At 36.9% G+C, this 62,644-nt stretch overlaps 2 protein-coding genes, 2 long non-coding RNA genes and 1 other non-coding gene across 5 annotated transcripts in view; 1 reads left to right on the top strand and 4 right to left on the bottom strand.

The window, feature by feature from the left end:
* Window positions 1-2,592: 2,592 nt before the first annotated feature.
* Window positions 2,593-24,742, bottom strand: LOC140144319 (E3 ubiquitin-protein ligase RNF213-like). The gene is made up of 30 exons (XM_072166145.1): window positions 24,706-24,742; window positions 24,051-24,317; window positions 23,755-23,905; window positions 23,054-23,463; window positions 22,648-22,832; window positions 22,289-22,501; window positions 21,468-21,673; window positions 20,801-20,912; window positions 19,781-19,881; window positions 19,197-19,370; window positions 18,471-18,716; window positions 17,733-17,847; window positions 17,315-17,542; window positions 16,845-17,018; window positions 16,476-16,592; window positions 15,395-15,499; window positions 12,785-12,841; window positions 11,970-12,170; window positions 11,310-11,447; window positions 10,624-10,798; window positions 10,064-10,134; window positions 9,279-9,527; window positions 8,636-8,750; window positions 8,120-8,266; window positions 7,750-7,915; window positions 7,044-7,317; window positions 6,320-6,523; window positions 4,563-4,652; window positions 4,107-4,285; window positions 2,593-3,520 (listed from the first exon to the last, which is right to left on the bottom strand). The coding sequence occupies exons 2-30, from the start codon at window positions 24,301-24,303 to the stop codon at window positions 3,346-3,348; spliced, it is 5,031 nt and encodes a 1,676-aa protein (XP_072022246.1). The 5' UTR covers window positions 24,304-24,317; window positions 24,706-24,742; the 3' UTR covers window positions 2,593-3,345.
* Window positions 4,816-4,896, top strand: Trnaa-cgc (transfer RNA alanine (anticodon CGC)). Its single transcript has one exon. It is a non-coding gene; the product is annotated as a tRNA-Ala (tRNA).
* A 22,518-nt stretch (window positions 24,743-47,260) lies between the features above and the next one.
* Window positions 47,261-48,096, bottom strand: LOC140144321 (uncharacterized). Its single transcript, XR_011857866.1, has 3 exons — window positions 47,999-48,096; window positions 47,727-47,865; window positions 47,261-47,371 (listed from the first exon to the last, which is right to left on the bottom strand). It is a non-coding gene; the product is annotated as an uncharacterized lncRNA (long non-coding RNA).
* Window positions 48,097-52,059: 3,963 nt separating this feature from the next.
* Window positions 52,060-54,103, bottom strand: LOC140144320 (uncharacterized). Its single transcript, XR_011857865.1, has 3 exons — window positions 53,968-54,103; window positions 53,359-53,468; window positions 52,060-52,239 (listed from the first exon to the last, which is right to left on the bottom strand). It is a non-coding gene; the product is annotated as an uncharacterized lncRNA (long non-coding RNA).
* Window positions 54,104-54,254: 151 nt separating this feature from the next.
* LOC140144327 (E3 ubiquitin-protein ligase rnf213-alpha-like) overlaps window positions 54,255-62,644 on the bottom strand; it is an 18,405-nt gene continuing 10,015 nt past the window's right edge. The window contains exons 11-19 of the mRNA XM_072166151.1: window positions 59,841-59,945; window positions 59,172-59,307; window positions 58,507-58,875; window positions 57,837-58,273; window positions 57,514-57,690; window positions 56,219-56,387; window positions 55,883-56,091; window positions 55,541-55,669; window positions 54,255-54,404 (exon numbers count right to left, since the gene is read on the bottom strand). Of these exons, the coding sequence (XP_072022252.1) occupies window positions 54,255-54,404; window positions 55,541-55,669; window positions 55,883-56,091; window positions 56,219-56,387; window positions 57,514-57,690; window positions 57,837-58,273; window positions 58,507-58,875; window positions 59,172-59,307; window positions 59,841-59,945 (1,881 nt within the window). The remainder of the gene's footprint in view (window positions 54,405-55,540; window positions 55,670-55,882; window positions 56,092-56,218; window positions 56,388-57,513; window positions 57,691-57,836; window positions 58,274-58,506; window positions 58,876-59,171; window positions 59,308-59,840; window positions 59,946-62,644) is intronic.

Raw genomic sequence — 62,644 nt, 5'->3', positions numbered from 1 at the left:
AATCATTATTACAAGTGTCAGCATTACTCTATGACATTTATTTGAAAATAAAACATGAAAAAACACGAGTGTGATCCGATTGAAGACGCAATTTCTTCTTACATGTCCTGTTTCCTATACTAGTATAGGAAACAGGACATGTAACAAGAAATTAAATGAGAGGACTTGAAAGTTATCGACAGAAAAGCTGACAAGAACAGAAGGTGGCTGAAAGAAGCCATCTGGATCCGTCGAAAAGGAAAACACACTCTGGGGGCCTATTCGCTCAATATCACTGTTGACCAAGCTGCGTTGACCAACTCATCACGCCCTCTACGACAGTTTCTGTTGCTTGCAAAAATGAAGCAGTCAGGTGTGATGGGTTGTCAATCTGATGAAACCACTAGTCTAACGGTGAAACGCCTCTAAAATGTGAGTTTAACACCTTTGCAATTTAAAAATTGCTCAAAATTACAAACATTCCAAATGAACACGTTCGACGTTCAAAGAGTTAATGTGGTAATATTCAGGTTAAAAATATATTTTAACAATAACAAAAAAAAAAAAATACAGTGTTGTGATACGGAATGTTTGACAACCTAAAATTGTATTAACAATAATGTTTGAAACCCTGTTTGTTAAACCTTCAATGGTTTAACGTTATTTGTTAAACCTATCGGTTTAGGATATGGATTCTCTTCAAACTTACATACAATGTCAAATAATGTCCCCTTTATCCATCTATGTGAGAAAACGGGAACAATTTCAGCATAAATGTGAATAATTAGCATATTAGCAAGCCAATACACTGGTACGCGTGCATTGCATTCTGGTCAGGCATCCCGAAACAACGGCCGAGTGCATGTCCCGGTGGAAACAGGAAGTGTTCGCCTTGGCACTGAAAACCGGCTCGCACCTGTACACTTTTATACCCTCTATTCATACTGATTAATCTTAAAAAACATTACATATCACTGCGCTCATTATCATTCTTGACAAGATAGCTTAATTATTTCTTTATTTTTAGCAATATCATCCACATTTTCACATATTTATGATTTTTCTTTATTTTATGTTTTAACTAATTTTTTAATGGGGGGGGAGGTGCTCTCATAATTTTTTTATATTCCTCGTATCATGCTTGACAATATAGGTCATGTTTCCTTATTTATTTCGCCTCTTATGTATTTCTTTATTTTTGTTTTTTGTTTAATATCATTATAGCGCCATCTATGGTTTGACATTAGGGGGCCTATTTGATGTATTTTTGCGGACGAATTGGTACTGGGGTGAAGTCTTCCGAATCTATACCGATTTCATTCTATGACTACCCAAAACTCCCGTGTCGTGTAAAATGCGGCAAGGTGGTTCTTTCAAGATTTCTTCGGAAATACAACGATTTGAAGCGTCAAATTGCAGGATGGTAATGAGAAAAATACGATTCATTTTATGATATCAAAAACTCATCAACAATGAGAAAAATCGGGGTATGATGCTTTTGATCGGGTTACGGACCTTTAAAATATGGGTTTTAAATATTGTTGGTGAATTATTCGAAAACAAAACCCACACCGTCCGGAACTAAAGTCCAGTACAGCGCAAAGCCATTAAAGATACAACACATCCGATTGGTGCAGTATTTAATGATATTTGCAAACTATTCGTGGCTTCATGAGTTTCTGTAAAAATACATGCATAATATAAGATCATAAACATCTAAAAAAAGAGTAACTAACCCCTTAAATAATGGCCATTATTCAAAAAGGGCTATTGTATTACAAATCTGTAAAATGCGTTGGAAGCAGAATTTATTTCTGCGCATTTTGACACCTCATTTGATACGATAGCCCAGAAAACAATAAAACAACGGTCAATTTAATGTAGTAAGGTCCAGATTTTAAAGTTGCACTTACATACAAATTTTTACAATACAAAAACACTCAGATATCATTAGAGATTTCCTTCCATTACACTGAATACAAAATCAATACAATTTACTGCAACTTTCAAATCTTGGGTTACATTGATTTAAATGTACGCTGTGACGTCAATATTTAGTCAATTTCTGCAAATGAGGTGTCAAAAATAAATTCCAACGCATTTTACAGATTTGTAATACAATCACCCGTTTTTGAATAATGGTCATTATTTAAGGGGGGGTTAGTTACTTTTTTGAGATGTTTATTTATTTTTACACGTATCATAGTAGTATAAGCATAATACGATTTACCCCGGAGGATTTCCCAACCTATATTACATTGTTATAAAGACAAGGGTTAAAACATTTTATATTATATACAACAAATAAAACTTTTACATAAATGTAAATCGATACCACAACATTTCCTAAAAAAGTTATTAACCTTCCACATTTCACAATATCTGTTTTCTTTCAAATCCTCATACAGATATACTTCTAATCTAAAATAGTACAGTATATTAAATAACATCCTCTAGAGTTCAAGTGAACCAAGTGAAATACTGTACTACACATAGTTTTAGGATGACAATTGCCTTAATACAGTGTACTGAAATATTTTAGGAAAATGTGTTTCTTAAATATATGTACATCGTCTCACATTTTCGTCAACGATGTAATTTTTTTTTCAAATACAAAAATTATTCTAAACATTGTTGTAATAAACGAAGAAATTTCATATACGGTATACTACAATAAGACATCACATAAACAAATATCGACTGCAGACGACAAGTTTCAAAATAATAATTCAAAATTCAAAAATTTCATAAATGTAAATTGTCATGACCAAATTTGGAATCAGCATGAAAAATGCATTAAAATGAGTACAAACAAGCCTAGTATTGGTTCAGTGGTTCTTACGATAGCTCTTAATATTTCGACAAAATATCTCAAACTTGGACTTTTTATGTTGAAGCTTATGGCTAGCACGTAGAGCATTAACGTAATTCAACGCTATAAAGCAACGTACTAGAAAAGTAAACTATTATAATACACCGTTTGCATTTCACAACATTAAAATTTTCTTCTAATCCTAATACTAGTAGATATACTTGGAGCTAGGTTTAGCACAATATATTTTGTAAAACATACTTTTGTTTCCCATTTCACGATTATGTACAGTTTTCTTCAAATCGCAATACAAATACACTTTTTAGAAAATAATACAATATATATCTTGAAATGTAATCATTCACATTTCACAACATCTGAAGTTTGAAATTTAGATGCATTTACAACAATGACTGAAGACAGTGCATTAGGAAAGTTCGCTCTATCACCGAGTATGTTAAGCCATAGGTTAGCACACGTATCTATTTTGGAGGCGACTCCTACATCCTCATCTGGATTATATACCGGTACAAAAATGAATCCTTCATCTGCCACTACGCTGATTTTTGTTCTATCCCCGCTTGGTATTTCACAGCGAGTATCCAGGTTTCCACAGCTTTTCCTAATGTCAATCCAGCATTCCTTTTCTTCATACTTTCCATTGCCCGTAGTCCTCGATTATGATGTTGCTTCTGCTTCATGTACCTCATCAGCTCTTCAAATAGCAGGCTATGTAATTAGTGTGCATACAAGAAAAAAATCATAAAATAACAGCAGTTCATGCTTTGTTTAATTACAAACATATCTACCCTGTTACATGCATTTTACCAAATTTGTCACATTGACCTGACAGTTTTATACTATATTATGATCGACATACTTCTTCAGAGTAATTGATTTCCCATCATCCTCTCTGCTGGTAGTGACACATTTCCATCTCGTGGTGGCATGTTCGTCAAGAAAGGGCCACCACGAAATGGAACTGTGTCACCACTAGCAGAGGTTGATCGAGTATCAATCACTCTGAAGAAGTATGTTAACCATGACGTACGAAAATGTCAGGTCAATGTCCAAAATTTGGTTTTATAAAATGCAAATTCCAAAATTCAAATTCAATGCCGCCAAAAGAAGAACGCAGTATTTCCTACTTTGCTTACTTGTAAATACTATATGCCTTTCGGCACGTGATTTAAAACATATTGCATTGTTGCTTGGGATGACACTTTGTGGCAATTGCTAATATTTGAGCTTGTATATATTATGGTCATATTCAGGCTAAAACACGATAAGTAAGTCTATAGCAGAGCCAACCTACCTTTGTGGATCGAAACTTTCAACGTCGGGGTTTGATGTCTTCAAGTTGATCTCGATATACTCGAAAAGTTGAGATATTAATTCTTCAATATCTACGTACCGCAGAGATCGCAACAAATCGTGCCTCTCTTCTTGTGTAATGATGTCTTGAAACTGCTCTGGTATACCTTCAAACGGATCCTAAAAATAAAATATGTAAGGAGTGAACTTTTGGTTTCAATATAATTCCGATTTACTTTACACGTTATTTTTATTGAGGTACAAAGTTATATCTTATGTCTTATCATGCTTATTTTATGAAATATTGACATCACATTTATATTTACGCGAACGGACTGTACTAAGAAGAGCAAGTGCGACGATGAGAGAGGGGGGAGAGAGGGGAGAGAGAGAAAGAGAGAGGGAGGAGAGAGAGGGAGAGAGAGAGAGAGGGAGAGAAAAATGTAAAATATATCACTTGTTTTTCTGAAGCCAGTCTTCTTTTTGCTCTTTCCACGCCAAGTAGTTGCCATAAATCCAAAATGTGCTTCAAACTGCGATGTCTAGCCTGGTCATATATATAAAAAAAAATATATAACTAACAGTATACTGTTCGTTGAGAAGATAACATGTATTACTGATTTACCAGATTAACCTAGTGACAAAAATGATATCACGGATGTTCAAGGCATTTTTTGAGTCCGTGTCAGAACATATATATCCCCTGTCTAATCATGGAGTTCCCGTGGCCGAGTGGTTAAGGCACAGGTCTCGCAAACCTGAGGACCTGGGTTTGATTCCCAGGTGTGATTTTTTTTCTACTTGTCTCCTTAATGTTTGCGACGGCAAATCTGGTGATATTTTTATTTTCATGCAACTGTTCTTTCCCATGTTACACCGTAAAACAATTCAACAGCTTGATTGCTTAATACAGGGTGTCCCAGAAAAAATTACCGAGTGAATAAAATTGAACGTAAGTCGAGAAATAGACATTAGAATCAAACAATTTAAAATGTATCGCATATGCTATTTTATTGTGCATCACGTACGAAAATTTTATTTGATTCGGTTGACTGGTTGCGAAGAAATTAATGATTACATAATGCACGCATCAATGCAGTTCATTCCAAGTTTCATAAACAGGCGCTTTGTCATATTTGCTCACCGCTTCCTAAAGTTTGTGTATCTCAATAAATTTAGTCCACACTATCTATTTTATAATACGGCGGTGTTATATTAGTCATGCTTTCACTGAAGATGAATAACAGTTTGTCCGAGAAAACTTTGATTTCTGCAATTGGAAGCTTTCCAACTTGAATTCCCTGGTTGTGCAAATGTGCTATATTTTATCTTTCAAAAGAACATTTGAGCCAAGAATGACAATGATCAAGTGCTTACAGCTTTACGTGTGATTTGCGATACCATGCAACATTATTGTTGAAGTTTTAAAAGGTTTAAACTTTGCATTACAATTTCCTGGAAATTTTCCAAAAACATTAATGTGTGTGAGAAATTTTTTAAGCCGGCTGGAATTCTTTATGCAATAATTTTTATGTAACATTTATATCAACATTAACGAAAATAACGAAATATTTACAAGTACTGAACATCGTCTTACATGCAAGCTTTCATTTTCAATATCGTGCAGATTTTCAAATTTGAACACAACCTAATTAAATGTTTTGCAAGAAAAAGATTGTTTAAAAAGAACGAAAAGGATTTTACCGAATAAAATATGAAGCCCATTGACAGTGCGCATTGTGTTGAATGGTCTTTCTTTCAAACTTGGAATGAAGTGAATTTACGCATGCGTTATGTAATCGCTCATTTCTTCGCAATCAGTCAGCCGATTCCAATAATATTAGCGTATAAGATGCAGAATAAGATGGGCTACACGATGATTTTTAAATTTTTGGATTCTAATGTCTATTTCTCGACTTACGTCTAAATTGATTCGCCCGGTAATTTTTTTATGTGACACCCTGTATGTAATTTTAGTGTTATCTGAAGTTGCCTCTGGATGCCTTATTGGCCTCTCCTCACTGCCTGCAACATTTACATTCGTTCACTTGACCTTTGCTTTTATAAAGTTGATTTATACATGTAATAAAATTTGGGTGTATTAGATGGTGAGTTAGAAGACGACGACGACGACGACGACGACGACGACGACGACGACGACGACGATCCAAGTATGGCTATCAGTAGTTTCATACTTGGCGTCATAGTACATACCTTTGCAGTGATTTGAGATCTTTGTTCCTTAGGTAAATTGATGCCAGATTCCGCCAGATATTCGATTATGTTGGTGTCCGGTTCACCTCCAGTTGAAACAAGAAATCCAATAGCAATGTCTACCACGGCTAGGCAATCACAGAGATCAGTGATTGATTTGAGGTCTAGCAAGATGTCTTGCTTGAAAGGACGTGATAGGCGTTCCTTTAAAATAAAATAAAACATGATAATGTTTTGTGTTTGTTCATCACCATTATGCACAATTTGCACAATATTTTAAAAGTCACATCCACAATCAATTAACCAAAAGGAATACTAATTCATAGACCAATATGAAAAAACACATCAATAGAAGATCAGAGACGAATATCAGGAAAGTCGACTGCACCTTAACATCATGAACAGTGCGAAACCAGAGACGATATCTTACCCTTCCCAGAATCCTTTGCAACATAACCTCATTACATCAAATGACACTGCTTTTATACTTTGCACAGGTTCAATTTGTTGAGAATCTACTGGCTAAACATGATTTGATAGTCAAGAAATAAACATATTTTGCAAGCCCTGGACATGCTGGATGTGCTCTGTTCATTGCGGTACTTTTTGTCATTATCGAACCATGTTATAATCAATACAGACAATTGGAATGGAAGAAATGTACTGTGAGAAGTGTACGATATATTCTCTGGTGCGAAACCATAACATATAGTATCTTCTTTACCTGCTTCACTTTAGCCCTGATCTCCTGAAACACCCTCAAACTGCGGGATCCTTCCCGAAACATCAATTTTGGTAAAGTGCCTTCAATGCGTGGACGTCCTCTAACGAATGTCTCCTCGATGGCTCTCTCCAGGCTATCTAAATTAAATGTGGCTGATGTGACCTCTTTGTCAAATATGTGATGACAATGGGCTTGTATCAGTGGAAGAAGATCTTTATCAAGATCGTAAGCCACGAGATGTGTAAGGGTAACAGAACTTGGTAAGATATTCTCCCTGATGGAAAAGGGAAAATGATCAAAAAGAAAAGTTTAACACAATATTTTTTAACACAAAATATATTTAACGTGGTGTCACTTTTGAAGGTCCTTCCTATTGTATATTACACTTTATATTAACTCACACATTGAAATGGACAGACTTAATTTAAATACTTAACCACATACTACCCCATGAGAACTACTGCCGATTGGCCAAAAAGAAGTTTTATTTATCAATTGGACCAATCAGCAATATTGTTAGAATAATTTCACCACGCAAAAATATTGGGGTGAATTATTTGTAAAGCTCCATTGTGATTGGTGATTAAATTGAAGATATCATGTAATTGATCAATCACAGGCAATGTTAGATCGGCAGGTAGTGCTCAGAGTGTTAATAAAAGTGCTTTACTCCAAATTTAGAATACTCTTTTGCACAAAAACTCACTCATTTTCCTGGTTTCTAATTCTGCAGTATGTGTCAACAAACTCATTGTGTGTTCGAATCAGAAAGTCAACCAACTGGGTTGAAATACCCGAGGCCGTTGGAAGAAACGTTGCTAGGTTGCAATAGTCAATATTAAGAGGCTGCTGATACGCCTCTACCAATGTCACTGAAATAATAACAAAAATAACTTAAAATGAACTTATACACATAACAAAATCGTTATACTCGAATGACCATCAAAATGTTGCCGACCACTTTTGCTGACAAGAAGTGTCTTTTCAAAAGGTTGGAAGGTGAATCGCATGATATTTTTTCATTAACTTCTTCAACTGAAAACTTAAGTCAGTTTCATTTTATAGCTGGATCTTACCATGCCTTTTACTTTTAGGCCATACTTGATTCCACGCAGAAAGAAAGCATAACATCAGCTGATACACGTCTTTATCATCGTTCTGGTCTCCGTTTGCTACTTCACCTGCACTGTGGTCATGTACAGTGTCATCTCTAGCTATGTCACCTTTGAATAAACATTGGTATTATAAAGTTAGAGCGTGTTATTGGTTGTACAAATTATCCAATTTCCCTAATATTGTTTGATCCCAATTTTTGTTTGAAAAAAAAACGTGTTTACGCCATTTTGGTGTGGTTTTTTTTCAGGTAATAAAATCAAATTCACTTGTACTATCGAATTTCTTTACATCTTAGAACCGGAATTGTGTATATATACCAATTACAATATAGTCTGTCCTCCTAACTTAGTTTTGACGATACCCTTTATATCTTTATATATCACATACAATTGCTTTCAATATTTTTCTACGGAAATTTCAATCTGCTCTTGAATTCACTTCAAATATGAGTGATCATTTCAAGTTGAAAATCTTACCAGGTCCAAGATTTTGGGCTTCTTTGGCATCGATACATCGATGAAAACGCTCAATGAGACGCCTTTGTAGCAACAATATCTTGGGGAGATCTTTCATTACTCTCAGTACTGGTTCCTGGTATGTAAACAAATCAAATTGTAAAATAGTATAAAACTGGTTTTTTTTTTTACATATAATTAGGGGTGGAATTTTGTTACACAGTACAAGAATCAAATTTGATTCTTGCAGTAGCTGTTCAAAAGAATCATTTGTTTCTCACAAAATCTTTACTGTGTAAACACAAGTTTACGAAAATCAAGTTTGATTCACGAAGATTAGCTTAAGAGAGTCTTTGCAAGAATCGATTCACGAAGTAATCTCGCCGAAATTCTAGCCCTTTATTTTATTGCAAATTTAGCTTGCAACATGATATGCTCTACTGCTCTTCTTCAAGATTCATCCCTGTTCAGAATCTTGGCTTCTTTCCAGTGACATGGCATGGTGTGGTGCTCTTTGGCCTTGGATTCGAAGGCTCGGAAGACGCAAAATAAAATCAATCAAGAACTAAGCTAAATATAATATTGCATTGTATAACTAGCTTTCATGAAACTATCAATTAAACTTTTCCAAAAATGTGTCAATTATAAAATCAAATGGCCTCACCACTTTGAAGAATTCTCTCAGAAGTTGGTATCTGCTAGTTCCACTTCTCTGAATAAAAGTTGTTACACTGTCAATAGATATACGCATTTTGTACCGCCACACTTCAGAAAGACATGTAAATCTTTCACTGAAACGCCGGTGATCGACTAGGGACAACATCGGTTCTGGGGTCTGAAGATGCTCCATGACTATATTGGTTCTATCATTTTCGACAACTTCATTGACATGGTACATCTCCAGCTCTTGATTCTAGAATTATGATGGGTAAGGTTTAAAAATTTTATTTTCACATTCTAAAATTAGGTCAATTGAAAATAATGACATAAGTTAATTTGACCTGCTACCACAAAATAAGCGTAAATTCACAATTTGGTAGTTTCGAGACGCCCTGCCTGCTGCGTTGGTGTTCTTTGTTTCACACGCACCTGTTCAAGCCAATAGTATGCTTGTATGTCCTTTGTGATTGGGGGCACAATGGACCATTCCCGAAGGACATACTGCTGGTTTGTACAGATGCACGGCAAACAAAGAACATCAAGTCAGCAACCAAAATGTCTCAAAACTACCAACTTGCGACTTTATTCTCATTTCGTGGTAGCAGGTCACAAATAATGTAAGTGACATAAACGAACTCTGCTTTTTAATATTTCTTCGATTTCTCAGTTGCTTTCTATCGTCCTCTATTTTCCAGTTCTCCTGCTGTAGTTTCATATCTTCGTATCTTACTTCTTCTCCCATCCACCCTTCTTTTTCCAATAGCTTATTTCAATATACGAGTAATTCACCTGAACGATGGGATCTATGAATTCAGCGATGAATCTTGACTCCCAGTCTTCGTAGCTCAGAGTGCCAGTTTCTAGGGAAAAAAATAACAAACAAACAAAACTTGTACTCTAATGCTAAAAATAATACGGTTTACGTAACACATTCATTTTTCTCAAATGATTAAAACTTTAGGGTTACCATTCATTGTTACTGTAATGGAACTAAAATATGCACTTGTCTTGGACCTGTGCGCATGAAAAATTATCTTTCATTTTCCGCAAGGCAATCAAGGGGAGGACAGGCTAGTGAGGTGTTCTTCTCACCACTGCGGCCCGGGTTAATTTCCCCGCGTTGCCACATGTGAGTTTGGTTGCCAATCTATGCTGGTCTTCGCAGATTTTTCGCGGGAGCTCCAGTTTTCCTCCTGCTCCTAAATACAGACCTCTTCCCATTTCCCTGTCCGGTCATATTCAGTTGGCATCCCTTAATTTAGTAGCCTCTGGGCACTATTAGGCTTTCTCTGACTTCGGCCGATTGTTATAAATAAATATCGTGTTTTTCATACTTTATGTATACCTACCTAACACATCGTCTTGAGCATGTTGGTAGGCAGTAACTCTAGCAAGAACAACATGAATAAGGTAGATACCGTCTCTTGTCTTAGTGGTCATTTCTAGCTGCTTGATGTCTTTGTCAAGGATATTCCAAAGTTTCTCTCCCAAGTCGTGCGAAGCTTTTGTGACCTTCTTTGCCAACTTAAATATAATACATAAAAGTTGATTAAAAGTACGTATTCTTTCTCTTCTGCCTGTTCTTGCGGGTGTTCTCGGTGTTTTTGCTGTTAGTTGTGGTGGTGATGGTTTTGGTAATTTTTGTATTATTTTTCACTTTGGTTACCCATTTTCTTTCGAACAAATTGACGATAATAAAATCCCATATATAATAGAATCTTATTTCCCGCATTTCTACACCTCAATGGCATACATTGCTGGGCCTATCTCACCTGCGAAATGTTCCAGCCTTGGCTGGAATTTTTAAACTGCATTCCATCACCCGTAGCCAAAAGAATAATGAAAGTTTATGACGCAATACAATATATATAATATCGACTTTTATCCCCCAATTGGCCAGTCACAACACCAGTTTGGTGCTGATAGAACCTATTAATGGCCGAATGACCAATCTGACCATCATTTGGCTCGTTGGATACGTATAATAGTATTAATGTTGAAACATTATTCATGAATAGATACAATAAGAACTTACTTCCGGATTGAAAACTGCAACCCCAAGCAGAAACGCACGCACAATAATATTGAATATCAGCTGTTGTAGCTCTGTTGCTGAGCTGTCATCTCGTTGGAGATTAAAATTCTTCCTAATCTCAGTAACAAAGGTCGTCTCCTAAAGGACAGATTAAGGGGTGTTTCAAGGTAATCAATTTTAATTCAATTTCAATTTATTATTTCCATATTAAAAAACAATACATCACACGACAAACAATTAAAACTTATGGAGGAGTAGGCTGGAAAGCCAATAAGGCCTGATAAGTAACCTACCCCTGAAAACATATTACAATATTACAATAAATATAATAGAAGAACTAAAGTTACACTAACAATCACTAACAGAGAGAAGAAAATAAGACACAGCAAGGACTGGCTTAAAGATCGGGGATACTAGTGAGATTGTATGTAGGTATATAATAGGTCGTGCTTAAATTGAATGCGAAAATGATTTACAGAATTGATTCTTTTATTGTTTAGGGTAAAGAATTCCAAAGAACGGGGCCATTTGTTCTGATACCTCGGTCTGAAAAGGTTTTCATATTTTTGATTAATTGTAAATCATTGGAGTTTCTGGTTTTGTAATTGTAATTTCTGATCGTTTCTTGAAGTAATCCTTAAAAGCAACTAACGAACAAACCTTTGCAGTCAACTTTTCATCCTTGATGAGAATTTTCAATGGACAACACAGGCTGTTATCTTCGGCGCAAATCACTGTTACCAAGGTGTGAATTGCAAGTGCTACAATCCTCAAACGGTCTTGACTGTCATGTGGTTTCACAACCAACTCGTTGCATCTGTCGCTATACAGATTATTTTCTAGTAGGCGAATGACCATCTCCTGAAAAGTTTATCACAGTGTATTTAAACAGTTGATTTCATATTTGTACTTGCTTACTAATGATAATTATAATAATGACAATACCATGACGATGATGACTACGATGATGAGAAGCTGCTGCTTTCGTTTAAATACCATGTTGTCTGTAATAAACGCCCAGAGGAATTTTATGAAATGGAACGTTTATTCGAAGCAAATTTTCTTTTTTTAAATCGGGGCGAGTTCGTTTCCGAGTCCAACCCAATATGGCGGCGCTCTCGTAACAGCACATTATCGCGCTAAAATACTACAAAATGACATATATGCAAGTAGGCCTACATTTTAAGTAAGCATGTGATTTACTTAGTGAAATTCTACCATAATTTTGCAATGAATTACGTTAGAATAGGTTTTGTCCATGCAATGTAGCGAATGTGACAGCTATATACATGTAGTACCAATGCCAGGTATAAGCTTGGACATTTGCTCATTGTGGTCAGGTTTTTTTTATTGCAAACATGGGGGCGTTTATTAGAGAGGAGCTTGTATTACAAACAATATGTATCTATACTGTCCTTTGGGAAACAATGAATCACCTTATTCATGACATCATCGATTTATTTCCATGTACTTACTTGGTGCCTAACATTCTCAGTGTGAGTGCGAATGAATTCCTGCATTGCTTCTTTGATCTAGAGGTAAAATGAAAACGTTTCCTGATTAAGGGAAGAAGTGCAGCAAAAACACCAATTTATGGTGATATTTCATTGTCATTCCAGGTAAAAGAACAGAATGTTTTCTTTCACATACTTTTTATTCCACAAAAATCGCACTTACGGTTCTCCAGACATTGCGATTTGAAGTGAAGCATCTTGCGCGATCAAATGTATTATTAATGTATTTTATTGGTTTTCAAGCAGTGAATATTTATTATGTATTTTATTGTTTTTCAAGTGGCGATATATAACATTTCTATAGTCAAAATTCTGTATCTCAAAAAGCAAATAAGCTATTATCATGTTATCTTCACAGTACCTGCTTCTTTTACATGTTGGATAATAATAAATTGCCACCTAATTTGCATAAAAAATTTAAAAGGTGCTTCTAGATGTTTCTAGGATTTTTCTCATTTTTGCCTTTTTGAGCCTTCAAAATAGAACCGGGAAGCCATTTTACGACGGATTTGAATGAAATTTTCACAGAATCTGTGTTTTGTTATTTGTAAAAAAAGTATGAGAGTAGATTTTTGAATTTTGTTTTTGTTTTGACGCACCGTCACATTTTTGGCGTTATCAGGTTTTGGACTTTTTTTTCCAAAAAATTAAGCATTTTATAAAAATCTGCTCTCATACTTTTTTTTTTTGCTGCTTTTTAACTTTCATTTAAAACACAAATTACATCTCTAGCATCTACGGTTGCGTTCCGGTTCTATTTTGAAACCCGACACCTAAAATCCAAGATGGCCGCCAATTAAATATGCAAATGAGATTGTTTTTTTGGATTTTTCTGATTTTTTGGACTCAAGTGTCATTTACCCCAAGTATGAAGTTCCTAGCATATTTAGTTTAAAAAAATGATTTTTGGTGCACTTCTTCCCTTAAGGAGATGTAAGGATACGATAGGCCTACATGATTTACCGACAAGTGACTCATTTCGGAATGCGATCATGAATTTTGATGAAAAAAAGTTTCCACAGGCTTCATTGGGACTCGAACCAGCGATTCTAAACTTCCTTCGATTACGCTTCCAGCGCTTTATCGCTCGGCCACCGTGGCAGTTGAGCGGATGAGTGTAATGATAAAAGATCAATCTCATAATGCCATCTTTAGCCTTTTGTTTACTAAAAAAAGATGCGTTTTGTAAAGATAGATTAGGCGTTTTATGCATAAATAGCACGAACGTTTGGGAAAGGTTTCAAACAAATAATAAAGGCACTGATGTGATGATGAAATTGCGTAAGTCGGGAATTATCTGCGTCGCAATGTTTTGTTTTGGTTTTAGGAATTTGACCTTAAAATTTACGACTTCATGACATTATCATTCGAAATCAACAAAAGATATTTCAATTGTCCCCATTCTTTCTCTAGAATGTTTTGTACATGTATGTGAAATAGCTTCAACAATGGTTCGCTGCATAATGGTTAAAATAGCCTTGACCTAAAAAAAAAAAAGGGCGAGAGGTACCATATTTACGGATTCAGGCTAAGTTTAAAATTGATATAAAACGTTTGTTTTTTGATCGATTACAAAAATTAATTTTTGTCGTATAAAGAAATTGTATCTGGCGTGAATTACACCACAGTTTTTTTTCCTATGGCTCTTTGACTTCTTCAAATAATTTTTTTAATGATAGAGTGAATCCCCTGGCCCTCTATAATTACGCACAAAAGATCGAGATAAGCTAGCAATTACGTTTTATTACTAGGGCGATGATCGCGATCAACGTGATAAAGAATCTGAGAAAAAAGTATACTATAATATCCTTCTGATTTTGGTGGAATGCCGAATCGCCTGTTTGTTAAAATCATGTTACGCGTAGAATTAGAAAACGGATCAGTTGGCATGCTCTATACCGATATCAACCTTGTATGCCGCCCTCTGTAGTTCATTTATCACCCTCAATCACCATTAAATAATTGATATGCTGCCCTCTGGTTTTGTATATCGTCTTATTCCTGTTTGCTATTTCAAGAGCCTGCGTATGATTTTAGCAAACACGCGAATCGCTATTAGTGTAGGGATTCTACAAAGGCAATTGGACAAACTGACATAATTATTCGATCTGGATATACAAATACGTAAAATAGTCAAATGTCAGGTATTTACCAATATTCTGGGTATTAGAAGTACGATCTACATCCAAAAAATGATGGTGTACTATTCCTCAGACAAAACAGCTCGGTAACGCCATTTGCAACATAGATATTGTTTTTAATGCTATGAGTGTATTTGTAAATTACATTTGCTTTGTTAGAATTTCGTACCCGAGATCTGAGTCGAGTTGTGAGCTCTTGCTGCACGCTTTGTTTTTACAGCGTCTTGGCAACTCAGCTGTTCTCTTTTACTTTTAATGTTGTGGTATTTTGGTGTTTTACCGAGTGATTATAAATTTATTTACTTGTTGCCCATACATTACATGACCCAACCCATTCACATCAAGACCTACGTAATACTTCTGTCCTCAGCCGTTTTCCCGAAATATATATTTATCAATAATATTCAAAATGTTTATCGTATAATTATACTTGTAGTGAAGCTTGATCAGCACAGGATCCGTATTCCAATGTGACTTGACGAAATATTGCAAGGAGAACCACAGTGTCCCTCATGCTGGCTGAACATGTCACAGACTACGGAAAAATAGAGTAAAGCATTTTGTGAGAATTATTTACGTAATCAGCATTCCATCGACACACTCCCTCTCAACTATTTTAAAATCATGTTTGATTATTATGCTTCTTGATCTGTTCTCTAGAACAATGAACATAATTTAATGGACACTTCTAATGCGTAAAACAAAATGTTTTGAATGGAGTATACATATAGGAATAAAATAATTATGACAATCCAGTTCTGATATTGCATATTAATTTCGCATTTCTATAGTGTGTGTACTGGTTTATTTGTTGTATTTCTTCTTTAACTTGGGACACTCAATCAGTTGAAACACAGTTAATCACCTGTTCTTCCTTGAGGCCCAGGAAAATTATCGTTTTATTTGCATTTCCATACTGTGTGTATGTTTGTGTCATGTCCTTATAGAAAATAGCATAAAACATTACCCTTTAGAAACAACAAAGTTAATGACGTCTTTTTCAGGATAGTTTATTTTTAACTATATTTAAAAATACTTTCATTTTTTCATTACGTTGCTTACCACATTTCCATATTTTGTAAAATGTCTTCTTTGTAACCTGAAGTTATTCACATTCTGATGTACTTTGATTCATTGTAAGGAATATGTTTATCAAAGATACTGGCTCAACGCATGCCCGCGGATTAACTGATTAATGTACAATCTGAAATGATTTTTAGCGCAACAGTCGGGTCAAGGCATGAGATGACTAAAGTAAATAAATGTAAAGTTGTTTTCTTTAAACTTCCGTGGTCGTGCCTGTGCGTATCGCGTACACGAGCGTAAACACAAAAGCAATAAACAATCACGCTGATTGGCTGATCAATGCACTTGACAACAAGCCGGCTGACCCATTGGTCTTCGGCGCGGCGCGTAGTAGGCGACCTTGTCACTTCTACGCGATCGCAATTCACCAGCGCGTACCCGGACCACGGAAGTTTAAAGAAAACAACTTTAACACGACGAAATACCTGGTAAATCTGTTCGAGGGGTTCGAGAGATTCGGTCTGTATGGATTGGTTTAGTCCCTTTCGCACTTCCGCGTACGCACCTCTAAGCACAACAAACACATCTTTGCTTTTGCAAACCTGAAGATAGAAAAATTGAAAATAAAAAAATGAGAAAACGTTACATCGTTGACGATGATGATGATGATGATGATGATGATGATGATGATGATGATGATGATGATGATGATAATGGTGTGATGGTAATGATCCCGATTATGTCAGGTTGTGGTGCATTGGTTGTGGTGGCGCTGGTTCTGTTCTATTTGTCAGTAGTGTTTTTGTGTTGGTAGTTGTGGTGCCTCTTGGTGATAAACATGTGGACAGACTCACCCATTCTCTCAGTGATTCATCCAAAATCCATTTCAATTGATCATTCTTGCTCACAAGCCCTAAAGCATCGGTACCGAACGACTTGCAAAGGTTTTTCAGAAGAAATAAGTGCGCTTCCTGCTTGCAAATTGTGTCCAAACAGACCGTCTGTGCTGCTTCGAAAAGATAGTTAAGCTACGAGAGGAACAAAAAAGCTAAGCAAATCAAATTTAAAAAAAAGCACATTCATGTACATACGAAATTTAAATCAAGTTCAGCCCTCGTACATCACGTATATTTCTTCACTTTTGAAGAAAGATTTAAACTACATCCACATCCGAGTCTGAAAACTAACCATCACATAAAGCTTCACAACAAATGGTAGCTTGTTATACATGTTTTCCGACCTACATTAATCAGAATTTGGTGGGATTTATTATCATATGATATCATATCTATAATTTCTACAAAACATAAAAGTAGATTCTTACACTTTTGTACTTTTTCAGAATCTCTTCATCGACTGATATTTCATGTACAAACTGTGCAGTAACTATCAGTCCAAATCTAGCTTCTGCAATTGACTCCAGGGTTTTGACATTTGGTACCTCCGACTGATTGAAGAGACCATCCTTTGCGCTTGTAAGGCGCTTTGTTGCTTCCTCGATGAGGGTCAATTTTGGATCTAACGCAAGAGCTGCTTCACGAAACCAGAAATCCTGTAAGAAAATAACAGTTTGAAGTCAGTTTAAAATCAAATTAACATCTATTGCAAGTTATTATTAAAGTGTATTAAAACACAAAAACAAACTTCTTATTCAATAAATAAGTTGATTTGAAGCTCAAAATAAGACTGGGTACAGATCTGCGCCATCAAGATAAGCATATTTTTTTTATTATAAGACGCACCTCGTGACAAAAGAAGAACATCAGGCAAACCTGAGATGCTAGTTCCAAATCTTCTCCCGTCGCTGGTTTTATGTCTTTCAGATACCTATCTATATACTGTGTCGTTCTTTCCTTGCTGCATATTGACAAAACAAACAATACAAAATTAGATCTGTCCATTGGCGTCGCGTCAAAGGAATTATCCTACGAAGTAATAAAAACTACTTTCCCATGTAAAAAAAATTCACTGTGCCCTTACACGTTTGAGATTCGTCATGAGAATATGCTTTTTAATTACAAAACAGACATACTAGAGCTATTAAGTTATAACTATCACAGATGCGTTCTAGGCACAATAGGGAGGTGAAAACTATCAGAAATTCATGGTTTACCGATTCTTGTTAAGAAAAGAATTGTTGATTCAACTGATAAATTAAGACCAATTAAGACGGGAATCTTGATATTTACAATACAATATAATGATAAAATATAGACTAATGCAGAGCCGAATTCAGAGGAGACACTGACACGGTAAGCTTAAAGTTACCCTATGACATGAGTGGGACGGACATACATGTTAAACTATCTCCCATACTGAACGTTTTGTTGGCTTTTAATTTTTCACTGAGCCCAAAGAAATTTCAAACAGCATCGCAGTCCATTTGTGTAGGTAGTTATGTGTACGGTGATTAAACCTAGGAAGAAGAGTCGACTTTTCAAAGACCAAATGTTTTTTATTTGCTAATGTTGATAATTTACCTTGATTGCAACAACAATCTCAGTATCACCACCCTAATTGCTGGAGTGTGATCGATACAATCAGTATTGAATGTAACGCCTTCTTCTTGTGGCGCGTCTGACGACCGACCGACCACAAGCTTCAGTAATCCTTCCACAACTTTCTCGTCCGGAGGTGTGTTGTCAGCAAAGCAAAGTTGCGAAACAATTTCAAAGAAGAAAGCGTTTCTACGTTCTTTGAAGTCTTGAAATTTCTCGAAAGCTCTCCTGTGTGTTTAATAATTTCATTCCAAATTTATTACAAGCAAATAACAAAAATGTATAACAGCTTTGATGTATAATAATGGTCAGCCGAGATTTTTTAATTATTTTCGTTAGGGATCAACCTTAAGGGATCGGATAGCGTAGTATTTTGTTGGACATGAGAGCGAGCACATCTGGACACATCAAATCGCATTCTGAATACGAGAAATGTCCTGTGAATTGTATGGCAAATTATTTGTAAAAATTGATATTTTTGACATTTAACATTCCTCGAAGTTAATTTTATAAATCTAATAACGTATAATTAAAGTGTATGTAGCTGGGAGGAAAAGCCGACCATCATTTAAGAAATGTGACCTTTCGTATTGAAGGTATACAGTTTTTTCCAAAAAGACCTTTAGAATCTTTAGATCCCATTATGTACTATCGTTAGTAACATTCTTGTATACGAACTGATATAAATTATCATTTTCTTTTACGAACTTGTCTGCAACTTCCGGTTGGAATGATTGTGCTACTGGCTTTTTACAAGTCGGACACTTTCTTTGCCCTCCAGCGAGCATATCACTGATGCAACTGTTACAAAACACGTGTTGGCATTCCAAGAAGACAGGATTGGTAACTTCGCTGAGACAAATCGTACATTCCAAACCATACCTGGATAAAATGACAGTTAAATACGGAATCATCGTTTTTTGTTATAAGTACTAAGAATTCTGCTGGCATACATAATGTTTACAAACAAAATTCTTACCACTTTTACAGAAGACAGTGTACATGCTTCACCTACTCAAGGGCTGAGGTAAGGTTACACGAGACAAAAAGTCCAAATACACGCACCCCCATACATTACAAACATGACACTAACATACACACGCACCCCAACACCCCCATATCACCACCACCGTCCCATACTTCCCTACACATCTCCACCCAACCCAATGGGTTAATAGTTCGTCAAAATTTCTGTCCGTGCATGTTTATTATTCCTTTATAGTATCTTACTGTACCCTACCAGCACATAACCGAATACCCCCCCAAAAAAGTAGTGAAAGGTCAGTTCTTACTTGAAGTCTATCTTGGCTGCATGTTTCGTAATGTTTTCAAGCAGATTTTTCACTCGCTTGATGGTCTTAATACTCTTCATTTCGGATCCTCCTGCAAATGCCTAGAAGTAAAAAAATGTATTATATAATATCTTAAACAAATTATTGATTTTTCTGTCTATATACTATTAGATATTTTTAATTGTGCAATAATTTTATTAATTATTTAGCGATTGCTTTATTATTATACACTTTATATCTTTAAAATATTTGAGGGCGATATGAGATCAGTATACTATATCTTATATATACAGTTTCAAAAGGAAATATAATTTTAGTAAAGGTATTCAAATGTTCTTGTTTTGATATTCTTTTTTTTATTACTGTCGTTAGTATAAAGTATGTGAAAGTTTTATCCAAAAATATAACATGCAAACGAGGCAGGCGGTGATGGAAGCGATATCGCCAATTTTGAGGTCGCCATTGGATTAACACATAATCATGAAATCTTCACAAACAATTCTAAATTTGTTATGTGGTGTCAAAGCAAAATTATCTTACTCTAAAACCGTCGGGGTACGACAATGTACCACACTGTAAGTATGTTAATTTTCCATTTGTAATTGCTAACCGTGTATTTTGAATGGGGCTGTCAGCCCTGTATCTTCGCCAGCCTCGTACGTCACGTGTTGCGCTTCCTACGCCGCCTGCAAACGAGGCGTACAATTAATAGCGCCCTCAATGTTCTAATTAAGTTATGTTACCAATTTGACACCTACAGCGGTGCTTGTGAAACTAATTATTATGTATGTTAATACAATTGCACCAGTAGCCGAAATCGCCGCATTTCTAATAATACTTAACAATCATAGCACAAAAGTTGAACTGAAGCTGTGGAATTTTAGTTCCTATCTCATCCAGAGGTCAGCGCATGAGTGTACAAACATATTGGAGTTTAAGAACTGTGTCTTAGCATTAAAGGTTGTGTAGATCATGGTATTGTGTTGACACTAAATGTACATACACAGGCCAACTACTCACATTCCACACTGGTAGTCCCATCTTAAAAATTGTCTGGTGTGTATCGTAACGTGGACTGGTGTACATATTCATGAAGAATATCTCTAGAATACGAATTCTGTGCCACTTTGGTCTGTAATATCAGAACATTGTGATGGATAGATTATCAAATTCAATCAATTGAAATTTTTTAACTATAAAAATAGTCATGGTAAAAGTGTGTACGTGTGTTTAGTAAAGCTACAATTGCCATTTTAAAAAGGGTGAATGGACAGAAATTAGTTGAATAGGAAAACAATTTGAAAGCGTTTCGTGTAAATAATCAGTTTTTGGAAGTTTATTGAGCTGGGAAAAACACCTCAAACTTTTGACCCTACCAGCAGACACATTTTTTTTTAATGGTTTTAATAACATTTCAATGTCTGGTTATGTGAAGGTCATGAAAAGGTTTTTTGAACGTTCTTATAAATAAAATATTTTGGTCAAACATTTTTGCAAAATATTTCGTCAACACTTAAATAACATTCTGTTTGTCAAAAACGTTTTTTGAATGTTATTAAAACGTTTTCTACCTTTTACTTTTACCCGACATTTAAACGTTTTCTATAACGTTATGTGTTTGCTGGGATTTACTTCCATGTTCCTCCATTTAAGGGAGGGGTGAGTTTGGTAAGAATATCTAATATACCTCACGACTTCGATTATCCTTCTTGATTTGGGCCCGTAAATGCCTGCCCTATCCTGAGCGACAGACAATATGACATTTTCAACCAGCAACTTCACTCTCTGCATCTTATCCTGCCATATTTTCTGCAACGCAGGTTGTGTACACTCTTCCTTTGTCGGTACAAGAAAATCACTCACAAGGATTTCAACAGCTCTGACGTCAAGAATCTACAACATATCATAAAGACCACTAATCATTGCTAATAAAGATAAGGTCCTTCTTGTACAAACCAATATAAATAATACTGGTATAGGTGTTACAATTTGATCAAATCAGACCAAAAGCGGGAATTGTGAATTTGAAATAACAGCAGTAAACATGGAAGATATAACAATAAAGTACATAAGCAAATGACAGGATATCGGCAAAAGTATGCTCAATTACGTTGATGTTGATACCAAGTCAATTTTCAAAATTACCACCTTTAGTCTGATTGGCTCAGGTCATGTCATTATCAAATATATAATAATTATTGATAAGTAAAATCTTCAAAGCTTCGACAGTGACGATAAAACAAACAAGATAATAAAAATGTTAAACATATTGAAAAAGCTGTACTGTACAGGGCGTGCCTGAAAGAACTGTATTGTCGGAAACTAACATTTTTTGGCATTTATAGGCCCGAACCAAACAGAACATAATATTTGATGTAGTTGGGGAAAGAACTAAAAGCACTTTTAGATCACGGAGTTTTCGATATGTGGCTTTTCGTGTAGTTATGAAGCGTGTAGGGGTGAGTTTGTTTGATTTGCAAATGTGCCAGCAATTATATTTTGATATACCATTTCATCCTCCTGATTCACAAGTTGATCGAAGTGTTTTTCCAGTAAATCTGGGCATGCATTGAAGAGTTTCGAGAACTGCTTGAGACGATCAGCAATTTCCCTGTAGGTCTGGTGGAGAAGCACAAGTCCTTTTGTCGGGCTTCGTTCGTCATCGAATTCGAGTCTACTCCTAGTCTCAACCATGGCTGCCTTTATAGCACACGTTACACACTTTAAAAGAGATTATACACAAATAAATAAAAACAAATAAATAAACTATTCTTCCATACTGTTTACAAAATGATATAATAACAAAAGCTGAAGGAGCTTTCGTGCTAAAAACCATTACTGGTAAAAGTTTGAATAATACATCTTACCTCAAGCTCTTTATTCTGGAGATCTTTCTTGGGACCACATGTGTACGTCATGTGTATGAAGTCTTTTAAGTAGGCATCAATGTAATGCTGATATTCACATGAAAGAACATTGGCATCCAAGAGTACACCAAGGCGTTGGTTCACCACTACAACTACGTCTTCTAAAATATGCCTTTTCTGAATAGCTATAGATAACAAAAAAAAACCGATTCAAAGTTTTCTTGCTTTTATATTGATTGATTGATGAAAGATCGAGTACCATCTGAAAATACTAAGGTAGTAATTTATTGGAATCAAAAGTTTATACTCAAAGCATAAGTCTACTAAAACACTGAACTTTCATGAGCGATTTCTAATAACTGTATGATTATGATATTAAAGTGATATAGTTATACCAAGTCATTACCTCGTTTCTCTCCGGCCATTTCATATCTTTGGTCAATGTGTTTCTTAATGAGCCACGAGAAGGGAAAACTAGCAGTGAACGGTTTTCCACTGTTGCTGAAGACCTTAACAGGTATAGTCTCTCGTAACCGTTGCCCATGATGGTGGTCCCGGTCAGAAGCTTCCAGAGGCGAAATTGAATCAGCAGATGTGGGACTTTCTGGAGGGGAAGTCGAATCCGATGGTGATATCATGTCTCTGTAGTGTAGTGGAGCCAGCTCCAAATCACCGAAAATCGCCAGCCACAAATTGCGAATCCAATTTTCTTTGGTATCCTCAAGCAGTTGAAGATTGTCGTTGTAGTCGCAGAATGCTATCACCTCAGCTAGGATTGGGTATACAATGTTGATAAGCTGCTGCCACAGTGCTCTCCTACGTATAAATGGGTGATTATATCTTTGAAAAGTATTGTTATGGATCAGCACTGATTCTCAAACACAAACCTGGTTGTTCTGTGCTTTAAGAGTTATTATTATCACAGGTGCGTGCTCGACATAATCATAATTTGTCAAACTAAAAATGATACACAGAGAACCCTTTAAAAAGGTTCAACTGTTACTGGATACATTGGAAACCCGTTAAAGTAGGTTAATATTAATGGCTGATTAATTTTCAAAGTATAGGTTAAATTAATTCATACAAAATAACGCATGTGTCAAATACCTAAACGTCCCACTTTCGTGGATGTTTGAAATCTCCAAAGCCTTCTTCATCAGCCATTCCATTCCAACATCTTTTTGTCCAGTTTCCTCATCTCGTTGCTTTAGAAGATCAGCAATCCGTGTCTTTGTAACTGATACAAAATTGTATGTTCCTGAAAAAATAAATGTATCAAATGTATCAATTACGGCAAATGCTCAGCTCTTTCAACGACAAATTGTATAACTTCATCTACGAAAATAATATCAGTTGAAGCAGAAAAACAAAAATTAAGTCATGATAAATGAAACTTTACGAACCGTTCTTATTATCATCTAATAGATCTCGAATGGTGGAAATGCGTCTAGAAATTTGTTTCCTCATGCCACTTTCATCTGTTGACTGAACGTCAATTTTTGAAACGGCTCGGTGTAGACTATCCATCAACAGTCGTTCGGCACTAACTTCTCCTGCGTGCTCGAAAACCGAACGGATATCGCCCCTCAGTTTCATCAAACTGGCAATTTCAGGACGGTTGGCTTGGGGTGGCTTTACATCATCTATGTGTACCATTTCCCATGGCCCACCTGCACAAAACACAATAAATATCCAAACCTTTGTACCTTTTTAATATGTTTACGAATGGATTAATGGTAACCCGGATATTCTGATTCTTGTATCCACAAACACAGTGTATTATGTTCACAGATGAAGCTTACATGTGCAAAGTATGTATGTGATCCATTGTGCGCTATAGAGAAAATTCACCGTGACAATTGTTACACAAAAATACCGCCACCAAATGCATAGTTTAAATAAATGATCAGCAATGATTTGAATAAATGCACTCAAATATTTAAGCATGTGAAATATGAAGTTTTCTTCATTATTTTTATCACACTTTACGGATTTTACAGAAATTAAGGTAAAGTTGTAATGTAATGCATGCATGATAATTTTTAAGAGTTAACATACCATGATAGCTTACAAATCCCTTGTCATTCGGGCTAGATTGATGACAAGAATGACATGTACCGGCTTCGGATGTATTTTGCTTGATTGGTCTTTGACTCGCATTATTTCGTCAACAATGCAGTAAGATGCACATGCTATCAGTTGACTGTTTCTATGGCCGTCTTCACACTGTACGACTAGAATGCGCTCACAATCTTGCTTGGTTGTCAGAAAATGCCTTTAGAAAACACATAAAAAATTACAAATAATTATCACATTTATACAGGTAGTTTGCGGAAGCATTTTTCACGGAATGTGTTTGAATGAGTTATTATCACCCTTTTCATCGAAAACGTCGGTACAATATGGCAAATCATATAAGATATCTGTAACGTAGGTTCAAATGAGTAACGGTTGCTATCGCCAAGTCACGATTTGATCGATCTTTAAAGCGAGTTAATCTGAACCAGACCATCAATGACATGCACTATGCTCATTAAAATTTACAATGATTAATTATTACCAATTACGATAAACAATTATGTGATTACCTTACTTGCTGACGACACTGCTGTTGTGTTTGAAAGCTGTGCAGGTAAAGAGATTTCAAACATTTCTGCTCTAAATTCAGGTCACGTTCCAGTTGTTCAAGATCATGGCTTACCAGCAAACGGGAATGTGTTGTAACCTGATAGTACAATAGGATAAATGTAATGTTGGTTTGAACCGCATTCAGAATTGCGTCCTTTTAGCGAATTTAGAGAATAAATGTATTGTTTTCAGCTTCTGGAGTGAATATATAGTGTCATATAACACGGGCGACATCATTATTTTACGTAAAACAACGAGGCGACGCCGAGTTATTTTACGCCAAAAATGATGTCGTGTGTTATATAAAACAATAGATGCACGACAGCGGCTAAAAACAATACCTTTATTCTTATTCTTAAGCACTTCAATTCAAATAAATATACCAATCATAACTATACCAAATTTTAATTAAATTAAATCCTACATTTTACAAGGAATTATACCTTGGGCTTTAGAATCGATCGGTCACGTTGTTGCTATGCACCTCCAATTAATTCAAATAGCGCGTACGAGTATCGCGTCGACACGTACGCGCTAAAGTGTATGATATCGTGTCATATCACACGGGTAAGAACCAATAAGATTGCGAGTAAATTCTCAAGTGTTTTTAAACACTTAAAAGAATGTAAAATATAAATATAACAAAGATAACGTTACCTGCAACATTAGCTCCTGTGATCGTCTGATTTCCTTCTCTAGATGATGCTGCAGATACTCCTTTAAACTGCTGTGCTTCTGATTTGAAAAGTAGGTCGCAAAAAAGTCATCAAAATCATCTTTCAGTGGTGAATACGACAGTCTCATGATCGCTTCTGGTGTAGCACATTGAAGAAGTGATTTTTGGACATTCCTACGTATCATTGCCTGTAACAATAAAACACACGTTGTGTTCAGTGAATTGTCGTTTGAGTCTGGATTCAGACTCGAGTCCACTGCTTGTCGGACCTGGGACATACAAGTAAAATGACTAGGACTATAGATGCCTAGCCCAGGCCAATTAATTCCATGTAAAATGTGTACAATTTATATACAAATGTCCCAAATTTGTTGACTTATCTAATATATTGTGATATGGCAATTTCCAATAGTCTCCTATTTGGAATCTTTGACTGAATCCATAACAATTTTGAACTAGACTTTGACAGAGTTCAGAATTGAGCCGGACTTGGATCATAGATTTGTTGGACTCTGACTCCAGTCTGGAATCGGACGCAAAAAGGACTCAAGACTATGTTTGGACTCTGATACAAATAAATTCGGTTCTAATAAAGTGGATTCGGATACAAGTCTGGTTGTATTCAATCGAACCGAGTCCAAACTTCCAAGGAATATTTAGTTAACTCGAAGCAAATGTGTACCGCAATTACTACTATCAGTCCCTTTAAGTTATTGCTTTGCCATAATCACCACGGTACCACCACCACCACCACCACCACCTCCACCAGCACCACAAACAACAATAACAACAGTCAAAACAACGTCAGTAACAATAACATACTACATAATTATTCGAAAGTAAGTACATACGTGCTGGTGACAAACAATTTCCAAAAGTTTAAGCTGACTTTAAGCACAATAAACTCAAGTAACCTTGAATTTTCGGCAAGTTGACTTTATTGTACTGAAAGTCAGTTTAAACTTGTGGAAATGCTTCATTTACTACCCTGACTACAATGGTTACCTCGTTCTCCGTCGGTTGATCATCTTTGGTTTTCTGATCACGAAATCGGAACACTAGTTTAGCAATCAGATCTTTGTGAAAACCAACAAAAGCGTCTTCCACGTCAAATTGTTTGCACCTTGTTTGGAAATATAATCGTTTAATAGTAGTTTGCTTAATACATGTATAGTTATGTACCAAAAGAACAGAAAACATATAACATACAGGAAAACGTTCAATTTTATACTGAATAGATGATGTACTCCAAGGTTACCGCTCCTCCCCCCCCCCCCTTTTTAAACTTTTTTAAATAGCAATATAAATTAGCCTTGTAGAGGATGAAGCATGGGTGGAATTACGGGGGTAAATATAAGTATATTAAATAAAATAATACATGAACCATTCCGTTGCTATATTCGTTACTAAATAATCAATAATACTGACCCACTTGTAAATATTCAAAGTGTTTAGCTGAACATTCTAGTGGCATAGTGACATTTTGCCACTAGAATTTAAGGGCGGTTAAACACTCATAAGGAGGTCTGCATATATTATATTATATTTATAATTAAAATATTCTCTGGTGTCAAAAAAATAATTTGAAATAACCCACATAACAGCGTCAACTGCTTAACAAAGGTGCTATCACTCTGTACTAAATTGCTCAATATTAACACTTTAAGACAAGTTGTGTATGTCAGTGCTTAAGGTTGGCCTTAACCCTGGAATTATGAACACTTTTGGGCCTCATAACTGCTAAATTGTTTGTCTAAACTATATAAAAGTATACATATTTAGAACCCCAAAACGGCTTCTTTTTTTTGGCCCACTTCTTTTTCGTTCAGCGAATTTTTTTTAATTTTTAAAAGCTAGACAAAAATATTTAGGAACCTTTTTTTATTTTTTTGAACTTTGACCAACTTTGAGAAATTTGCACCAAAAATGGTCAAAAAATGCCCAATTTTCAAAAAAATTATAAAAAAAGCCTGATTTTCGCCCAAATTTCAAATTTTTTGGTGAAGTTCAAAATTTTAAAAATAAATAAAAAAGGTTCCTAGATATTTTTATCTAGTTTTTAAAAATTAATAAAAAAATTTGGCCCAATAATTTTTTTGTTACGTTGAACGAAAAAGAAGTGGACCAAAAACCCAAAGCACAAGACTCGGGGAAAGAACTATCTGAATAAACTCCAACTTACTGCTCTACATCTTTTGGTAGAGTTATGGAAGAGAACTCTTGAACCCATTGATTGAGCTCGGCTACCAGATTGAGTTGTGTTGGAGTCAACATGGTGGATGATGACAGGAAATGCTTTTCCAGTCGGTTTATCAATGGCGTCGGGAAGTGATCATAAACGTCTGTTTTGTCCGCAATCACAATTAACCTAATAAAATACAAAGAATTTGGAAAGAATTTTGAAAATGTGTCTATTTCAGGAATTCATTACATGATCAGCGGAAAAATTATCTGAAATTTGAGTCCAATCGGATTTATTGGTTCATAGTTGTTGTTGTTTTTGGTAGTTTTTTTTTTTTTTTTTTTTTTTCATTGTTTCTTATCATTAATTATAATGAACTTCGGTGTGTAAAATGACTCATGAATATGTAGTTTTGCCAATGTTTAATGCGGTTCTAGCCACCGTACTTGAATAATCAACAATTATTGTACATAAATGTTTATTTTCATGTGAAATAATAATAATACACAAAAGAAATTAAGCAGAATGCTTATTTAGAACCCTCTAGAAGCTATTACGACCAAGTCCCGATTGCAAGATATTGTCCCGCGCATGCCACTTCACTTACATTAACGATAAAACTAGTAATACCTGAACTGTTGATCCACTTTGCATTTCACCCGGTGTGTGCCAAGTCCGAGGGCAACATAGCGCTTATCCTTGTAATGGGCGTAGTATTGGTTCAAGGCGTCGTACAAACTCTCGTATAGTTTGTTAAAGTTCAGCAAAATAACTGTTCTCCCTGCTTCCATGCAGATCTTGATACTGTTGATATCTCTACATACCTATATTGGTCATTTAACACAATAAACTCATACTCATACAGAGATCTGAATTTTACATAAAAAAAAACACAATACGAAGCCACAATAAACATGATAAAAGGCTCGTCGTCAGTTGCCGATGTGATTGTTTTTCAAAAACGTAAACATATGCGACTCACAAACATACACATCCCCTAATTCTACCAAACACAACCCCATCCCCCACGCACACAACCCACACAAAATGTTGCACATATGAAGCATAAGGAAAAACACAGACGTCACACCTGTATATTCCCATCTTCACAATACAAACCCACACATCAGTGTAATATTATCCCATGCAATGAAATCGTTTGAGGTTACCTGTGTATACTCTTGGTCACTTGGAAAGCTGCTACCGAAGATAACTTCTGGCTTTTTCTCTGCAAACTGCTTTTCCACAATCGGAAGAGCTGCAAAGTTTTCGGTCAAAACCAACAAGTATCGACTAACGTTGAGACCATCACGCGTATCGCTGTAAAAATATAAGTGATGAATATCCACAGTCTAAAGCTATATCAAGTTTTCATCAATGCTTTTAAAATTGGAAACAACACATGAACTAGTTAGGATTTCTTCATACAAGTATATCCAAAGTATTAAAATACAAACAGCGGCGTAGCTGGGATTTTCCAGGGGGCAAGCCTGTATGGAACGGGGGCCCAAACTAGGGGGGGCTGGGGCCCAAATAGACAATTTTGCAAGACTTATTGATAATAATCGTATGGTATTGCATATCGCATGGATTCCAATATCTCTCTTCCCTCCTCTCCTCTCTCTTCTTTTCTCTCTCTCCTCTTTTTTTTCCTCTTTTTCCTTGCACTAGGGGCGGGGCCCAAATAGGCAATTTTGCCAGGGCGATCGCCCCCCCTGCCGCTACGCCACTGAATACAAATAAGAAAACAAGCCTTACTCAGACACCTTTGGAATTCCGTCCATACTGGCTTTCAACAAGCCACCTTGGCTACAATCGGGTTGGTCTTCCACGTCTTCTGCCTGTTACATAATACCAGAAAATACGTTAATTAGTAGTTAGGATGAGACTGCACTAGGTTACAATCTTAATCGAGGATGACCTGGGGTCAAAACCAGGTATTCTTGTGTGCTTTAGTACATTTCAGACAACCACTAGGTCAACATATTTTATATTTGCGGGGTAAAGCAGGTAATAATCAAATATGCAGAAACATCAATGTTAGGTAAACATAGATCATATATGGAAAATTGCTGTTTATAGTATTAATATAGTTCGGTTCGTTTGGTGTCCCACTGATCAGCGTGTGAAATGCCAGTAAATATTACTTTGCTATACTTGACTCACCATCCTGCAGACCTCGTGCAATTGATGTTCTTTTGTTTATTTTTTTGTCTTCAAATTACCATCGCTCAATTTAATCAAATTAAGCTTATGCGGCTTGTTGTTGATATCCTGGTTTTAAGTCTTGTAAAATACCACAAACAATGGAATGTCACGAATCATTATAAAACCCCAGAAATCATATGACCTGACTGAATATCAACTGTAGCATCACTCCTTGCAAACCATGCAGGTATGAACTCATTATGATGTCATTGCATTGTTTCAAATACAACTTCCCCGTTAGTCTGCCACCAAGGACGAACAGGTTTACAAGTTTTGTCATGTGTATTAAGTAAATAACATGTTGACAATTTTTGATATTGCTAAAATACTTACAGGTTTCAGCTCAACATTGTGGTCCTTTAAGCATTGCTGGAATATCTCATATGGATTGATCTCTTCGTTGAAGCCATCAAAGTTGCGCTTGATGCAGTGTTCCATTTCTTGGGAAGTTGGGCTGGTCTTGGATAGTTTTGCAAACCCGTAGATCATTTTTATCAAACTTTTAAAGAAAAGATGCAATAACAGTTACAATATAAAACAAAAAGACAAAGTTACGCTTGATGCAGTGTTCCATTTCTTGAGAAGTTGGGATGGTCTTGGACAGTTTTGCAAACTCGTAGATCATTTTTATCATTTTTTTGAAGAAAAGAAGAAGCAATAATAGCAGTTACAATAAATAGTTACAATAAAATAGACAGTATTTCGTTCCAATTAAGATAAGATTTCAACTTTTTTACAACTTTATTGAAAATTACCTGTAGTAATCACGAAGTCCAAAGAATTCTCTAGACTGCTTCTCACAGACCGACTGGTAGCCTTGTGCCAAAGGTGGAATGAGATCGTGTATTTTCATCAAAACATCTTGATCAGTGCTGCAAATTCCCCTAAAAAATTGTATAAAATATTAAATATTATTAAAAGATTCTAATCATGCCACTGCAAAAAAATGGCTTAATTTACATTTTGACAATAATCAGATAACATAGGCGTGTAACCAAATTATCTTAACAATTCAATTAGCCTTTACATACGTTTACGCCATAAATTCATACTTTTTCGTCTACATAATAACAACGCTCACCTTGCTGTTTCTACGAGTTCTTTCTCAGTTGGATCCTCTCTTGATACCATAATACCGCGATTCATCTTTGCAGGATCAAGCGCCCAGTTGGATAATCCAATAAAACCAACCCTCTTGAATCTATTTTCTTCACCGGCAACTGTACTACCTGGCTCAAGTAGTGGATGAAGAGTCTAATGCAGAGGTTTAAAGAAATAAATCGCATCATTTCACAACGTGCGTCATCTATCTCCTGTATATGCATCCCCGCATGCGGGGGTGTATGCGTGGGCGTGGAGTGGGGGTATGTGTGGGGGTGTGTGCGCGTTGGGTTGCTTGGTCGTGGGTGAGTGAGGGTGTTATGTGTTTGTGTTTAGTGCGTGTGTGATGGGGGTGGGGGGTTGTGTGTGTGGCAGGATATGAGGATGTACTGTGTGCAAGGTTAAATCTTGCGACTGAAACGGTTAATCATTACTTAATCACGAACAATTATTGTTTGAAATCACGGTCATAAAGTTACCTTTAGTGGCATCTTCGGAGAATCTTCAGCTAATCCCACTTCATCGAGAACAACGACGGACACGAAGTTCTGGGTGATTTTCTCCTTTTGAAATTCAGCGCAGCGCTCAAATGCGTGCAGAATATCAGCAGAAGTCGTCAATGGGCTGCACTGGCATGATAGCATATGAACCTATTGGAATGTGGTTTATATCAAATTCATTTAGTTCAACCCTAGCAGTAATTAATTAAATTAATATAACATCACAAAAGAGCTGCAGCAATTTGCTGAAACATCTGATTTTAAAATTTACAAGACAGGAAGTCAAAAATGTTGGTGCTTAACATTATGATTGTAAGCTTGTTACGTTTGCTGCTGTACAATGCTTTAAAAAATACCTGTTTCAGTGACCTGTACAACGGCGACTTTGAATGTGCTCCCTGCATTGCCTTTGATACAATCGACTTTGCTAGCGATTTTGAACTTCCTGGTTTTCCTACGAGGAACAATGGTATGCGCAATTCGATACATATCACCATCAAGAAAACGTTCTCCTTCAGAGCAGCATTTGGTGCAATATTTGGTCCCAAGTCTACATCTTTTATAAATTCATCTTGGCAGCTGAAATAAGTTTAATATTAACACTTTAATAGTATAAGGTATTTGTAACTCTCCCCATTTCTACCTCTTGATATCATTGGAGTTGGAGGCTATCCCATTATTAAATGCGAGTGTGTTTGTTTTGCGAAACTTATAAAATAAGTGCCAATACTCGTTGATTGAGACATGTTTAAGGTTGGTCATATTGGTCGTAACCCTGGAATTATGAAAACTTTGGGGTACCATAACTGCAAAATTACTGGTCTCAATTGTATAAAAGTTACAAATTTAGACTGGCAAACACTTAAAAAATCCATATGTGACGTCAAATTTGGGTAAAAATGCTTAGTTTTGGAGAAAATGGCAAAAACAATTTTGAAGCATTTTTTTTTTTGCGAAAAATAACAACAAAACAAATTCAGTCATTTCGTTTTTATTATTTTCAAAAACTAGATATAGCACAGATTGTGCATGCGGTGGTTGTAACTTTGTATCATTTATTGATCCTTGATGTGTGTTGTGTCCTCGTCCGTTGAATCACCATTACCCACTTTTTTAAATCGATACTTTTTGTCACGCTTCGCACCTTTTACCAAATCGTTGCGACAAGATGTTTGTAAGACTCACTTTGAAATCACTTCAAGAAATTGATCGGCACCATTTGGAAGAACGCAAGGTGGTTGAAACATGGCTGCAATATGTTCACGAAATTTCCCTCTTCCTTTTTGCAGTCGTGCATGATAACACACTCCCAGAGCCAGTACTAATGCTCGGGTTAACCTTGACATGACCGGTGATTCCTGAAACAATTCAAACACAAAATGTTCTTATCCGATGAACTGTCCAGACAAATAGGGGGAAACATGCAATGACATATTCTTATAAAGTAGAAACGCATTTAAATACCCACGTGCAAATAATATCATCCAAACTCGACGTAGCTCTTCAGAGGGGCAGCAAAGGGGTGAGGGGAAAGGCAACTTTTCAAGTTTCAAGGGGCAATATTTGACGAAAATGGTCAAAAAGGGGCTAGAAAGTACAAAAAGGTATAAACATATCAGAGCAAACCAGCATCCCACGGCGGATACGACTTCTCAAATGGGGCAGTTGACCCCCTCCCCCCCCCCCCCCCACACACACACACACACACCCTCACCACCACCCCTTTGGCTATGATACTGCACACTGGCACAGCAATCAGATTTTGTTCTCATGGTTTTAAATAAGCATCAATCATTATTTTGCTTGTAAGTGCCTATAACTTACGGAAGTATTGTCACTAGTTGCACTGACAGATGTATTGTCTGAGCTCTCAACCAGAGTATCACTGCTAGACATCAGCGTACAAGATGAGTCAAAACTTTGAGGTGACTCTGTGGGGAAGTGCTAAAATAATGAAAAGTGGTCATTGTTAGCGCATTATTAGTTCTTAAAAACGATCACAAAATAGGTTGAATTAAAATAATTACATTAAAATCAATAAAAGTCAGATAATAATTATTTTGAGGTTAATGAGTTTAAACCAGGAATCGTATCAACATACATCGAACTCAAATTGCAATGGGTCGGTATCTGTCTCACGTTCACTACTTAAATCTGGTTTGGTATTTTGTGAACTGGTAGAAGCCCCTGCTACATCAATATCCTGCAATTGTCGAATAAGAAACAACTTCGCCCATTATCTTGTTTTGATATGAAGAGCTTATTTCCAAATCGTGTTAAGTCCACAAACACATGTTTCTGATTTACCTGTGCGATATTGCAATGGGTTATGATATTATAGGTATTATAACTCCAGTTGGATGCACCATTGCAAAGCAAAAACAGTGGATGGATGCACTGTAACAATACTGTGCGAGGTATTTGATTCTCAAATGAGAACAATAGCCTGCATATTGTTAACCAGCATTGTTGTGGTAAATAATGGCTTGTTGATGGTACAACTTATTGTTGCTAATGTCAAACTTGTCAAAGTAATTATGATTGTATCACACAAGTAAATGAGAAACATGTGTGGACTTCACATGGTTTGGAAATAAGCTCTTCATATAAATCATCATCATCATCACCATCGTCATTATCATCGGCAACAAATACAACATCATTACCATCATCATTTATTATCTATATCATCATTATTCAGCGGCCTAGCCTTCCTACTTACTACATAGATAGGTATTGGTGGAATTTTTAATTTAGGTACTACATAAACCGTGTAACAAACTCAAAAACCAATTATCGAATGTACATGTTCTGAAGTGCGGTTGTCATCCGAAAAGGCAATCTCGACATCATGCAATCCTCGTACTTCAGGTACTGATTGACCACTTTGACGACGCTCCTGTGGCTGAAATATATCGACACGTGAATTTATTAGCTAGATGATTAGCACACATGCGGATTTGACACAGTAGATAAGGTTCTTAGTGTCTGCTCCAGAATGTTCACTTACTTTTGTACGTTTCATACTGCAGTTACTGTCCGTTTCCCTATACACAATACACAGTGCTCTTTCCCATTGACGCGTGACCTTTACAAATAGCCCTACGTTAACAGTATGGGGATATGACTAGTTAACGTCGCTGTGTGAAAAATAACCGGCCAATATTAAAAGTACTCTTCTAAAGTTCTAGAAAATATAGTTTTTAACATGTCCTAAATTTTTAGCTAATTTAGATGTTTGGAAATATTCGTACTTTGGTGTTTTAGTTAATGTTATAGGTAATAGTACATTGCCTAGTTAACGTCGCTGTGTGAAAAATAACCGGCCAATATTAAAAGTACTCTTCTAAAATTCTAGACAATATAGTTTTGTAACATGTCCTAAATTTTTAGCTAATTTAGGTGTTTGGAGAGGGTCGTACTTTTGTGTTTTAGGAAGGACATGTAAACGACAGATAACACCAAAAATATGAAGAAATTATTTCCAAACCGTGTTAAGTCAAAAATCATTATGTTGCTCATTTTCAAGAATGCTGGTTTACAAAAAGCACGCCATTGTCTGATTTCGTGAACAAAGCCACACATAACATTGTTTCCTTTCGTTTCCTTTATAATCAGTTACCCAACTGAAGCTATGAATACCAGCTTTATTGCGATATCGCACATGAAAACAGTCACTTGTGCACAACCAGAGAAGATCCGATTTAATCAGTTGAGCTGTTTCAATGAGTGTTAGCTTGGTTTAATAGCTTTTAATGGGGTTAAGTCCTGCAAAGGTCGAGATGAATTCTACTGTAGACATGACTGCATCATGTCAACAACACCTGTTGTCTTTATCAACACTTGATGGGTTGTGGGTGCTACCTTTGGAGGAAAACCAACTGGCAACTCCAAGATCAACGCTGGAACTACTTCTAGCGTCGTTTGTCGATAGCAGTCACTAACCATCAAGTTTTTATAAAGATAACATGTGTTGTTGAAACGTACACAAGTAAGTGAACATTCTGGATGAGATACTAAGAACCTTATCCACTGAGTTTACTCTACCGATCCTGATGAATTGGTTCAATCACGGATTTGAAATCATTTATATGCATGTTCGTATGTTATTAGCTAATACTCACTTCGCTCATTGTCGAGATAAGGTCAGCATGGTTATGGAACCACTCCAAGACGTCCATGCATCGCGTCACATCTCGCAAACTAACAAAACTGCACTCGTTCTGAAATTACATTAAGGAATACAGAGTAAAAGCTAAATTTAGTTTGACCTTCAAGCAGTTGCTAATGTCATTATCAAATGAGCATATTTATGTGATAAAGTAAGAGAAAAGGATAACAAAACCTTTTCATTTTTCATGAATTCCTGTGCACTCGCCAATATGGACGCCATGACACGTCGTTCTGAAAGAGTGGTTCGTATTCTGTTGGAAGTATTCTAAGATGTAGAGAAAAAGGAAAAAAACATGAACCTATATTATATATAACGAATTTATATTAAAGTAAGATGATTAACTGAAACAACAACTAATTACAAAAACAAAGTTCATTGAGTACTTTTCACTTACATAATCTTCCACAATTTGCTTGATATAAACCTGTTCGACGTCAGCAGTGAGAGTGCCAAAATCCCAAACAAGTGGTCGAATACTCGGTGGTATCGGCTGTACACGGTACACTAATTCACGGAGTGGAATGGAGCCTGAAATACATATATGAAAAGGAAGAGGCTTCCGTTTGACTACCAGTAGCATCAGGCCAAAACAAATGGTAAGTTGTGTAAAATGAGGGAGGTCAGATGTTCGGATTTTTTACAACGGCAAATCGGCAATCCTATCGAGCCGTTGCAGCTCACCTAGCAATCAATCTTAACGAAGCAACTGCGCAGTAATATGTCGAGCCGATATCTGGAATTGTTTTACGAGTGAGTGCAACAACTGATGATATGGTGTGTTATATTTAACCAGGAAAAGTGTAAATAAAGACATATTAATATTTGTTGGTGTATGAAGTTTCGGCCAAAAGGTTATTTAAAAGCACTTGTTTAAAAGATGGAAATGGTGTTGTCAATTCCGAAATAGAACAGAATTGGTAAACAGATGCAAGTATCTACATTATTCCTACCAAAGCGTTCTTTCGTTTTCTCAGCAGCAACACGATATCCTAGGCCACTCTGTTTCATTTTGGCGATCATTTCTGCCGTATGTCTGTGGAAATAACAAGAACACGATTAACAACATTAAAACATCAATAACAAATCCCTTTAAAACCGAATGTTCGGCCCTTGAAAGTAGGCATTATGGTTTTGGTATGGAATCCATACTTTTTGGCTAGTTGCTTCAAATACATAATACAATGCGTGTGTCACTCGTGTGGTTGCTTTACCTTTCGAGAAAATTATAATTTAACAAAATCATTTGGGCTTTGAAGGCTCCATTAATTCCTCAGATGACCTGTAAAAATGTTGCACTCAACGGTTAACATTTTCAGCAAGGTGTATAGAAATCAAACAAGCCGCTTTCTTATCCCTTTATTCCTTTTCCTTAGAAACAAGTCGGAGATGATATACAGACATACCTTCTGTAGGGGTTACATGCCGCTATAATATTCAGACAACCATCGGCAGTTTCGATTGGTCTACCTTGGATTCTTCCATCACACATGATCTCTTTGATCAAGCCGACAGCTTCAGTCGTATTGGCTTCGTCTAAAAATAGAACTGTATCGATTTTCTTTTCTTGGTTTGACAAAGCAATTTCCTCTGCTTTTTCGACTTTCTTGATGATATCCTCTATTGTTGTACCTCCGTGTACCTTTATATTTCAGGTAAATAAACAGACGTTTCGAAAAAGTTTGAAGTGTATAATGATGACTTCATATCTCGCTTATTTGGGTCATTTAGCGGTTAAGGTATCATAAGGCCTCATCAGTTGAAGCCAGAACTAAAAAGCGCGGAAGTAGAAAAGGTTAGTTATCAACAAATGAATATATGAATACAAAAGCCACCCAAGTCCATACTTTGGCCAATTTGAGTTAAGCATGAGCAATTGTTGCTATACATAGGCCTGTCATATGTATGAAAGAACAGCTTAAATTCATCCTCTGTGTCTATTGAGCATGTGAGAAATAGCATGTATGAAAGAATCACCCAATTCCATGATTTGAGTCTTGTAACACATTGATTGAAATCCAGTATGTATAAAAGTCCACTTGTTACATTGCTAGAGAGTGACTTTTGAAAAAAAAAATGGGTTTAATAAAGGAAAGTGTGTGGTTTAAATTACATGGCAGAATGCTTATCAACATTATACATACCTGTGTGCTTTATTTTTTATTATCTTACTAGTGGTAATCTCATTCTAACATTGTTGTCTTTGTATATGATTCAAAAAACCACCCAAGTCCAAAATTTAAAATGAACCCCACGAAGTCCCTGAAATGCTAATCGTCATACCTAATACAGTCTAATACAGGTAAATACACTCATTTGCACGTAAAACTTACCATATTGACCAGGTAAATCTAACTGAAGGAATTAAAATGATACACAGGTTTTTCTCTCAAAATCACTTCACATGGACTTGGGTGGGTTTTGTATTCAGGTATTCAAATGTATAAGTAGGTTTGTGTTGGTCAATAGGTTGCAACTGGCCTTATTTTTCATTTTAGTCTTTACATATTACACAAACCTTCATCATAACGAGATTTTCAACCTTTGTAGTTTTGACGGCTACTGGTAGGATTACTGGATTCATCACTGATGTTGTTGATGCACCATCTGATAAAACTTCTGGACTCGAAGACGAGGGAACTGCTGGTGAGCGTACTGATGAGATGTCAGGACTTGTTGTTGAAGTTATCAATATACTCGGCGCCGAGGTTGCAGCTGTTGATCTTTCCAATATATCTTGACTCGGTGCTGAGCCTTTCTTTGCTAGCAGCTGGCACAAGAATTGTATCAACCTTGTTTTGCCACAACCTGTCTCTCCCATGATGACAACCGGAATTTTGCATCTAGAGTATAATAATGATGGTGATAATAATAATAATAATAATAATAATAATAATAATAATAATAATAATAATAATAATAATATATGATATGATATGATATGATATGATTTTATTAACCTGCACAACATCGCGGCCAAACGGCCGAATTGCATTATACAAGAGACAATAAACAAATATTATGAAAGAAATCAAATACACATAATTATAAAGCAAAAAAAAAAAAAGCAACTTGGCATGGAAAAACAGCAGAGAGATGCAAAAGGGCACAATGGGAAGCCACCAGCACACAAGCTACCACTGCTTATTCAACAGATTAATGTAGTAGGGAATGGGGCTTTCAGCAAATCTGCTTGTGCGTGCACGCAATTTGGAGATATGGGCTGCATTTCTCAGCTGTCTTCCATGGACTTCACTTCTACTAGGAGGGAGCAACATGTTGGTACGCTCTGATTTAGCAAGCGATTGCGCGAACTTAAGCGAGTGTTGTTCCCTCCTGGCAGAGAGAGAGTCTAGCTTACATACACTAGCTGCATTATCATACGAAATATAATTAACACCCAAAATGATTCTACATGCCCTTTTTTGGACTCGCTCAAGTGTATTTGATTGTTTCACAGTGAGCGATGAATGCCAAATGGCATCAGAGTATTCCAACAGGGGACGTATGTAACCAACGTAAACTGTGGTCAGCTCCGAAACGTTGAAACCAAAACGTTTCAGAGAACGGAGCATGAAGAGGCGTTTGTTAGCACACTTGCACATGTGATCCACCTGGGCATCCCATTTAAGATCTTGCTGTATGAAGATGCCCAGGACTTTGGCAGATGAAACAAAAGAAAGCAATGAATGGCCTATCTTCAGAATGGGATGAGAAGGTGGGTTTCTCATGAAACAGATTTGAATGGCTTGACATTTGTCAGGGTTGAGTTTCAGGTGGTTACTTACAGACCAGTCCAGGAAGTCATCAAGATCAGACTGAAGGTTGCCTTTCTCACTACACGCACGGTTCTCAACGAATGTGAGATCGTCGACATATTTCCAGTAGTGAGAACTGCAACCTTCAGCAGCGTCGTTGATGTCAGCCTGGAAAATGATGGGACCAAGTTTGGTACCTTGCGGGACACCAGCACACAAGGGGGCATACTCAGACAAGGTTTGGTTATATCTCACACACTGAGTGCGATTATTGAGGAAACTGCAAACCCAAGGAACGATAGCCCCCCGGACCCCCAAAGCAATCAACTTTTCAACAGCTATATTGTGGTTTACCAGGTCAAATGCCTTGGAGAAGTCCGTGAGGACTACCGTTCCTACATTGTTGCGTTTGTCTGAACCTTGGAAAAGTGTGTGCACAAGATTGATCAGGTAATGGGATGTTGATATATCACTGACATTCCCAAATTGATTAATATCTATGTATGGTTCAATATCATACACAATCCATTTTGCCACAAACCCTTCGGCAACCTTGGCAAAAATATCAGTAAGTGATATAGGCCTCATTTTATCAATGCTGGGCGGGTGTTGCTTTGGAATGGGGACAACAATGGCAGATTTCCACTGGTGTGGCACAATTCCCTCCTCAAAAGAACAATTCAACACATCTGTTAAAGGGCCACTCAGTTCATAAGCAAATTCCTTTATGATTTTGGGAGGAATTCCATCCGGGCCACTTGATTTAGAAGTTTTAACTCTCTTAAGCTCGCTATACACATCCCATGGATAAAGAACGGGGGCAGGTTTCACAGCGGGCAAGAAGGGTGGAAGCTCAGAATGATCCAAGGGATTAACATGGGAGGACACGCTCACAAACTTGGAATTAATGGCATTAGCCATTGCCTTGTGGTTAGCCCTATCCACTCCTGGGATGTGCATGTCAAGTTCAGAATTGCTGGAATTAAGCATACACTTGATTTGTTGATACCATTTACCATAATAATAATAATAATAATAATAATAATAATAATAATAATAATAATAATAATAATAATAATAATAATAATAATAATAATAATGTGGAAATTTGTAATAAGATTATTAAAGTTCATACATCTGCACAAAATAATCGCGGCTTCCCAAAGTTTATTTTATCAATTTCTATTTGAGGAGTTCTTTGTAATATAAATGAGTGTTAGATGTAACATTTTTGACCCAAATACGTACGATCGATATGTCTTTATACGAGCAAAAAACCGTCCTCGTTTTCATATGTCAAGTTCATTATCGTTGTGGTTTTTGTGTAAATCCGAAGATATACAATATTGTTTGAGAAAAGGTGGGGATTTATGATAAAGCGAGCCAGAGGCCAGCAAACAATTTTTTAATAGCGAAATGTATTTTATTCAGCTTGGCAAGTGAGCTACAGAAGGCAGAATACATATGTCGTGTGATCCCTGTTCTCCAATTCAAGATAATTCATGCGCAACATGATTTAAAAAGACGATTGGTTATTTGGCACTATGCAAAAATGGCAACGATAAGATACAATTCTTACCTGAATCTCATGTAAATAGCTAACATCTTCATAACATTGTCTGCTGTTAGCTTGTACGTTTTATCAGGATCTGCTTCGGCGCTTGCTAAACCTTTCGGTGGTAGAGTGATTCCCAGTACCCGGTACAGTGCTAGTAACTTGTCCTTTCTGTAACGAAATTTAGTGTTAACGTTTCATTTAAAGTGAAATTATATCATAATGGAATGAATGACTGATTTAGTCGAGTTGGTGCCAATAATTGGGGTGGTGTTATCATATCAACAAATGCATAGATGTGGTGAGGCTGGGGTCAGAGATTCGACATATCGAAACTTATTTCATATTCGACATAGCGAACTTCATATCAATCTGATTTGACTACTCAAGAAAAAAGCAACCAGCAACCAATGGAGACAGCCTGACTAGTGGTGCAGTACGTAGTATAAATGATCAGTTCCTTTGTAAAATCGTCAGAATCATAATATAGGTGTTAATGCATTTATGACCACGACGCACAATCAATAAATAATCAATCCGATGTTTTGAAATTAGGGATATATCCCCTTATTGTTTTTGTAAAAGTGGATGGACTCGAGAAGGTGGTTGCGGCCTTGGTGTTATAGCGATCTACAAATTCAGTCAAAAGTCTAAACCAGACCTTTGTCAGGCAGATTCAATGAGTCAGGCACACAGATGCTACACCGAGATCTACACAGTTCTTACCTCTGCAAATCATCAAAATCTATCGTGAAATTCACTTGGTTTTCCTCCAGAGCTTCTAGTAATTGCTGTAGTGACCACCCGTAACATGTGGTGAACACTTGACCTCTAATCAGCGGGTCTTGCTGTATGTGTCCTGTTGGTATCAATGTACCGTATTCATCCAAAATGAATCCCATGAAGGTAAATGACTCGTGGTCTTCGTTGAAAAACAAGTATGGATGCAGGCTGAAAGAAATTCATTGCCACATACGGAACGATTATTATTAGTAAATATTTAGTTATTCAGGGGTACTCAGTTTAGTAATACAATACTGGTCTCCCATGAGACCCTGTTCAAAAATATAGAAACAATATTATAAATAACATTTAAAATATTAAAACGAAACAACAACATGTATAGAAACATGAAACAAAATTAAAAGATTATTACTTGATTACAATTACATTGTATTTTAATGTACACTCATAGTTGACAGGTTGCATTTGATCCACTGAAGTTTGTTGCTCTTACTGTGGACGACTTAGGTTGCATCTGAGTCACTGAAATTTGTTGTTCTCGTTGTGGACGACTTAGTATTACGTATATCAACACATAAAATCGTAAAAAAAAGGTTTTAACCTTCGGGTTACAAGCATAATAATTTATATAGGCATCAAAACGTTTATATAATTATAACCATTAAAGAGAAATCGAGTGTAAATTAAGATTTAAGAAAATGACCAAAACATTGGCAACTAAATGTACCTTTTCTCCCATCGACGTTTCGGCTGAAAGCATTCAAGTTCTTTTTCGAGAGAGTCTTCGGAACTGGAATCTATGTCGGATACTTGTTCCATTACCAATGATATATCAGCTTTCTCATTCAAAGGGCTGTGTTCCAAACTCGACATGTAAGACCTCTCAGATGGTAAACTTGGTGGAGAGAAGGCCAAAGACGTTTTTGAGTCTGCACTACTTGAACGCATCTTCTTGTTCACTTGAGGCTTTGATAATGGATTGATATCAGACATATCCAAAGATGGAGTAGAAAAATCCTGTAAAAATCGATAATGGTTATAAATCATGAGCCCTAGTCTTATTGTTTACAGAATAGCACCAGTGGAAATTTCTATCTTCTTCGAAACTCTTCGCGCATTGTAGAAATATAACTGAAATAGGGTAATACACTAGAAAATGTTGCTGTATTCAGAAACCAAAAGATTTTGAAGATTATCTTAGTAGGTTTAATTCAGGTATCTAATTATAATGATCCCATTTAAGTAGCATAAATGACTTTAAGCGTATTGGTACATGAACTTTAAAGTGAATGTCCAAACACTGAACCTGTAAACGTAACTGCCAAACGTCTTCATAAAATATGTTCTTACCCTAGCCATCATCATCATTAGCTCAACAACAAAGCTCTTGAAAAGTGTGAATCTTCTATCAACGTCCAATATATATTGTTGACAAAATGCACTGCGTTCACAGTCTGACAGTTGTGCGCTCAAGAAATATGCAAAGTTCTGCAACACTGCCCAAGACGGGTTGGATACGCCACAATGTCTAAATATTAAATTTAGGAGAAAATGTAGTATTAATATCTATTCACTCGTAATCGCACTATTAACATAGCTAAACAATGTTGGCATTTATACAGCTCCTTTTACGTGCATTACGAGCATTAGGTAGTAACATAAGGATTGGCTGGTATAAAATGGTTGAACCAAGAAAACTCCTGGGCGTATGTTTTGTAACTTTGTGGGCACGGGGGCGCACCGGTACGGGTTGGGGAGCTGTTATGAATATTCTCCACTGAGCGCCACCCAAAGGTATGAGAATGCCACAGTATTGTATGGTAGCTGACATATTCTAACAACATAGTATTGTGAATCGCCAGAATTATTTTATGGTGGGTCTTTTACAAGTTCATTAAGAATGATGGCTATTGATATAATTTACAAAAGTGTCGTCCAGTTGTTCAAATGTTTTGTAAGTCTAAGTAGGAGGCACAAAAGCGTTGACAGTCAATGGCATTACAAATTCAAACACTAAATCAACATGATCAAACGTCATTGTATATATCATAAAAGGACTACCGTAATGTATAGACCTACGTGGTGTTATTATGTTTTGCTTAATCGCGACACATAATTGTCCATAATCAGATTAGATGACATTAGATTCAAATGAATATGGAGATTATTATATTGGTGAGAAGTGCAACGAGTTGTAGCTTGGCCTAGCCTAGCCATTGTGAGCTCTCAGTCTCATCCCCCCCGTTTATACATACAGTAGCAGCATTTCCAGAACTTTCAGATAAGAGCATTCTGGCTGGTCTTCTTTGTAGCTGAATTTGCAAAGATCTTGTTGCTTGGAGTATCGTTCTAGGTATTGGTAGGCACACTGCACCGGAGGCTCGAACAGTTTTGAATCTACGTTCAGTGTTTCGCCATAGAGATCAAGCCCTGCAACTAAAACAAAATAAATAAAGGAATTACATTTAGGGATTCAATCATGTTTCACCGTTGTTCATCACCGTTTAACAACGATGCGGCCGCGTCGTCTGCGTGGTTTACTCGCGCCGAGCGAAGTAAACCACGCAGACGCGCCGGACGCGAGTTGTTAAACGGTGATGAACAACGGTGAAACATGACTGAATCCCTTTCAACAACGAAAAGAAGCTAAATATCGTATAATTCACGATTATTTTACGAGGAATGTCAGTTAATCATTGCCACTCAGCCTTACAAAAACTTCGATGATTTCTCTTCGGCAATGTTTAGCCGCTACCTGAAAAATACTGAATTCAACTTGTAAGCTGGCATACGCACAAAGGTTCCAGGCATGACGAATTTCACGCGCTCTCGCGTAACGCGTATTCTCGATCGCATTCGCGTATACGCTACAGTAAAAGTGTGGGTTCATCACGGTTTAACAACGGTTGGCTCCAGTACAAAGGTATAGGGAGAGTTGTTGAATAATTCTTCTATGCTGAAAAAAATACTCATTTCAAGTCAATTGTTCTTTTACATCAACTTCATACATCATATTCTTGTTTGTTAGATGTCCGCATTTGATTTCTAGCAAGAGAACAGCGGTCATATGTTTTTATTCAATAGCATGCAGAAGGTTATTAAAGTGTGTGCACCGGTTTTATGTCAAGAACTTGAATAGCCACTCAACCCCCAGTGTTGCATGTTTCTGGTCACATCGCATTCGTAATAATATCGCACCTGAAGACGAGTCGTCTGATTGTCTTTGATGCCTCTGCAAAATCTTCAAAACATCTTGCGGACCGTAACATGTTATATTCGGCAGCAACGTGTGAAGCCATGGCCTCTTTTCATCCTTCAAAGATAATAAGAGTATATGTTTAATATACCAATACCATTGAAATTCTAAAGGATTGCATTGTGTGTTGGTAATCAGACTATTTCGTGATCTATCAGCATAATCTTACCCCTGATGGCAGCTCAGTTATTTCGATGATGAAGAGATCGGTTGGTTGACATTTCCAGGCGTACCCATGCTTGTTAACAAGCCCTCCAAGAATCAAGAGATTGAATAAAAGATCATCCAGTCCATCTTGGACCTTTATTATGTAAGAACAATATGTATAAACAAAATAATACAAACTTATTCTGTTTGAATTGTTTTTTTTAACTTTTTGATGTTGATTTTGGTTTTGCGTTTTGACTTTCTTTGTTGAAAACATTTAATAGCACTAGTGGTGATTATCAATTGTTTATTTTGTAAATTAAATTCAAAAATAAAAAAAAAGCGCTAAATCATTAGCGGAATAAATGGTGTTTTAAATGATGTGCTTCTTCATACGATAGCTTAGTTATCATGAATTCATTAACAAACAGTGAAGAACTGTTAATCATACCATGGGAGCTACGTCGAAGTGAAAAACACGAGGAAAAACAGAATCGTCCACGTTCAGATGTGGTAATAGCATGTCAACAACTGCATCATTGTCGACCTGTTTATCATGCAGAGGTATAGTGATACACATTTCAACATCAGGGTCTACACGATGTTTCGCCTTTAGATGTCTGACATAGCCTTCTACGACGGTTGACTTGCCTACACCTGCGCGCCGAGATATTATGGCTTGAACTGTGCTCCTAAAAAGATTCAAACGTCATTTCCGGTTTAGGTTAAAGAGTAATACTTGAGTAAATGTGACCTGCTACCACGAAATAAGCGTGAAGTCGCAAGTTGGTAGTTTCGAGACATCCTGGCTGACTGAGTTGAAGTTCTTTGTTTGCCGTGCACCTTTACAGTCTGTATTATGTCCCCATTCATAAAGGACAAAAAACACCAACGAAGTAGCCAGGGCGTCTCGAAACTACCAACTTGCCACTTCATGCTTATTTCGTAGTAGCAGGTTACAAATAATCAAACTATGTTCTACAATTACGCTTTGTTCTCATTTCATTTTTTCTTTCAGTATTGCCAATCAATACATAAATAAGTCGGGAAGATTATACTATCCATTCTTTTACATATCTTCATACCTTTGACTTAGCTGCACCAGTTGTGACTCTATAGTTGAAACACTGTCATAACCTGGAGAAGTAGCTTTCGATGTATTTTCTCTCGATGTCTCTTGTTGATGTCTGGAAGGTAACGTTAGAATAGATGACTCGGCAAAGCTAAGAAAAGATGACACAGTTGCTGACCATGATCTACGTCTGTTACCGATCTCGGGTGATGCGTCTTCTACACCGTCTCCGTGAACTTCTCGCTGAATTTGCATTGGTCTTGAAGCCATTTGCGACCCAGGTGTTCCGCTTGAAAATTTAAAGAGAAAAACGTTTAAAATTGTATTACACTTTGAAACCTGCAAAGACTATTTTCTTATCAAATAGAGTATAGACCATGCATGTGTTGACATTCACCCGTGTACCATCACTGTATTGGCAATACAATTATTACAGCGTTGTTCAATAATTGCCGGAGGTAAATGCTGTTATAAGCATTATTTACCATTCTTTTAAAATGTTTAGTACGCAAACTCACGTGGAATCTACTCCTTGACCATGCTTTAAGTCACCATCCAGTATCTCTGCAATGGCAGCTCTTTGTTGGAACTGTTCCTGTAGGTATTGCTGTATACCTTTTGTACTCCATATTTGATTTGGTAGTTCAACACGAAACTGGTCGAGTTTGGTAACCATGTGAGAATGATGTTCTTCCTCTAAGCTGCATACTACCACCAAACGGCAACCTTTAAATTATAATAGTTTTGCCGGCTTTACTCATTGTACCACCACTTGAATGAAGTATAATTGAAAGTGCACCGTTTCCATACACGACAGTTTTTTATGCATTATGTTGTTAGAAAATAGCAACAAAAACCATACAAATAATCACAGAGAATCATTTATGTATTTCTTGATCATTTCTATCACAGGGTTGATGGCTATGGCGAACATCAATCTGGCATCATTACTTCCTTTTGGACCCACACTGCAGAAGATATTATTTGTTCTTCGACAGTTAATATCCTCAAGCAACGTCACCAAGCTGCATGGATGTAAGTGTAGAAGATGGCAGAATACTACCAAACACTTAACACTCACCTGTCGGTTTCTGTGTTAGTTCATGCAAAAGATTTGCACACTCAACACTAACGTTATATTCTAAACGTTCAGCATGCACGAGACAAAATATTCGTTGGTTACTGCTATCAGCAATAGAACGTCGCCACAAAAGTGACACCTGTAAGTTAGAAACAAAATCAAATTCCTGATTCCATACATAGAGCAAGCCAATGAAGCTATTTATTAAAAAGACACACACACAAAATAACCAGCACAGGATCGAGTGCGATGTATGTTATGACTCAGCCTACCTCTTCGACCGTTGTATCTGTTGAACATACTAGAATTTCTTCTTGAGTTGGTAGAACACTTCCACGATAGAATGACAAGACTGTTGTGAAAACATCTCCTAAGATGGCAAATGTATAAATACTAGCGTAAGCTTAAATATTGAATGCAAAACTTTGTTTCACCTTCTGCAGAGTAAAATTATAGTGGCTAGAATTTTGGGTGTTTTGATACCCAATTCAGTCAGTAGTGCCCAGTCGTAAAAGACCTTCATGTACTTGGATTTTTCGACATGTATGATGAATATCGCTCCCTTTCCCTTGCCAACTGACTAATAAGATTAATAATAATAATATTGCTTATGGATTAATTGCTTACAGTTACAGGACTCTTATGGTATCATACCAATAGGAGCCGAATCTATATAACGATAATGTACTCGATTCATTAGAAGAAAAACAAATGAATAACAAATTATTCCCTTTAACACTGGGGCTTTAACCGAAATTGATATAAGATTTGCATATTAATCTTTTTTCGAGATAAACTTACGTTCCTTGCAAATGACTAGATTTGGTCTATTTTCCTTGAAATAGGTGTGGAACTCACTAGCCAAACGGTGACGGTTTTTCAGATACACGAAAACATTGCTATCGGCCAAATCCTCGTCTAAAAATAGTCAAACAGAAAAGAAATCTCTCCTTGAATGCCACTATATAGTCCGAGGTCCTGCCGTTGCGACAGACGCAGCAGCTAATATAGTGGCCTTTAGAGAGATGAAAAGATTGTTATGAGAAATGATGAATTCATAAAGGCTATGACTCCAAGCCTCTTTAGGTATATTTCCAATTTCTCACGCTAAGCGATCGTTGCAATGTTACAAAATGACAAAGCAAAACTACCGCAATAATTACGCAGGTATACTACAAAATGCTCCTTTATTGATGTTTTGTATTTTAATTTCCCTGCTCTCTCTCTCTCTCTATTCGAGAAACAAAACCTCACTTACCCATTCCAATCGTAGCTTCAATAGAGTATTCTCGATCCTGAACACCAGAATTGATGTTGTGTGTTTGACCTCTATCCAGACCGTTATGCAGATCCCCACTAAGCCAACGAACTAAATAACCACCTCCTATGTTGCTTGTTAATACCGACGCTCCAGAAGACCAGCCAATCACGTCTCCGGGCTGCACTGATATACGCTCATCTTCTGGTACTTGGTATGTGACCGGTACACCTATATCAGCTGCTGGTATGTCGTTAATCCCTACCACTTTGAATTTTGTGTCAGAGCCCGTGACCTGTCTCCAAACAATGGCACGGAAACGATGTGAAGCCTTACACTGGAATCGCCATGCTGTGACCTGGCCTGAGCAAAGGAACTTCTGCTCTGGTGAAACCATTGTCAAGCCATCGGTGTCGGTATCAGTACGCACTTGTATTGCCCACCCAATTCTGGAAGTAGCAGCTTTAAAAACAAGATTATGCTCTGTAATCAAGGCGGCCGCCACACCAAGGTTGATATATAACTGGAAGCTATTACATGTATTGCTTTAGTGATGTTTCAACAATGCAAACAAGCTCATTAATGTTCATAAATATGCAGATAACATGACACAAAACTAATACAGCACCAGATGGCTACAAAGTCGTTCACCAAGTTTGAAGTTCACCACCCGTTGGGTTTATCCGGGTCGGGGTATATATGCCAGAGTGGATTAACAGAATTCGTAACTTCAGAACAAAGTAAATTAGTAAAGGCTTACACTTGCTATGTACATTTTCCTCGTGAACTCCAATATTATCATTTTCTTTCAATCAAATTGACAATTAAGTTGCTATATCCAGGCAGAAAGCTCATTAATGGAGAAATTTATTTTGTATAATCAAAAGGTCAGATTTAACATTAATTTATATTCTTTCAATGTTTGTCCCAGGTTCTGATTGAATGGGTTGTGCCATCAGGAAAACAAACTAGACCCTATTGCACAAACATATAGCCACAGTAACATAATTTACCTTTACTCGCATTGACAGCTAAATACTTCAAGATGAGACCGACATAGTCCAGACTTAAGTACTCTTCTGAATCTACGCACTTGACACTCTGCAGGTAGTTGTCCCATAGTTCAGGAAGCAAGACATCCAGGGAACTGGGTGATCAATTTTGGAAGAGGAAAGATTTGTTAACATTTATAACAAATTCATTAGATGAACCGCGCTGATGTGTGCTGTGATCTTGATTAAATGGCGCTATGCGAAAGCACAGTTTGTTTAGAGGCCGGGCGACTGCATATCCGTCAGTACACGCTTTTCAATACGGAATAAATGCTAACCTCATCGTGACATCATCCAAGCAGCAAAGTTCATTTCCCATTGAAAAAGCGTGTATTGACGGATATGCAGTTGACCGTTCTGTTATGTATGTTTTAATTACCTTTCATTCGTTGTTAATTTTGAGAGCAACTCTGAGACAATTTCTTTCCAACTTTTCGTCACACTGTGTATTGGCTTTTCTCCTTTGTTTCCAGCAGGGTTGTTATAGCACCACGTGATGTATTCTTCATCTTCTTTGTCAGTACCAAGGGCATGGATGGCAGCCAGAACTAATGTGTCGTCTTCCATCAAGTTTTCAAACGCTAGCCTAGTAGCCAACTCCTGTTCCTGCTGTCTCCTTGCTGCCTGTTTATCTTTCTTAGTTTCATCGGTGTCATCTGTGACCTGCGACTCCTGCAGAATTTCCTTCGTAGCTGCCGACATTGCGGCCTTCAGGGATGCCTGAATGACCTTCCAGCTGGATTCATGTGTTACCGAAGACAGCAGTGTGAATACTTGTGTGTAGTGAACTTTATCTGGATACCGACTTTGACAAGCTAGATCATGACATAATCGAAGCAGCTGCTCTGTTGTGAAATAGTTCAAGTAGTAGTACTTGTTTCTTTTCTCGTCGACATGATTCTTCCATCTTTTCAAACATTTGTCCATGAAATCCAGTAAGTCAGGGAGCTCTTCTGTTAGAGATCTTGTGCCATAAAGTTTGTCATCTACCCCGAAGTCCATGCAAACCGTATGATCTAAGTCTTGTATGTCTCTTTTGAAGTCACATCGAAACGTTGCCTTCCACTCCAAAAACAGTGTATTTCCAGCAGAGCATAGGTTGGTATATGTTGTTGCAAGCTGCTGCATTGCGTTGAATACCTGCATAATAATAATTCATTAAAATTACGATGATTTTACGATTTTACAGTTTTAATTATATCCCTCATTAATATATTCTCGTTCATTAATTGGTTAAACGAGTATCATGTGACCAAAAATAGTTTTGCTATTTTGCAAACTTGTTAACAAGCCGATTGATGAGGGTACGGGGTACTATTCAAAGTACTATCTCCCGGGGAAATAGTTTTACTATCTCCCCCTGAGCGCGTCCCGGAGCGCGTATGACCTCATAACCGCGTCGCAGTTAGTAGTGGTCAATGCAACTCGCCACATACGCGGGATATCAGTACCGGCTCCGGGGTATTAATGTGTAACAATTCGTTTTGTCTTGCGAAGCACACAATTAAGCAGCACAGACATGACAGAAGTGCAGCTAAAATACGGCGGTTTAATGGCATAATCTGAGTTACATCAGGATCAGTATCTTAATATTGATGGTGTAATAACAGGGACCATGTTAACATGGTTACTCGTTTCACGGCGGTATTGTAGAGGTTGTCACACATTTTTACGGTAAGCTTTAGCCACTCAACTGTGTGCGTGCTTTGTGCATTCAATCAAAACAAAGCAAGGCCGGTGTAGCCTTGACTAGGCCTAGCCTACATTTATGCCTAGGCCTATGCCTTGTGTTTAATGAACAAAGAATATATTAATGAAGGATATAAAACAAATATTTACTGCTCTAAATTCGGGATCTGGTGGAATCTATTGCGGTCGAGGGAAAATAGTAGGCTCACGGTCTCCAGTTCACCTCGGGGACCAATAGATTCCACCAGATCCCTCATGAGCAGTAAATATTTGTATACTATGCTCCGAAAATTTGACGGGTAACCTCAGGCAAGAAAATGATATTCACCTCTCCAAAGTATTCCATTTGTTTTTTACCATCGCCATCTTTACTTTCTTGCTGAGCTTTGCCTACTACCAGCGACAGCTTGCTTTGTAGATCTTGCAAATCTTCTTTGGTATAAATCTTTTTCCTACCGTCAATATCAACTTCCAGGATCAACGATGGCAAGGTTTCTGTCCTTACTTGGTGAATCTGTGAATATCAGATAAAAGCAATAATAGTACGCGTATACGACATTGTCGTAAAACGTCTTCGCAGAAACTGCAGGCTATTTAAAAAGTCTTAACTTTTTCCTAGTCTATTTCACAAACAAAAGTCGCTACTGTCAACTAAAAGGGAGGTTGGACAATTTTGCAAAATGAAGGTCCAATTGAAGCCATTTGGTGCATCATTTCTACACTCTCTTCAGAGTCTATAGAATTGATTTTTGTTCACCCAGACATGTGACACACAGCGGGTTTGATTAAAGTGGGAGGTTCAGATGTGTGAGGGGTGATTGGTCATGTTAGGGGTATGTGAAATACTGTTCATAATAGATCTAATAGATCATAATATGAGATTATCTCGGATCTGAACAGTATGTACGAGTTTTGGTCTAATTCTAGGCGTATTTTATGTAAACATTTACCTTGCCAACGGCGGTGAAACCAGGGAGTGGGGGTGCGGTGGTATTAGGGGCATTCACCCTCCTTTACTTCCCTCCACCATCGTCATCCCTGTAATTTCAGCCCTCACCAAATCAATCATCCCTCCATTTTTCCCTCCGCCATTGTCATCCCTCTGGTCTCATCCCTCACCAGATTAATCATCCCTCTAACGTATCCCTTGGATTCCTCCATATTTCCCTCTACCATGGTCATCCCACTAATCCCATCCATCACCAGACCAATTACCCCGCTACTATCACACTACTTCTACAATGATCATCCTATGGTATACACTAATTAGCTCCCACAAGCCCTCTGCCAAGATTCCTCCATTCCTCACATGTGCTTTATCTCCATACACCCCCGACCTTGCTTGTTGTGAATAAGGCAGCCAATCAGACTGAGTAGTTTAGTTTGATCGAATCGTAGTTAGAGAGTGTTTCTAGTTCTTGTCAGAGAGTGGATACCATGATCGTGATAATACATTTTATGAACGAAACATATTGTCTTCTTGTCATTCTTAACTGATGAGACCTACAATCTTAACAATACACTACATACACTGCAAGTAATCAGACCGAACACGGCGTAGTAAAAGTAAAAGAGGATCCTCCAAGCTTAGTTTTCCCGTTGACAATAAAATAGTTATATCCATATTACTTACGATATCTTTGTGTGATTGTTCATAATCCACTTCCGCTTCAGGCACATGCAGTATCTCCAAAACTCTTTCGTACACCGGGTTTTCGTTAAACGATTGGTGGCTCTCTGATTCTATGAAATAATCAAAAAGGTGTGGGTGTTTTGTGGGTGTGTTCTTTCACCGTTAAGTTTCTTTCTTTTTAATATACTTGGCATATATATAAATAATTCAATGTGCTAACGTGCTGTCTCACACCATTCTCACATCATCCTCCAGCGCGTCTACTGGTTAACTTCGCTCGAGCAGCTGCTCTCGCGAAGTAAACTACGCAGGCGACGCAGACGATGCTGACGCATCGTTGTTAATCGGTGATGAACACCGATGAAACATGCTTGAATCCCTAATTTAGAAGAAAATGTAAGTGTCTCATGGGTCTTGGTTTGTTATGTGAAGACATAATTGATTATCTGGATGGGGTTGGACTGATTTTTTCAAATGACCGGCTGCATGACCGGATGTTTTCGGGGGAACGTTGCAAAGGCCGGCTTACCCATGGGACTTACATAGATGTAATGGTCAAATACGGTAGTGTAGTAACTTAACATCTGAAAATAAAACAGAGGTTCTCACCATCTTTTTGGCTTTCGTATTCTTTAGCCTTTAAGCACAAATCCCTCCACTTTTTCTGAACTATCGCCCACTCTCTTGCCGGTCCACCTGCTGAACTCAGAACGTCTGCTGCCTTCTTCCACTCTCGTCGTTTTATTATGCTGTTAAAAATAATAACCGAAATTAATATTGCAAAGATTAATTGATTTTTTACTTTTACACTAATTATTTTGCTTTTATGCTAATATTAAAGTTACTTCCTGATAACAAATATTGCGTACATTTTTTGCGCAAGAATAAACACAATTTTAATTGCAAACAAAATAATATACAAACCTTTCTCGCATCTTTTCTCTGTTTGAGTGCGTTCTTCTTGATCCAAAAAGTTGATTGACATGGTCTGACACAAACTGAACTAGTTTTGTTATCTCGTTATCGGAAAAATTGAAAGTACTTTCCTGTGGTATAAATGGTAAATATCCACATTTTTTGACACTATGTTTCCACGGTAATAAATAAATGAAATAAATAAGAATAGTTTATTATTATGTTGCCAGTTTGCCAAGATCCAATTTCATAACAAAACAAAAAATAATTATATACAGGGTGTCCCAGAAAAAATTACCGGGCGAATAAATTAGGTCGAGAATTAGACATCAGAATCCTAAAATCTAAACATCAGCGTGTAGCCCATCTTATTCTGCATCTTATACGCTAATTTTGCTGGAATCAGTTGACTGATTGCGAAGAAATGAGCGATTACTTAACGCATGCGTCAGTGCACTTCATTCCAAGTTTGAAATTAAAATCATTCAACACAATGTGCACTAGTGGTTTAAAACTGTTAGTGGGCTTCATATTTTGTTCTTTGAAATCCTTTTCGTTCTTTTTAAACAATCTGTTTCTTGCAAAACATTTAATTAGGTTTTGTTTAAATTTGAAAACCTGCACGATATTGAAAATGAAAGCTTGCATGTAAGATGATGCTCGGTACTTGTAAATATCTTTTTTCGTTAATGTTGATATAAATGTTGCATAAAGAATTATTGCATTTAAAGAATTCCAGCTGACTTTAAAAATCTCTCACACATTACTGTTTTTGGAATATTTCCAAGAAATTGTAATGCAAACATTGAACACTTGATTGAAGCACTTGATCATTGTCATTCTTGGCTCAAATGTTCTTTGGAAAGTTAAAATATAACATATTTGCAAAACCTAGTTGGAAAGCTTCCAATTGCAGAAATCAAAGTTTTCTCAAACAAACTGTTATTCATCTTTAGGAAGTGGTGAGCGAGTATGAAAAAAGTGCCTGTTGGTCAAACTTGGAATGAACTGCATTGATGCGCGCATTATGTAATCGTTAATTTCTTCGCAACCAGTCAACCGAATCAAATAAAATTTTCGTATGTGATGCACAATAAAATAGGCTATGCGCTACATTTTAAATATGTTGATTCTGATGTCTATTTCTCGACTTACATTTAATTCTATTCACTCGGTAATTTTTTCTGGGACACCCTGTACTGTCTAAATATGTAAGAAACAAGTCGGGTGTACAAAGTAAGCTTATATACCAAATAGTTTGATTTACCTGGTCTGCTTCATACTTCCCAATAGTGTAAACACCTCTTTCGTTGATGAGTTCAGCTTGTTGTAATGGTGAGCTATCCATATTCTTTCTGATTTGTATTAGACGGGTTAAGTTCTCTTTTGTATCTTTCTGTATGTATAGCAAAAAGAATTGAGAAAGGAAAGGATGTATATTTATCAACATTTGAAAGTGTTATCAAATTACATCGACTGTTGCTGCTAACACCAAACCACCTCCACCACCATCACCAAAATTACAGCCATCATACGGTACAGTTTTGGTATTACCGGCCCAACTGGTTAAAAAGCCTTGACCTTAATATTTTTAAAGCCTTAGCCTTACCCAATTGGAAAGAAGGAACGGATCCTTTGTGTAAGCCGATGACAAACTTTCCAACACATCGAGGAATAAGCTTAAGTCGCAAGTTTCTTTGAAGTCGAATATGAATGCTGCATGACCCGTGGCAGCATGGTGAAATTTCAGTACTGTAGCGAATTCAGCATCAGTGTCCCCGGCGGCTAGATCAACGAAGACTTCGAGCTCTTTCAAATCTATCACAAAATTTAAAAAAAAAAAAAACATGATAAATATATAAAAGAAGATTGTGTGAGGATCTTCCTCAGTACTAGATTGTTTTTATACTAATTTAATGTTATTTTTACTTATATTAACTCATACCGTCAATCTCTTTTCGAATCCACGTTAAGAGGTTTTTTTTTTGCTCATCGGAGAGGTTCTCAAGATACCGTAGTTGGTTATTGTTCGCCACCGATTCCAGTCGTTCACACAAGTCTTGCGTTTCCTCACTAATGCCTGTTAATGTTCTGTCTTGGTCTTCTCGTTTGTTCTAAAGACAAATGTATAAGCCACAATATCTCATTGGGTATTTTAAAGTCCTTGGGTTTCTATTTCTTATTGTTCGGACATGTGCAATGAAGGGATTCGTGGTGACAGTACTATTAAAAAGGGCTACATAAAAACTTCTGTGGTGAATAAACACGTATACATCCAGCAAAGGTAACTGCATTATAGCTGTATGTGAAAATAAAACCTAGCTACCTAACGATTAAAAAAACAAATGATCACAAACGTTATCGGTAAGGGACAAAGATATTGACTAGAGCTGCTGACAAGATCATAATTACAATTGAATATATGAATACAAAAGCCACCCAAGTCCATACTTTGGCCAAATTGAGTTAAGCATGGGAAAGTGTTGCTGTACAGTGTACATAGGCATGTATGAAAGAACAACTCAAATTCATCCTCTGTGTCTATTGAGCATGTGAAAAATAGCATGTATGAAAGAATCAATCCAAGTCCATGATTTGAGTCTTGTAACACATTGATTGAAATCCAGTATGTATAAAAGTCCACTTGTAACACATTCATTGCTGGAGAGTGACTTTTGAAAAAGAATGTGTTTAATCAAGGAAAGTGTGTGGTTTATATTACATGGCAGAATGCTTATCAACATTATACATAACTGTGTGCTTTAATTTGTATTATCTTACTAGTGGTAATCTCATTCCAACATTATTGTCTTTGTATATGATTCAAAAAACCACCCAAGTCCAGAATTTAAAATGAACCCCACGAAGTCCCTGAAATGCTAATCGTCATACTTAATACAGTTTAATCCACCCATTTGCACGTAAAACTTACCATATTGACCAGGTAAATCTAACTGAAGGAATTAAAATAATACACCGGGTTTTTTTCTCAAAATCACTTCCCATGGACTTGGGTGGGTTTTGTATTCATTTATTCAATTGGGAACCTGAAACAAAATTGATACTATCAAAAAGGCATTATATGACATTAAAAGTAGAAATATTTCTGTCATAATAGTGAAATTGGCAACATAATGGTAAAATGGGGATATCCTGCGCGAGATATATTATAACGAAGCGTGGCCATGATTGAAAAGTAAAATTTGATCATATTGAAATTCAAGCCAGTGAATTAAGTACCAAATCAAGTAGAAGTTGGATTGCCCAAAAATCTCCCTTCAATCCATGGTCCGTTTTGAGCTTCATTATCTTGGTTGCCGTCTCATTGTAGTTTTTCAGTTGAAAGTAATTGATAATCTGATCACACCGAGTTTGAACTACATCACGAATTCCTTGTTGCCCATATATGTTGAAAACCTGTAAGAAAGCAAATAAAATACAACAATCCAATTGTTATAATTACAGGACTTGTGCGGATTGTAATTAAAACAAATTTTGCATGCGGTATGTAAATCGTCGGCAATGTTGTGTGGGGTGTGGCGACAACAATGTATCATACTCACTTTCTCTATCTCCTCTTTAAGCGTTTCTGGTTGATCACGAAGATGTCTCAGCATGTCACTTATCTTCACAAGCCGAATAGTGCCATCTCTAAGCTCATCTACGAACGCTTTCATTCCGTCGTACACTGGTTGCCACACTTTTGTCGCCATTCCTGTGATTGACATCAGCGGTGTTATGGCTCCTTCTCCGTTCCTTATTTCGTGTTGGACATCAATTGCCTTCTTCTGCATTGCTCGATGAAACAAAGAACTCTTGAAAGTCAGCATAAGTGGTTGTAACATGTCTTGTACCTCCTTGGAATGCTTGAAGAAACAGCTTTCTTCAGTATTGATGGGGTGTGGTGGTTTCAATCCTAGTGTAGTTGGCGTGCAAACTTCGTCTAGTTTAATGTGACGCGATATACGAGTCAGTTTCTCTTCAACGTCAGCTGTATCCACTGCAATGTAAATGGAATTGAGAATGCTTAAGGGCTTAAATGGGGAAGTTTGTTTTATTACTGAAAACAATTCATATGCGACTGCTACAATCCATCAACCTCCATCGATTAAGTATGATTGAGCATGTTCTGTAAGATGGTGGAATATATAAAAATATACAAAATATACGTGATACGAGTTGAGATACTAAAGAAGAAGAAAAATTCAACGAACTTCTTATAATAGTTTGTACCTGAACCTAAGTCGTCACAAACTCGTCGCAGATTTTCATTCAACATTTTTTCCATTTCTAGACGTTCCACTTCTTGTTTACGGCTCTCCATCAAATCCTCCATATCTTCTATGTCACTTTGCAATGATTGCTGAATAGTTGCCGTTAGACCTTCTTCTACGAGAGGTGGATTCTTTGCGGCGCCCAACTGAAACGTGTAAAGTTGCAAGAACTGTCTGGTGCATGCATCACTGCGTACAATTATATTGAGATCTTCAATGGTCACAGAACCTGTTATAACTTCTTCCGAACGGGATTTGAATAATGACCATAAGTGGTTGAGATACAGAATGCAGTCTTCTGAGAGAATTTCAGTAGATCTACCACAAGCTGTAAGAAATAGAATCAGAAACAGCAATGCAATATTAGATAATACGACATGATGTTTTGTCACTGATTGTAAGCGGTGAATTTGTATTTAGTGGTTTTACATGTCAGATGGAAACTCTATAATTGCCACAATCCAGCATATCCTTCTAATTTCTTTTGTGGTTGAGCTCTTGTCAACAAATGTCATACGACTGTGTGGGCACCGGTATGAACCTAAAGCTTTTTACTCATACCAATAAAGGCTCGTTGCATAATAACCATAGATATTTATAATACAAGATCTGTTTCAAGTTTACCTTGCACTTTGAAAAACACAAGAAACGGTGGCCAAGACAAAACTTCTTTCAAAGTCATTTGCTGACGGGTCTGATATTTCTTCATGAAAACATCAGACAACTTACACTTAAAATCTTCTGAGATTGGGTCCGTTAACTATATACATAATGACAAAATAACATTCGTCATGAGTTACATCAAACAGAAAGAATGTGATGTTTTATTGTATGGGGTGTGCATGTGTGGTGCGGCGAAGGGGAGGTGTGCGTTTGTGCAGAACAATATGATTGTTTGGACCACATTGGGCTATTCCAGTTGAAATCCATACCATCCCTATGGAAGACATGACCTTAATCTCTCAAACTCTGGGTGTATATTTTAAATGGAGTCGTCCATTCAGGTAATTCACACTCCCTGTGTGGAAAATTATGGTCACGCCTTCCATAGGGGGTGTATGGATTTCAACTGGAATAGCATATTACCAGAAACGCAACAAAAACAAATGGATTTTGACAACCGAACATCATCCGTCAAGTGTCTAGGTTGGTTGATAAAATGCATTTTATGGTTTAAAATGGTACACATTCTGCACACCAAAATCCCCATCCATGAAAAAAAATGGTTTTATTCCATCACTTGACCAAAGAAATTGTATGTTGTGGTGTATGCTGGTAGTAGTCTGTGCTTACTTTGACAAGTTCCTCCACAGCGCGAACAGCTACCAGGTTGAGTGCATCGTACTTTTGTGCATTTCCATCGTGACAGAAAAGCAATAGAATATTCGTGTATGACATCTGCAATGCAAAGTATTGAAACAATATTATATCATTTTTTATTACATGTCATTTTTGTAATGTACATATTTCATTCCCTCACTTTTTACACTGATCGAAATATGTGTATTTGTGAACTATAACATAATTGAAGTATTATGTAGCAATCTGGTCCCGGTGTTGCAGGATAATCTTGTTGCCGTGGTAAAGTTGTAGATTCGTGAGATACTATGATTACGCTTTGGTGATGCTTATATACACTAGGCTACCTCATTAACCATATCTGCATTTTATTTTACTCATTTGCATCAATGACGTAAGCTTACGAGCTGTGCCATACCCATAGTTATTAATACGCTGTTACACCTCAAATAAAAAGAGTACGCAGTCATGTAACCCGTCTGATACCAAAACCTGATCTTGTTAAGACAATATGATTCATCGTGTACAGTTGCTTTCTAGCATTGTTCCTTTAGATGTATATACTAAACCTTCATTCTCATCATTCATCCATGTATTTCTAATTATCAATTGAATAAACCGCGCATTGTACCGGCATTTGTAATAGTCGGCAGGGGTCATCACTGGCAAGCAAGCTTGACCACGCTTAGCAATTTCGACCTCGTGCATCATTTTGATTTGCAACTTTTGAAATTGCACCACTATATTATGCAGATGATTTGACCCTTGTAGCAAGAAACCTACAATCCTACATATTGGGTCTTGTGGCCATTCAACTTCTGTTCTGTGTTTGGAATTATTTTCTTCATCGCATAAGATCTGCATTTGGATGGTTTGGCCTTCATAGTTCTTGTCCAGTTGAGGAAGTTGTTGACAATGTTAATAAGTTGCTGGCAACGTTCTGGGCTTCTTGCTACAAGGTCAAATCATCTGCATATGCCTTGGCTGACGATGTAAGGTCTGAGTTACGCATGCGGTATCCAAGATGACTGGATTGGTCAAGAAGATCCAGACACAGATTGAAGACTGCTAGGAATAAGATGCAAGGTAATGGGCATCCTTGGAAGACACCAGTACAACATTTAATCCAGTCTGTGGTCAAATCTTTAGTTTTCACTCTGATGAAAAGCTCATCGTAATAATTGAAGATGATCTTTCTAATTTGTTCTGGTACATGGTACTATTCCAAGGCAAACTGTATAAGATTGTGTAGTACAGTGCCATATGCATTTTGCAAATCTAACCAGGTTGTAATAATTGCCTTGCCGTTCTTTTTGGCATCTTGGAGCATTTCAGTGAGTGCCTCTTTGTGTTCCACACATCCTGATATCTTCTCCATAAAACCTTTCTGAACAGCATTGTCAATATATTTGTTCTCTGTCAGGTACTCGATTGTCCTTTGAGCAAGAATACCCATTCCAAGGTTGCCACTGGAATTCTTCAGAGTGATAGGTCTGAAGCATGATGGATCATTGGTATTCTCTTCCTTGGAGATAAGGATGGTTTCACCTATTCTCCATGTAGTGTGTATTGATGTGCTTCTCTAGATGTCGCAGATAACTTCATGAAGCAGTCCAGTTATTCTTGGACATTTCTTCCATACTAGGTAGGGAATACGGTTGGTTCCAGGAGCACTGGTCGTCGCCAGAGTGCTACACTATCGTAAGTGACATTTTTGGCCAAAATGAGATTTTGATGAATTATGGAAGGCCATATAAAAACGCACATTTTAAACCAGGTTTTAAGTTTCAAAATTGCTTAATTATTTTTTAATTAATAAAATAAAATATCGTAAGTGCAATGCAATTTTAATTAATGCATGCAAGACTATCGTATGTGCCACTTACGATAGTCTTGCACGCTAATTTTGTTTTTCATTTGCTGCAAGACCATCGTATGTGCCACATACGCTACTTTATTGGGCCTAAACAACAAAACCACGGAATGCTACACCATCGTAAGTGCAAAAGAGTCTCTAACACATCACTGGCTGTGACGCTGACGGCTGTTTGCGTTGTCATCATGCTGGCTAAGTTCATAGCTCTCATGACTGGTAATAGAGACGATAAATCCGATGTTTTTAGTTTTAGATTCAGTAATAAATCTTGAGAGATAACATTGCGGCAAAAGGTGTCTTGCTATTGTTAATATTATGTGCCAAAATAAATTAACACTGGTTAAGAAACATAAAATGACAAAATATTCGATATTTGAGCCGATGTTACGCACATCCTAATTTAGCAATGAATGCTACACTATCGTATGTGGCACATACGATAGTGTTGCACTCTACACTTATTTCTATTTGAGTGCAACACTATCGTATGTGGCACATACGATAGTGTTGCACTCTACACTCATTTCAATTTGAGTGTAACACTATCGTATGTGGCACTTACGACATCTAAATCAGTAAATAATTCATCGATTTATTAAATTTAACACCATTTATATAGTTTATATTATTAAAATCAAATTGCTTTACATTCCCATGTCATTTTATGGCTACTTGGAAACAAATGGCTACGCTAAACACAAAAATGCTCCTCCTGTAAAACTGTCCAAACTGCACTTACGATAGTGTAGCACTCTGCCGACGTGGTATTTCTACGCTTTTGGAGATAGGCATTAAATCTGACAGGCTTGGTGGTTTTGGTGGTCTTTTCATGCCCTTCATAGGATGGTATTGGTATTCTCGCCTTTTGTCGTTGTTGATATCTTTAAAGTATTTCTCAGCAGCTATTTTACTGAAGGCTGGA

This window comes from Amphiura filiformis, unplaced genomic scaffold (assembly GCF_039555335.1).
Source record: "Amphiura filiformis unplaced genomic scaffold, Afil_fr2py scaffold_49, whole genome shotgun sequence".
In the NCBI taxonomy this organism is placed as follows: Eukaryota; Metazoa; Echinodermata; class Ophiuroidea; order Amphilepidida; family Amphiuridae; genus Amphiura; species Amphiura filiformis.
This window is presented reverse-complemented; position numbering and strand designations above follow the sequence as displayed.

Bases quoted from the DNA above. Each gene is read 5' to 3' on its own strand.
- LOC140144319 (XM_072166145.1), bottom strand. From the start codon at position 24,303: ATGGTACACATAGATGATGTAAAGCCACCCCAAGCCAACCGTCCTGAA. The intron at 15,500-16,475 runs GTATTTCGTCGT...ATTTTTCCGTAG, and splicing joins CCCTCGAACAGATTTACCAG to TCTGTGACATGTTCAGCCAG. The intron at 11,448-11,969 runs GTTTGTTCGTTA...TCTGTCCTTTAG, and splicing joins ATGAAAAGTTGACTGCAAAG to GAGACGACCTTTGTTACTGA.